Source organism: Myiozetetes cayanensis, unplaced genomic scaffold, assembly GCF_022539395.1.
Source record: "Myiozetetes cayanensis isolate MyiCay16 unplaced genomic scaffold, myiCay2020 scf122, whole genome shotgun sequence".
NCBI lineage: Eukaryota > Metazoa > Chordata > Aves > Passeriformes > Tyrannidae > Myiozetetes > Myiozetetes cayanensis.
Genome location: NW_026086849.1, coordinates 17320 through 88732, shown reverse-complemented (window position 1 = coordinate 88732; position 71413 = coordinate 17320). Strand labels below are relative to the sequence as shown.

The following is a 71413-nucleotide window of genomic DNA, read 5'->3' as shown; positions in this document are numbered from 1 at the left end:
CCCTGATATAGAAAAACTGGTCCAAGAAGTGAGCAGAACAACCCAACGCATGCTCTGGCAAGTGGAGCATGACACTATGAGTATAAAAGTTATCCTAACTAAAGTAGAACAAGTGGGAGAACATCATTGGTGGGATGTCTTTACAGGATATTCCCCTATGGCAACACAAGTTTTTCACTACTTAATACATCCAATATTGATCATAGTACCAACTATAATCCTGCTATCCCTCTTAAATGTGTGGCTGTGGTACAAATTAAGTGTCATAGTCAAGAGGACACAGATCATATGGGCAATGATGCATACCTATCGAATTCCTTTGGAACTTGATGAAAGAATTCATAAGTCTTAAGAAAAGGGGGGACTGAAACGAGAGCAAGACCTAAAGAATTAACTGAAATATCTTGCTCGGCTGAGAGAAGCCCCTCCATACCTACTCTGCCTAAATTGCTAAAGCAAGATTTGTTCTGTTCTTTTCCTTGGACCTAATCTTAAGAGAGCTAGAAACGTCATACAATGGGTCTGTAGGCCATAAATTAGGGCAAAGTAAGCCAAAGTAGACCTTTGAATAGGAGAAATAGGCCTGAAACCAAGGCTCTCTCCAAGCTTCAGTGACTGGGGCCAAAAACAATAGAAAGGTTGACAGGTCATATTGAGGAAGACTATGGAAGACCCCAACCCCACAGGATGTACCACCAAGAATGGGGGTCAAGAAAGGGCTCCGCCAAGATTCCGCCCAGTCTCTGCCCAGACTCCGCTTATTATCAATATGTACGTTTAGATGTTGCAATCATATGAATATGTATGTTAAGATGTTATAGTCATAGAAGTTAGACTGTGATAAAGGGTGATCAAAATATAAAGCAATAATACAAGATTGTAGCCTTAGTTGATTACTAGCTAATTTTTAGATAGAATTAGGATAGGGCCTTGCTTTCTTTTGCTAACTCACAGAAAGGATAAAGTTAATTTTATAATGAAGACTTTAGCAAGAACAGAAAACCTTAGAGTTTAGATAAAGGACTTTTAAGTTCATGAGAAAGAGACCTTGAAAGCTGATAAAGAGAAGCTCCTGAAGAAGATACCAGTTTTAAATTAATTGGACACTGCCAACTCACCAATTCTTAGCAAAGGTAACAAGTTAAAGCTGAGGAAGACGTCTTACTTCATCCAAAAGAGCCCCAAAGACTCCCGAAACAAAACCCCAAGGTGGCGTTCCAAGGCAGAGTTATAGGAGTGGTGTATGTTAATGATTTCCCCTCCCACTTTTCTGGAATTTACTGGCACAACTAATGCATATGTAACACAACTAATGTATATGTAATGCAACTAATGCATATGTAACATTATACTACATAAAAAGAACTGAACAAAGGCAATGGGTGTGATTGGAGGAATTATCCCCCATGCACCTGCTGCCTTGAAAAAACATACCTGCTTCAATACTCTTTGCGAGTTTTGGGGTTTGTTTCCACAAGTAAATTCTGCACACCCGCATGGGGCATTTTCTGCTTTCTGTGGGGCCAACTGAAGGAGGGAAAACCTTTGGCGCATCCTGGGGGTTTTTCTTGGAAGGACTCCGTCTCTTACTTGTCCACTGCAGCAGCAGACAAAAACCATCAGCGGACACGTTACGCTATAAGGAAAACAGGGAACCTATAAGTCGTTGATAGATGTCCTATGTAAGGTGTATAGCAAGGTGCTCTCCCCCTGGGTTGTGGGTTCGAGTCCCACTAAGGTACCTTGAGAGGTTGTGGGTTCGAGTCCCACCGATATATGATGTTCAAAGTGAAGGGGTTTGAGTCCCACTAACATACCTTTCAAGGGTGGCTATTCCTGACCGGTGGAATAAGAGTACTTGTTGTTCTAAACATTGGAGTTTTATGCTTTAAGTGCATAATACCTTGCACATGCTAACCTGTTGTTTGTGTGACTGAGGCCTAACCCAGAGGGTGTGGTGTATGTGAGAGGCACAGTCTGACTGCACAGAGAGTGTGTAGTCCCAATCTGCGTTTCCGTGTTCACCGCGAGGGGACCGGCCTGAGAAGGACGAAGTGATTGATCATTCCCTCCAACGAGATTCTTCCTGAGTCGAGTGCTGATGTGTGTGAGCGTGTTGGGGTCTGTGAGTGGAGGAACGAACATGAATTTGTTAGTAAAAGTGTTGAAACCCTGGGATGGGGGTCCAGGAGGTGCTCCTCCTGCTGAGCGTCCAGGGTGGAGAGCCTTACATATGCTCTGGGATCGCTTAGAAGCTGCGCCAGAGTCGGTCCGAGACCAGGCCATTGTGCGGGAGCTGCAGACGGGGTTGCCGTCAGAAGCCCAGCGGCAGCTGAAGCAGAAAGAAGTAGAAGAGAAAAAAAAAAAGAAGAGAAAAACCAGCTCCTGACCACTTTTCCCTGCCCTCACCTGGACAGCAGCAGCAGAGGCAGCACGTGACCCCTTTTTCCTTCCTCTCCCGAGCAGGGGAGGAAACTGAAGCTGTGGTGTCTGCAGCAGCAAGAAAAAAAGTCTATAACTTTGGTTTTGGTAACTTAAAAAAAAAGGAAAATTATTTCTATAGTGTTATAGTGTGTTTTGTACTTTAAACCAACAAACACCAAGTCCTAGGTGTATGTGTGCAATTAGATACCCTCACACACCTTTATAGTCGAATTTAGAGAAGAAAGTTAAGAATGGTGTTGAAATTGATGAGGAGAGAGGGAAGGAGGTTGGAGCTTCGAATTGATTGATTGGTTTGTGCCTGTGTCGGGGATCTGGGTTGTGTTGGAGGCCCTGCTATGGTGGGTCTGTGGTTGTGTTTGTCAGTGTGGCATGGGAAAGTGGTGTGTGATTTTGTTGTTGGGAACTTGATTTTTGGAGGGGCTGCAACAGAGCCATTGTTAGTAGGAAGTTGGTATCATAAGCTATTATGATTTTGGTTCATGCGGTGGTCACACGTGAACCAGTGTCACAATTGAAGGGTGCCATTCGGGTGGGGAGAATGGGATGCACACCACTTTGATCCAGGGGACACCCTGGGGGTGCGTGGCCTACCTGTGCCCCCCACCACCGTGTACTGTTCTCTGTCTCCCTCCCAAGCTCAGTGCCTTTTTGGGAACTCAAAGGTTAGTATGTGTTGAATGCTATCCCAAATAATAAGATAAAGTTACTTTGCTTACACGTATCTCAACGTTTGTGCTTTTGGGAATCCTCACAAACCTAAAACAATGCCAGATTATTTGTTGTCTTAAGATATGTACATGGAGATAGTTTTGATGTGTGTTCTATATTAAAAACCATGCTTTTAGAACAAAAATGGGGCAATGTGACAGCCCGAGTGAATGGAGTTGTATTTACGGGCTAAACTGCCACTGACCCTCAACGGGAGGAGGTTTCCGTTTTTGCAGCGAGCGGCACAATGGTTGCTTCGGTGACAGAGGGCAGCTCGATCGCCCCCACTCTACCCCTGATGGGCCACTGCTGTAGCCCCTCCCCTTGCCCGTTGGACTGGCTAACACGAAAAGGAGGGGGAAAGAAGAGCTAGCTATATTGGCCCCTATGTGCTCTAGGTCTGTTTCAGGCTCACAACCTGTGAATATTCCTGCCCTCTGTGTCCTGACTGAACTCGGGGTGGGGGGGGGGCTGTGGCAAAATCAGAAGGGGGGCCACTGTTTTGCTCCAAATGTGAACTAACAATGTATCAGAAGTTAACTGTTTGCAGAAAGTCTATTTCAGCAGACAGACATGGAAACTGTGCCACCAGAACTGAGACCGAACGTGGTATGGATGGAAACAACTTTGGTGCAGAAGTGAACAAATGCCTTAACAACTGCAAGTGGGATGCACCAAGACAAGAGGTTTTGGACTGTAATAAGAATTCCTGAAATAAGTCAGGAGTAAGTAAACAAAAAAGACCAATAAAGAAAAGCTCCCGTCACGGTTGAGAACTTTGGTAAAATCAGCCTATGATCTCCAAAGGTGGTGCATATACAAAAATCGGACAGCAATTTGAATAATACTGTCAGCACACTAGACAATACCATGACTATAGTATTTGTTTTTGCTGTCTTCTGTCATATTTGTAAATGTTCTGTCCCAGCAGTTTAACAGCATTTTGAGCTCTTTGACTACTGTAGCTTGTGAAAAGGATTGCCCCAAAAGGCATCGAAGAGGGGCTGCATCTTCCCCAATACAAGCACATATAGACCAGGATTAATGAGGACCTGGAGAATCTAAGGTTAGGAAAACAAAAGCAGAAAGGAGAATTTTTAAGAGATACAAGAGTTACATTTTCGTGATTAAACCAGTCTTTGGTACCCACTGATATAAGTTTTGTATAGGTAAGGGGAGCCACGGGTAAAACAGAAAAGGCTCAAGTTTTGAAAAACAATTTGGAATCCAGAAATTCTTATACATGCCAAACTCGCCAGTCTCTTTACTAAGAAGAGATTTACTAGAGCAATTGAGAGTTGAAATTAAATTTAAACGGGGCAAAATAGAATTAAGTCTTGCCCTAATAGAGACACAAAATTCAGGCAGTATACCTGAAGAGGTAGTGAATCAGGTATTCCCTGGAGTATGGGCTTCAGAAACTCCAGGGAAAGCAAAATAGCATTGCCAATCAAAGTAAAAGTTATTAAAAGAATGGAAATCAAAATATAATACTCCCATCTTGCCAGTAAAGAAATCTGATGGGAAGTATAAGATAGTGCAAGATCTTAGAGCAATTAATAAGATAACTGAAGACTTGCACCCTGTAGTGGCAAACCCGCATACACTGTTGACCAAACTGACACCAGAGCTAGAATGATTTACCATCCTGGATCTAAAGGATGCTTTCTTCTGCCTACCTTTGAGCCCTGAAAGTCAATCACTATTCATTTTTGAATGGGAAAATCCTTGCACAGGAAGGAAAGTCCAACTTACCTGGACAGTTCTCCCATAAAGTTTTAAGAACAGTCCCACTCTATTAATGGACTGTTAGCATACTAAACTTTCTCTGGTTAATTGGGTTCCAAGTTTCTTCACAGAAAGCTCAAGTAGCCATGCAGCAGGCCTCCTACGTCGGTTATGAAATCACTGCAGGACAACGAACCCTAGGAACAGCGAGGAAGGAAGCTATCTGCCAAACTCCCTGACCACAGACAATAAAAAACTCTGAATCTTTCTCGGAATGACCAGATGGTGCTGCTTATGGATCTACAACTACGGACTTCTGGTAAAGCCCCTGTATGAACTCATTAGAGGTGAGTCCAAAATAGTCACTTGGGGTAAGAAAGCTGACAAAGCCTTTCATGAGCTAAAACAAGAACTGATGAGGGCTCTAGCCCTTGGGTTACCAAATGTTGCCAAACCTTTTTTCCTATTTTCCCATGAAAAACAAGGCAGAATTTTGGCTCAAGATGTGAGACCATACCGAAGACCAGTAGCCTATTTTCCCAAGCAATTAGACGAAGTAAGTCAGGGATGGCCCAGCTGCCTAAGGGCAATAACAGCTGTGATAACCAATGTACAGGAAGCACGGAAGTTCACACCGGGCCAGAAAATTACAGTCATGGTCTCTCATACAGTATTATCAGTATTAGAAGTAAAAGGAGGTAATTGGTTGTCACCTCAGCACTTTCTGAAATACCAGGCCATACTGATTGAACAGGATGATATAGAGATAGTGGTCACTAATATTGTCAATCTGACCTCTTTTCTCCAGGGGACCACTGGAGATACAGTTATACACGACTGCCTAGAGACAGTAGAGGGGGTGTACTCCAGCTGACCGGACTTAAAAGACAAAGCCCTGAAGGATGCTGAGGACTCCTGGTTCACAGATGGGAACAGTTTCGTCTGAAAAGGAGTACATAAGGCTGGATATACAGTAACCACTGTAAATAAGATAACAGAGGCAAGAGCCCTCCCTGTCAATACCTCAGCCCAAAAAGCGGAACTTATAGCACTAACCTGAGCACTGCAGTTAGCAAAAGGAAACAGGATAAATATCTGGACGGACCCAAAATACGTATTCGGAGTCGTTCATGCTCATGGGGCGATTTGGAAAGAAAGAAGACTATTATCTGGGCAAGGAAAGTCCATTAAATATGCAGATGAAATCCTCGAACTATTACAAGCAGTCTAGTTTCCAAAAAAAAGTTGCTATTATGCATTGCAAAGCTCACCAAAAAGGTGTTACTGACCAAGAAAGAGGAAATGCCATGACTGATCGAGACGCGAAAAGGGCAGCCGAAGCAGAAGAAAGTAAAATCCAATCTTTGATCCCTGACAGTAAGGTTCAAATTCAGCAGTCTAATATAGAACCTAGATATTCTTAAGAAAAACACAAGTTAATCCAGGATTTAGAAGGAGAAATAAAAGCAAACAAATGGGCCAAGACACCGCAGGGTAAGTTAATAATCCCCTCTTCTATTTTATGGGCCCTTATCATGGCAGAACACAAGAAAACACAGTGGGGAGCAGAAGTTTTATACAAATATCTAAACCAAAATATAATAGCACGAAATCTCTATACCACTGTGAGGCAGGTGACGCAACAGTGTGAAATTTGCCTCCAGAATAACCCAGGGACCCATAACAAAATTCAACTAGGGCAAATAGAGTAAAGTAATTATCTGGGACAACAATGGCAAATTGATTTTTGGGAACTGCCCAGAAAAGGGGGGTATAGATATTTGCTCGTTCTCAGTGACACTCTGTCAGGTTGGCCTGAGGCATATCCTTGCCAAACTAATCAAACCAGGGAAGTGGCAAAGGCACTGTTGCAAGAAATAATCCCCAGATTTGGTGTCCCAGCAACCATGTCCTCAGATCGGGGATCACATTTTATGGCCGAGATGGTCCAAGGAGTAAGTCAACTTCTGGGAATAGATTGGCAACCACACACTCCCTATAGACCACAAGCTAGTGGGCAAGTAGAAAAGATGAACCACCTTATCAAAACACAGATCATAAAATTGGGACAAAAAGTAGGATTACCATGGCCTAAAAGTCACTGCCCTTGGCACTTTTACGAGTAAGAACAAAACCCAGAAGCAAAGAGGGTCTGAGTCCTTTTGAAATACTTTTCGGAGGGCCCTATATGGTACAGGAGGGAGTGTCAGGTAAAGTGGGAACAGAAACATTACCAAATTATATTGTACATTTGCAGAAGCAGTTTAGAAATGTTGAAAAGCTAGTCCTTGGGACACGAGCTCGTGGCTTCGATGGGCCAATTCATAATATTGTACCTGGAGATTAGGTGTATGTAAGATCTTTTACAGGCAAACCCCTTGAGACCAAGGTTTGATCTGCAGATACTACGAGAAGAGAGTTTTGCGGTATCAGTGAGCAATCATAGCTGCCACTGGGAAACTGACTATTACAACACAGATCCTCTTTTCTATGAACTTCGTCAATATGGATGGCATATGTGACACAAGACGGACGGATAAAAAATCTGCAAGCAATTATGGACAAAGCTAAACTTTTAGATGAAGTAGCCCTAAATGATACACAGTGGGCCTTTTCTGAGAAAATTGACTTCCTGGTTACCTGACCTTGGGTGGCTGAAACAACTAATTGTGGTGATCCTTACTGTAATAATCTTAGGAATTCTGATCTATGTTTTCCTTAAATGCTTCATATGGTGTTCAGAACGTAGTTGTGATAGTTACTTAGAATGGAAAAGACATCAATTATGACAAAGAGTGGAATCAAGGAGTTACTTGGCAAGAGCCCTCGGCCATGATGAAATTTCATAGAAAACAGTAAAAGAATTTACTTAAGATATAGAAAAGGAGGGAATTGATAAAGGGTGATCAAAATATAAAGCAATAATACAAGATTGTAGCCTTAGTTGCTTACTAGCTAACTTTTAGATAGAATTAGGATAGGGCCTTGCATGCTTATGCTAACTCACAGAAAAGATATAGTTAATTTTATAATGAAGACTTTAGCAGGAACAGAAAACCTTAGAGTTTAGATAAGGGTCTCTGAAGCTCATGAGAAAGAGACCTTGAAAGCTGATAAAGAGAAGCTCCTGAAGAAGATACCAGTTTTGAGTTAATTGGACACTGCCAACTCTACATATTTTAGCATAGGTAAAAAGTTAAAGCTGAGCAAGACTCCTTACCTCATCCGAAAGACCCCCGAAAGAAAACCCCAAGGGGGCATTCCAAGGTGGAGTTATAGGAGTGGAGTAAGGTAATGATTTCCCCTCCCACTTTTCTGGAATTTGCTGACATAGCTAATGCATATGTAACACAGCTAATGTATATGTAATACAACTAATGCATATGTAACATTATACTGAATAAAAAAGAACTGAACAAAGGCAACGTGTGTGCGTGATTGGAGGAATTACCCCCATGCACCCGGTGCGGTGAATAAACATACCTGCTTCAATACTCTTTGCGAGTTTTGCAGTTTGTTTCCCCAAGTCAACTGTATCAATTACCCTGTTTTGCACCGATACCTTTGAGTAAGAGCTTTGTGGTGCGAACCACACTTGCTCCCGATGCTGCTGCTCAAAAGACCAAAAGGTTTCTGAGCGGTTTCTTAACCAGATTTCTTGGATTCAGCTTGTCTTAGGGCCCATGGGCACGGTTCCTGGAGCTTGAGATTTCCTCCTTAAAGCACCTCCATCCTTCCTGGACTCCTTTGCCCTTCAGGACTGACTCCCAAGGGACTCCATCAATCAGTCTCCCAAACAGGTCAAAGTCTGCCTGTCCTCAGTCCAAGGTGTCAGTTCTGCTGCCCCCTCCTTCCTCCCCCCACAATGGAAAACTCAATCATTTTGGGGTCTCTGTGCCTGATGGCTCTGACCACCACATCCCCCACCAGTCACAGAAACATGGAATTATTTCGGTTGGAAGGGACCTTAAAGAGCCTTCTCTTCTCCAGGTTGAACAATCCCAATTCTCTCAGTCTTTCCTCGGAAAGGAACTGCTCCATCCCTCTGATCATCTTGGTGGTCTCTGTTCTGGACTTGCTCCAGCAGGTCCATGTCCTTGCTGTGCTGGGACCCCAGAGATGGAGGCAGCACTGCAGGGCTGACAACGTTACAGCCATGTGTGTTCCAGCAAGGACACTGTGGAACCTCCTGGAGTCAAGGGGCCCTTGTGACACTGTAGGGCCTTCTGGACCCAAAGGAACCCTGTGACACTGTGGAATCTCATGAAACCAAGGGACCACTGTGATATGTGGGGCCTCCTAGAACCAAGCGAGTCCTGAGATATTTTGCAAACTCATGGAATCAAGGGTCCATTATCACACTCCAGAGCCTGACAAAGCCAAATGGACCCTGTGACTCTATGGAACCTCCTGGAATCTCGTGACCATTCCGACACTGGAAAACCTCAGGGATACTGTCAGGTTCCCATCATTAAAAGATGCCTCTGTGTGTGGACCATTTGCCAAAGGCAGCAGTACGGGTTTGATTTAACAGTAAATATGAGGGAAAGAGAGAGGAAGGGGGTGGTGGGAAGACAATGAGAGAGAGACAGAGACTCAGTAAATATATCACACCATGGAGATCCCTGAGGCATCCCGCCGGTCCTTCTTCCCCATGGTCTGTCGGTGGTGGGTCCTGAAGTTGTTCTTCTGGGGGATCACTTTTATACAGCCCAAGGCATGGATATTCAGGGGGGTAGATGTTGTTCCCACATCTTGGGTTGGTACGTGTACAAGGACTTACTTCCTTTCCCACAGTTTGACATGCTGGGAGTTATGCCCGGTGTGCTTACAGTCTGCAGGTGGGAATCTTTGTCTGGATCGGGTTCCCCACACCTGCCTTACCAGTCCTTGCTGTCCATTCTTTTGCAAAGTGCACTTCTGTCCTGTGTGCTACTTCCAGAGCTTCACTTCCGTTAAGGCCTTGGAATTAAAGGCCTTCCTTTTTGCCACCAGTGCTTCTCTGTTGTGGCACCTTATGGGATTTCCCTTCTTTGGTAGTGTTTTGGGACAGTTCCTTGTGCGCTTCAAGTGCACACGTGCACACACAGCAGTCTCACCAGTGTCTGGCCCTCCAAAGAACACAAGACCTGATGATTTGTAGCTCCCACTCCAGTGGTTGGCACTTGGACCTCCCTCCATAGCCATAGATCAGAGCTCCCTTGTCCCAGAAAGGTTATTGTACCTCATTCTACCAAGATAATCTTTGGAAAAAAGTGTCACTCTGTGTTTCCTGGGATAAGAACACTAAATTGTCTTCTTCCAAAACCATGGAGAAGTCACAGAGATCTCCCAGGAAGGAATTTGGGGCCTCAAGCATGTGACCTGTGTATAGAGACTGAGGACTCTGGGGTCAGAGGTGTGAAGATTGAGGACAGTAGAGGAGTAGCCTGAGAGGTCTGGAAGGAGGGTGTCAGAGATGGTGGAGCTTTTCTGCATGGCAGAAAAGAGCATAAGAAGGAACTACTTCCACCAAGGGCACCTGGGGTGGCCCAGACTGGTGACAAGAAGTAAGAAATTTCCCTCCAAGGTCAGTGTTGTGGTGCAATATGTTACAAAGGAGTCTGGATGAGACCAAGGCTTTGTGTGCCCAAAGGAAGAGTCAGGGAGGATGGAGAGATGTCAGTGCAGGAAGGGGTCAGGGAGGTGGGGCAGTCGGGGAGATGATGACAGCCTGCAAGGGAAAGGGGTAGGGCATGGATGCCGCAGGACATCCTGGGCTGGACAGGAGAGGAGGCATGGGCAGAAGCTGAAAGCCCTGACAGCGCCACCTTCTGCAGGCCTTTGGCCATGGCTGCTGTCTGTGCCACTGATGCCAGGAGGAGACAAGTGACCCTTGCAGCCCTGGGGCCTCATGGCCTCCTTGTCCCTGCTCAGATGCCTGGGAGGTGCCACCCCATCATTGTGCCCTTGGCATGGCTCATCCCACATCCCAGTGCCCCAGGAAGAACCCTGAGGAATGAGGCAGGGACAGGATCTACCTTGCCAGGGGCTGGGGGTCAGACCTTGACCCTTTGGATTAAGGAAACAAGTTAATGTTTATTTAGCATCAGAACCACGTTTCCCTTGCTTGTCCATCCTTGTCATCTCTGTCTGCAGTTTTCTGCTCTAACTGTTACTTGGGGAGATGTTCTCAGTTGTGTATCTCAGTGAGACTCATTAGCAATGCAAGAAACTTTAGTGTTTCAATCTCTGAGTTCTTGAAAAGTTTTTTGCACTTACTCTCAGGGATTGAGTCTCATATAAACAACACCAACCCCCCCGAGGGTGATGATGGAATGCCTGGGGCTGTTGCTGTGCTGCTGAGATGGGCAGTTCAGGCACACAAGTAGGGCACAGACAGAGTTTCAAGGCGCTCAGCACTGGCAGGATGGCTGAGAGCTCACTGCAGAAGGAATCTTGGCAGGGCTGCACACGGGGAGTCTGTGGCTGCAGGGCAGTGCAGGGGCAGCTCCTGGAGGCACCTCCTAAAGCTGACCTAGCCCCAGTTGATGGGATGGGTGAGGACAGGGCTGTTTTGGGACAGTTGAGAAGAGTTGTGAATCCGGGGGTGCAACCAGGGGTGCCCAGGGCTGTGGGGGAGAGCAGGGTCCTGCAACCCAGGGTGCTGTGCTGGGCAGGGACTCTGCTGCCTGCCAGGGGCAGCTCTCAGCTGGCCCAGGGAGCTGCTCCCAGGGCTGGGTAAGAAGGGTTCTGGGCAAGGAGCAACCCCTGGGAGGGCAGGGAAGGGCTCTTCACCTGTTCAGAGTAGGTTGCAGGTTGTGACGGCTGCTCACAGTTCCAGGTCATTACAGAACATTTCTCAGGGGAGTTTTAAGAAAGCACAGCAAGTCATGGGATACCTGAAAGTGATGGATCCTGTTCTTTCCATCTTCAAATATGTGTTTTCTGGGTGAGAAACTGGTCATAAAAATAATATCCCAGTTCAGGAGGAGGCAGTGAAACTCCAAATCAATTCCTCTTAGAGGAGAATAGAACAGGCAGTATCAGAAATCCCCACACCTGTGCCTTACATGTAGCTCTGGGTCACTTTTCCAGCCTCTTCAGAGTTGCTCTGATGTTGCCATCAGAGCCTGCACAGCCAGAGATTCCCCTGGGCAGTGCTGCATTGCTGGGCTGGAACAGAGAAGATTTATCAAAGCTGCCCTTTTAAACAGTGTTGCCCTGTACTCATCAGGCTGTAGGTATTTGTCTTTAGTAAAAATTAATTTTCATGTGAAGTTACTTTCAGGCAGTATGAGGGAAAGCACAGGGCAGATGGGAACAGACTGAGGGACACTGCAGCTCTCCTGGCTCTGCACTAAGCTACAGAGAGCTGAACTGTTTGTCCTCTTTTATTTAAAGTCTCCTTACATTTTGCATCATAAAAATGACATCCTAACAAGAACAGGTACCAGATGCAACCATAGAAAATAATAAACACAGACAACATTATTTTAAGGACATGCTAAGCCTTTCCAGTGAAGCACACACTGTTCCATGTCTGGAGAGTGGAGACTGAACTTTTCCATTAAAGGTGGATGATGCCCGACATCCCTTGGGAGTGTTTGATGCTGTCACAGACCAGCTCCATGTCCCCCCTGGAGCAGAGGAAAACTGAGCCCTTGGCAGCACATGGGCAGAGCTCCTGTTCCTCACAGCACCGTCAGACCACAAACAAGGGAAAGGAAAAGCCTTTCAGTTCTGGGGTTTCCTATGAGAAATATAGTGACTTTGCTTCGAGGAGTCTGTCTTAACTTCTCCCTGTCCCTTCATGTTTCTGAACAGACCCTGTGCTGGGAAGTAGCAAATGCCCAACAGCAGCTCCATGGCCCAGTTCCTCCTGCTGGCATTGGTAGACTGGCGGGAGCTGCAACTCCTGCACTTCTGACTCTTCCTGGGCGTCTCCCTGGTTACCCTCCTGGACAACAGCTTCATCCTCAGAGCCGTAACCTGTGACCACCACCTGCACGCCCCCAGGGACTTCTTCCTGCTCTACCTCTCCCTCACAGACCTGGGCTGCACCTGCACCACTGTCCCCAAAGCCATGAACAACTCCCTCTGGGACACCAGGGACATCTCCTACACAGGATGTACTGCACAGACCTTTTTCTTTGTATTTTTCATCTCAGCAGTGTATTTCCTCCTCATCATCAAGTGCTACGACCGCTACATTGCCATCTGCAAACCCCTGCACTATGGGACCCTCCTGGGCAACAGGGTTTGTGCCCACATGGCAGCAGCTGCCTGGGCCACTGCGTTTCTCAATGCTCTGATGCACACAGCCAATACATTTTCCCTGCCCCTGTGCCAGGGCAATGCCCTGGACCAGTTCTTCTGTGAAATCCCCCACATCCTCCAGCTCTCCTGCTCACACTCGGGCTACCTCAGGGATCTTGGGCTTCTTGGGGTTAGTGCCTGTTTAGTGTTTGCTTGGTTTTTTTTCTTTGTTTTCTCCTATGTGCAGATCTTCACGACTGTGCTGAGGATCCCCTCTGAGCAGGGACAGCACAAAGTGTTTTCCACGTGCCTCCCTCACCTGACTGTGGTCTCCCTGTTTATCAGCACTGCAGTATTTGCCTTCCTGAAGCCCCCCTCCATCTTCTCCCCTTCCCTGGATTTGGCACTATCAGTTCTGTACTCAATGGTGCCTCCAGCACTGAAACCTCTCATCTACAGCCTGAGGAACCAGGAGCTCAAGGATGCCCTGAGAAAAATGATGACTGGATGCTTTTCAGGAGCAATAAAGTTCCTGTTTTCTGGTGTGTAGCATTCAGAATGGGACTCCTTAATGGCCCAGCCTTCCTGCTCAGGTTTTTCGTTGAGGTCAGTGGGTTCTTGTAGTAATTTTCCGAGTAATGAAATATTATTATGCATTTACCTTCTAATTTAGTGTCTACCCATTGAATTTGACCCAGAGATGTAAAAATGATAAATTGTGATCTGAGTATTTAAACAAAGTAAAGGACCCTGCAGTGTCTTCTTTGTCCAAGATCCTTCTTCTTAGGTGTTCCTAAAGGACAGCACTCTGCAGGACAGGGTGTATTTGCAAAGGGGAAGGGGACAATAATCCCAGCACAACAGCACTGCCAGGGAGCAGCAGAGTTTGGTCTTTGTAGAGTTGCTCTCTTTCCAATTCCACACTGTCCTTCTGAGCCCCTTTCTCACTGTAAGACCTGAGTGCTCTCTGAGCACAGTCCTGGGGGGTGGAAACCCTTTGAGTACAGGTAGGGACAGGCACTGGGAACTTGTGAAGCAGAGCTGGCCTCCCTTACAGCATCTACAGGATGCTGTGGGATCTTCTGAGGGCAGGGCATGTCCTGGGTCACTTCTTCTGTGCCCTTGCTCCAGGGCTTGAACTCTCCTGCAGTGACACCATGACACTCCTGCTCTTTACTTTCCATGGTTCATTTTGAAATCCCGTCTTCCCCTCCTGTTCACAGGGACATCCTGTGAATGCTTCAGAACTGCCTTCCTGAGGCATCTCCTGCCCAGCGTGGGCAGGCACAAGGTCTCTCCACCTGCTCCTCTCACCTCACCGGTGCCACTGTTTGCTGCAGCCTCCTCCTCCTCCTTGCTCAGCACAACCGTCCTGGCATAGCTGGACACAACCGTTGTTCTACACCCTCCTCGTGCACCTGCCCAAGCCCGTCAACTACAACCTGATGGCCAGAAACCTTCAGGGCAGGGAGGCACTGGGGAAAATGCCGAGGACACCTTTCAGTTGCACTAAAATACAATGGGAGTGGTTGACTTCGAGGAAGAAATCACTTGGAATTCTCCAGAACCACCATGACAACCTGTGTTGTGTCCTGGGCACTCCACCGCAAGTGTGGGATACTGGAAAGGTTTTGGTGTCAGGGATATTGAGAAGGCTGGGCAGTGTCACTGGGAGACCTCTCCCAAACCCTTGCAAAGGCCAGAGCCATCCCAGAGGTTCCTGGGGCCTTGGCAAAGGCACACATGGAACCAGTCTGCAAACAGGGCAGCAAGGAGGCTTGTCAGAGTTTCAGAATGCTCAGGCTCAACAGGGAAGGGGACATGGCAAGTCCCCCTGCAACCATTCCCAGGCATGGGAAGGACAAGGCAGGGATTGCAGGACTCCTGTGGGAGGGAAAAAAAGGGGATGTTGTGTGCCTAGACTTTATCAAGGTCCTTGACATGGTCTCCTCTGATCTCCTTAGAGCCAGATTGGTGGCAACTGATCTGAAGAAGTGGAAGATGTGGTAGGTGGGAGGTTGGTTGAATGAAGAGTGTCTAATTAAATCCATGGTACAAAGTCCTGGTTTTACTGGTTCTTGGAAACTAGGCAGGAATTTTTCCCTTCCCCCTGCCCACTTCAAGCAGGACTGTTAAGTGGGCAGTTAAGGAGTACAAAGGAAACTACCTTCTGGTTATTCTGGTTAATGGCTCAGAATCTCATCCCCTGGGAAATCCGACTGAGGAACTCATTTTTACTTTTTTTTTTTTTTCTCTCCTCTCCTGAGAAACGGAGGGAGGATTTCAAGCTTGCTGCTGCGGCTGGAACAAGGTTTGAGTGGAAACTCTGTGGGGTTTTGTTCTCAACCTGGTTGCCAGCTGTGGATTCTGCTTGGATTTTTCATCAGAGAGGAACTGTTTGGGGAGTTCTTTTTTTTTCCTTTTCCTTTCCCTGTTCCCTTTTGTTTCTTCCTTAGCAGTGGTTCTTGTGCACATCAAAGGTAGAAAGAAAACTATACCGCACAATTTGATCAGCAGAAAGAGTGAGGGTTTTTTCCCATTGGGGAGGATCTTTTTTTGTTGTTTCTCTCCCTCCTCTCGTGGGAGGGGAGGGAAACCCATTTTCGGTTTCTCCAACACACCCCGGAGGGTGTTACCCCAACGTGGCAATGACCAATGATTGTACAGCGCCCCCTACTGACCAGTAAAAAGAACTGCAGGCTTTGCATTTCCAGTGATCCAAAAACCCCCCTTGTGACTGGCACAGGACACTACAAGCTCTGCATCTCCGGTGATCCAACGGCACCCCCTGTTGACTGTGGTTAGAATTGCACCAAACTGAACTGTTTACTTTTTTTTCTTTGCTTCTTTATCAGTATGTTTTGAAGGGGATTATTGTGGGTATAGGAGTATTGTTTGGTTGTTTTATTTGGGTTTTTTCATTGTTTCTGCCAATACATATATATTTTTAAATAAGGCACTTTTATTTTTTTGGGGGGCCAAGATGGCGTGCTCCTGCAGTTGGGTGGTGGGTCGTGGGGGACCCGCTCCTGCTCCCGCAGTTTGTCGCCGAGCTGATTGCATGGGAGACTGTGCTGTTGACCTTGTGGAAAAGCCTCTGGGAGCTGTGTCTTGACGGCGGAGCGGAGGAGTGGTTGGCGAATGGTCGGTGGCCATGTGGGGCCAGGTCAGACCACGAGGGTGCAGGGAGGGAGTGGACGGACCTGGGGTTTCCCTGGGTCGACAGAGGGAGGGGAGAGGCCAGAGGGGTAACCTTGTTTAGGGGCTTGCGGGTGGGCAGTGCAAGGGGGAGCTTGTGGTGGCACGGTGTGCAGGTGAGGTTAGGGGTCAGTAGTGGGTTTCTCTGGGTGTTGGGGGGTTTGGGCTCGGTAGGAGAGTACCCAAGTCTCGGGTGGATGCAGAGACCTCTTACACGTGTGCCCGCCCTTGCCCAGGGGTATGTTGGTATCGCTCCTGTTCGGGCATTGCCACAGTGGGGGTGGGATGTGATGGGCTTGGTTTGCTTGTGGCTTCTGCCCAGGAATGTGGTGTGTTTTTGTTGTTGTTGTTGCGGCTTTGTGGGTTGTGGGTTTTTGTGATGGGTTGTTTGGTTTTTTTTTTGTTTTTTTTTAATCATAGTGTTTTAGAGGGGTGCTCAGGGCAAGGAAATGTCCCTGGGTTAAACTGTAGGAAGCTGTGAAGGAAAAGTAGGGAGAGAAGGGCTTGTCCAAACTATTTCAGTATGCCCTTATGAGGTTGAGAGCTGTGTTGGTGGTGGCATATGCCTCCGGTAGGGTCTCCCATGCCAGACAGGTCAAAACTGAAGGGTCAAATGTGTCCATGGGCAAGATGAGCTCACTAGCCTTTCCAGCGGTCATCCTAGGACGAAGGACAACTCTAATTTCAATCCCAGGTAGATGGAGCTCACTAAACCCTGTAAGGCCATCCATCCAAGAGAAGGATACTCTAATTAAACCTACATCCTGAGGACCTCATTGTCACCGTCCAAGCTTGTTAGGCCCTGGCAGATGAACCTCAGGAGTAAAGGGTGGGACCAGTTCTGCGCATGCTGAGCCGCACCTAAAAAATCCACTGCACAGGCTCGAGGGTTATACCCACACTTGTAAAGTCCTGCAGCGACAGGTGAGGGATGAAACGGCAGGTGAAAAGGTGCACTGGCAACCGCAGTCCTAACCCTGCATGCAGGCGGTTCAGGACATTGGTCATCTTGAGTCTGACCCTGGAGATGACAGACTCACTCGGCAACATCCTGAACGACTAAGCAGTCTTTTTCAAGGAGACCACTGCTTGCTCCACACGGAGAGGGGCCTAGAAAAGGTGACCTAACCATAGCTCATCTCCACCCTTCACCCGGTTGGTTAACCGTGGCCAACGGGCATCTTGTGATGCAGTCAAACAAAGTTTAAGAGTCAAAGTCAAAGGCATACACATGCCTCCAAAGGTGTACTCAAAATAACACTCGCATGCTGGAACATCAGAACCATGCTTGATACTGCAAACAGTGGATGTCCTGAGCGTCGCTCTACTCTAATTGCCCATGAACTGTCATGACTCAACACCATCACTGCTCTAAGTGAAGTTCGTCTTCATGAGGAAGGCAACCTTAGAGAACATGGTGCCGGTTATACACTCTACTGGTCAGGTAAACCCAGTTCTGAAAGGCATCTTTCAGGAGTTGGTTTCATGATTAAAAACTCTATTGCCTCTAAACTCGAAAATCTGCCTACTGGTCATTCTGATCTTATTATCTCCCTATGCCTCCCACTACACAACAAGTAACATGTTGTTCTCTTTAGTATATATGCCCCAACCCTCCAAGCTGACCCTGCTGAAAAAGATAAATTCTACAATGACCTACACCACCTTATTGTGGAGAACTGGCTATGTGAAAAGAGGCATGCAGGCCCACAGGAGCTGGGAGGGTATCGACTCAGCAACTTTAAGCACAGCTGGTGTAGTTACTGTCCAAGCAAGGTCATGCTAATCTCTTTGCGATAGCCGTTGCTCAATAACAAGATCTTGTTATTACTACAGCCTGGGAAAATGAGGGGCTGAGGGTTTCCAAAGGCAAGAAGTGGAGGCGGTCCGGACCTCTAGGGCTCTTAGCAATCACGTAGTTAAATTACAGAATATTAATAAGCTCATTATCTATCCTATATTTTGCTGTGGTGTGTGTTCAATAAATGGAGCATGTTGATTCTCATATTGAGTGTCCCTGCTTTCCCGCGTTCTGCTACACCTTATCCAAAAGGTTCCTGCAGATGATAAGATCATTATCCTTGGTGATTTCAATGCCAGAGTAGGAAAGAACTCTGAAGCCTGGAAAGGAGTACTAGGCAAGCATGGTGTTGGGAACTGCAATGATAATGGTCGCCTTCTGCTAGGAGCTTACCATCACCAACACTATCTTTCAGCAGAAAGATAGTTTGAAGACAACCTGGATGCATCCTAGATCCAAGCACTGGCACTTCACTGATTATATCTTGGTCTGACAGAGAGATATCCGTCACACCCGCGTGATGCCTAGTGCAGAATGCCAAACAGATCATCACCTTGTGTGTTGTAAACTTAACCTCCACCTTAAGTTCAAACCTAAAAAAGGCGGCATTCCTAGAAGGAGACTTCAAGTTAACAACCTTCAAATAACTACAGTGAGGGACAGTTTCCAGGCAAATCTTCAATCCAGCCTCGAAGTTCATTCTACAGATCCCTCTCCTGAAGTGCTTTGGCAACTTATTAAAAATAGCATTCTACAGTCCTCTGAAGAATCCTTAGGGCTCTCCTTCAAGAAAAACAAGGACTGGTTTGATGAAAACAATCATGAGATCCAGGAATTGTTGAGAAAGAAGAGAACTGCTCACCAAGCCCACCTTGCTCAGTCATCTTGTCATGTAAGAAAAGCAGCCTTTTGACTCATATGCAGCAAGCTACAACAGAAACTTCGTGACATCCAGAACAAGTGGTGGACCAATCTAGGGGAAAAAATCCAATTATGTGCAGATACAAGCGACTACAGGGGATTCTATGAGGCTCTGAAAACAGTCTACAGTCCTACACACCAGGTTCAAAACCTTTTACTCAGTGCAGATGGTCAAATGTTTCTCACAGATAAAATTTCCATTTTGAATCGATGGTCTGAACACTTTCAGACTCTCTTCAGTACTAACCGTGTAGTTCAAGACTCAGCAATGCAGTACATTTCACAACAACCTGTGAAAACTGAACTGGATACTGCCTCCACCATGGGAGAAACTCTTAAAGCAATACAGCAGGTGAAAATTGGCAAGGCAGCTGGGGTTGACGGAATCCCACCTGAAATCTGGAATCACGGTGGCCATGCACTCCATGCTAAGTTTCACGAATTTGTGGTGTGCTGTTGGGAACGAGGTGAACTACCTTCAGACCTCTGTGATGCTGTCATCTTCACCTTGTACAAGAGGAAGGGGGATAAATCAGACTACTCAAATTACTGAGGTATTACTCTGCTCTCCATTGTTGGTAATATCCTTGCAAGAATTCTTTTGAACAGATTAATACCTGCCATAGCAGAAGATCTTCTGCCTGAAAGCCAATGTGGTTTCTGAGCCAACAGAGGTACCACAGACATGGTATTTGTTCTCAGACAACTGCAAGAGAAGTGTAGGGAACAGAACAAAGGACTCTATGTAACCTTTGCTGATCTCACCAAGGCTTTCGATACTGTGAGCAGAAAAGGTCTGTGGTACATTTTAGAACGTTTAGGATTTCCCCCAAGTTCCTCAAAATGATCATCTCGCTTCATGAGGACCAGCGCGGCCAAGTCAGATATGGCGATGCACTTTCTAAGCCATTTCCAATAGCCAATGGTGTGAAGCAAGACTGCGTTCTCGCACCAACTCTATTCACAATCTTCTTCAGCATGATGCTCCAAAGGGCCATGGTAGACCTCGATGAAGACAACAGTATCTACATTCATTATCATACTGATGGGAACCTATTCAACCTAAGGTGACTGAAGGTCCACACTAAGACCTTAAATCACCTTATCCGTGAACTGCTTTACGCTGATGATACCACCCTCTTTGCCCACACAGAAGTAGCTCTGCAGCATTTAACATCCTGCTTTGCAGAGGCTGTTGAGCTTTTTTGACTGGAAGTCAGTTTGAAGAAGACAGAAGTTTTTCATCAGCCTGCACCTCAGGAAGTCTCCCATCATCCCCATATCACCATTGGTGAAACAGAGCTCAAATCAGTTCAGTAATTTAATTACCTGGGAAGTATCATCTCCTCGGATGGTAAGATTGATGCAGAAATAGACAGTAGGTTAGCAAAGGCATACAGAGTTTTTGGTAAACTCCATAAAAGATGTGGTAAAGCAAACACCTGAAGAGAAGTACAAAGATCAGCGTTTACAGAGCCATTGTACTGTCTACTCTTTTATATGGATCTGAATCGTGGGTCATTTACCACCACCACTTGTGTCTCTTAGAATGTTTCCATCAGCGCTGCCTTTGTACAATCCTAAACATCCACTCGACGATTTATGTGACCAACACGTCTGTCCTTGAACAGGCAGCAGTCACAAGCATTGAGGCCATGCTGCTGAGAACACAGTAGGACACATCTCCAGGATGCAGGACTACCGCCTCCCTAAGGTGATGCTCTATGGGGAACTTGCCACTGGCTACCACAAGAGAGGAACCCCGAAGAGGAGATACAAGGACTGCCTGAAACAATCCCTCAGCCTTGACCATATTGATCATCACCATTGGTCTATCCTGGTCTCCAGTCGGGAGGCCTGGAGACACACCATCTATAACGCTGCTGCTGCTTTTGAGAACACAAGCAGGATCACTCTCGAGGAGAAAAGACAACGCAGAAAGAATTGCGTGTTGTCGATATCACCTGGGGAGTCTTTCTGCTGTGCCTTCTGCAACCGGACTTGTCTGTCTCGCATTGGCCTTTTCAGCCATCAACGCGCTTGTAGCAAGAGTGGGTAGAGCCCTTCTCAAATCTTCATTCGCAAAACCTAGTCATGATGATGATGATGATGATGTTATTTTTTCCTTTTTCCACAATTTTTTTCCCTTCAATCAGAGCCTCTTAATTTCAGATTTACAATTACTTAGAGGGAGGAGTTTGGGTCTTCCTCAAAACTCGTCCTCAGTAAAACACCTGTATCTCATTTTAAATTGAGACAGTCCTCTTGGCAGCATCTTGCTCATCCCTCAGTGACCAGCCCTTGAATACTACTACAGAACATCTTCATTATCTCTCTCTACAATGGGACAAAATGTGTTTTCAAGTCCTTTGTGAAGGATGCCAAATTTCAGGGAGCCCTTGAGCAATCTGTCCTGGTTTAAAGACACGTTTTGGGGCTGGAAGTCCAATAGAATGAACTCATTCCCCTTTTATTCCCCACCAATACAGGGAGACAAAATACAAGGAGGTATAAGTGAAAAAAATAACAGGTTACTGCCAAGAAATACAGCAGCAAAACCAGCAATACCGACTGAACAGTTCAAAGAACAGCAGAGAGAAATTCCCTCCTCTCTCCCTCCCTGACCAAACTCCCTTTTGTAAACAGATAAAAACAGGGATCAACATGTGCCTCCCTTCCCCCTGAATAAACGAAGGAAAAAAAAAGAAACCCACGGGAGAGAGGGGGCAAAGCAAAATCTGGGAAACTCTCTGGTCTGAGCTAAGTTGTGCTGCCCAAGAACACGTTGACTCCAGAGGTGTCCAAGCGGGGCAGAGCCAACGGCTTCGGTCTGTGGGAAGGAAGGGGGGAGACAGCGGCTCTGCTTGATTCCATGGAGTTCTGGGGAGGCACAATGACCCCTTGGTTCCATGAGGCTCTGAGATGCCTCAGAGGTCCTTTTCTTCCACGAGGCCCCACATGTCAAAATGGCCCCTTGTTTCCACCAGGTTGCAGTGTCCCTGTGTTCCTTTGTTTCCATGGGGCTCTACCGTGTCACAATGGTCTTTTTTTTCCCATGAGTTTCCAAAATGTCTCAGGGTTCATTTTGTTCCATGTCCCTTAGTTCCACCAGATTCCACAATTTCCCTGGGTTCTTTTGGATCCATAAGGTCCTGTAGTGTCACAAGTGCCCCTTGATTCCATTAAATTCCACAGTGTCCCTGGATTCCTTTTCTTCCATGAGGTTCCCCAGTGTCACAGTGGCCTCTTAATCTCATGCAATTCCACTGTGACCTAGGGTTTCTTTGTTTCCAAGAGGCCTCCTGATTCCATGTGTTTCTGCAGTATCACAATGGTCCCTTTATTTCAGAAGGTTGCCCACTGTCCCTGGGTTCCTTTGGCTCCAGGGAGCTCTGCAGTGTCACAGTGACCTCTTGATTCCGTGGGTTTCCCCAGGGTCACAATGGCCCCATAATTGCAGGAGGTTCTGCAGTTTCACAGGGGTTTCTTGATTCCATGGGGTTGCACAGCATCAACATAAAGCTGAACCCATCCTGATGGAAGATTTGTGGAGGTTAGGAGGAACTGGGAAAAAAGGGATAAGATAATTGGGGAAGGAAAGAGGGGTTTGGTCAACAGAGAGGAAAGATTTTGATGAGGTAAAACCAGGTTCAGGGAATGCTGAAGGTGCTAAAACAGTGACTATGCAAGCATTCCTGATGGAGCTTTACGCTCTTTGTAACCTCAAGCTCCAACACTCCCCAAAAGTGCTGCCCCTGCCATTGAAAGGAATCCACTGCTCTAATTCCAAGCTAGAAAAAGCACAAACCCAGAACTCCAGACTCTGATTTGTCCTCTAATGCCCACCCCAATCCCAAACCTGTATTACCAGTATGAAAAGCCAAGCTATAATCCTGACCCAGCCCAAAACCCTCTTCCCCTAATCATGAACCAGACACTGCCAGCAGAACACCAAACCTCCCAAAGTTCTTCTTAATCCCAACCCTGAACTCTAAACCCCAAGCCCTGCCCATTCACCACCCCCACAGCCCTTTGGAGCAGGGCAAGGACCTGCAGGGCCCAGAGCAGGTCCAAGGTGAGGGGAGAGGAATGAGACGTGACCTGTATCTGCTCAACTCTGCAGTGACCCCTAGGAGAAGGACCTGGGTTCTGGGAGGGATGTCCCGTGGCACAGGGACTCAGGATCAAAGCCAATAAGGCCAAGTGCACATGGCAACAACCAGAGCTGGGGGACAACAGAGACACCAGGGAGGGTCTAGAAATGCTACTGTGGGGGGGATGGGAAAGAAGGAGGGGTGTGTGCAGCCTGCAAGGTCAGAGAAGCAGCATGGACAAGCTAGGACAGCCTGCAGGAGAGATGGCCAAGGGCTCTGGCAGGGTTATAAGGCCCAAAGGCACCCAGGCCTTTGTCCCCTTGGCTCTTGCAGCTGCCTCTGCCACTGAGGACCCCAGAAGCAACTTTCCTGGGAGCTTCTGCACTTGGTTTCTCCCTTGCCCCTCTCTGAGCAGCCTGGGAGGGGTTGCACAGTTTTTGGCCTTTGTTGTTCCTCCCCCTCCCACCCCACTGCCCCACAAACAGCCCTGAGGCACCTGGCAGGGACAGGATCTGCTGTGCCAGGGCCTGGGGCTCAGGCCTTGGCCTTTCTGCTCCACAAAACCAAACCAGGCTTTGCTCAGCATTGCAGGTGTCTGCCCAGACCCTTTGTCTCCCTGCACTCATGGCCTGCAAGGATCTGTTCTAAGGAGTCCCTGGGGAGGTTTTGTCAGTGCCTGCCCTCAGTGGGGCCCAGGAATGCTTCAAGGGACTGGGAGTTTGGCTTCTGACTTCTTGAGCAGCTTCTTCAATCTTCTCTCAGTACTTGAGAATCATGGGCTTGTCTCTAAAAACACTGTGGGGGTCACTAAAACACAGAAAACCAAATTATTTTCCTCCCTTTAATTGTCTTCATGTTTTCAGGTCTTCAACAACTAATTGGAGTTGTTTTGTAGTTTAGCTAAGGAGGAAAATTTTAAAGTGTACATCACAAAAAATACCTATTTTTTTCATGAAAGGGAGTGATTTACAGAGAATCTTGGGATGCAAGAGTTTCAGGGTGCAAAGGATCTGGACACAAAGATAAGAGATTAGTATCAAAAGAGGTTAGTAGCACCAGTTTAACAGTTATGGGATTCAATAACATTTACTGCAATTTAACAGTGATTGAATTATAGATTCACAATAACAACACTCACACCACAGTCAATTCACACCCACATCCAGGCAGAGATGTGTGGACACATCAATATCTGGGTGTATAAAGGTCCCTCTCAAAATTGTCAGTGAAACACTCCCACAAATCCCTTTGTGTTTCCCAACAGACAATGTTCCATGAGATCCTGCAGTGTCACAATGGCCCCTTTATTCCATGAGTTTCCCCAGTGTCACAATGACCCCTACAGTCCCCACGGCCCTGCACTGTCCCCACAGAGCCTTGATTCCAGGAGATTCTGCAGGATGACCTCTGGGAGGTAACCATGGAGCCCCTGTGACAGCAAGTGACTTCCAGGCTCTTTAGGAGCCCTGAGAACTTCACCCAGGGGGAAGGACTAGATTCTGCCCAGGGATGGGGCAACCCTGGATGGACAGACACACTGGGAATGAGAGGCTGGAAAGCAGTGCTGGGAAAGGGTCCTGGGGGTGCTGGTGGGTGGTCATTTGGCCATGAGTCAACAGTGCCCTGGAAGCCAGGAGGGCCAACGCTGTCCTGGGGGCATCAGGTCCAGCATGGCAACCAGACCAGGGAGGGGATTGTCCCACTCTGCTCTGCCCTGGGGTGACCTCACCTGCAAGACTGAGGCAGTTTGGGGGCACACAATGGAAGGGAGAGATTGAGCCATTAGAGAGAGTCCAAAGGAGGGAAACGAAGATGGGGAAGGGCCTTGATTTGAAGCTATGTGAGGACACTTGGTGTGTTCAACTGGAGAAGAGGACACTGAGGGGAGACCTCACTGCAGTTACAACTTCCTGGGCAGGGGCAGGCCCTGAGCTCTTCTCTGTGGGAACCAGGGAAAGGACCCAGGGAATGGCCTGGAACTGTGTCAGGGCAGGCTTAGGTTGGATCTTAGAAAAAGGTTCTTCTCCCAGAGGATGTTTGGGAACTGAACAGGTTCCCCAGGGCAGCAGGCACAGCACCAAGGCTGACAGAGCCAAAGAAGTGTTTGGATGATACTGTCAGGCTCATGGTGTGACCCCTGGGAATGGTACTGTGCAGGGTTAAGGGTTGGACTGGATGATCCTTGTGGGTCCCTTCCAACTCAGCATTTTCTGTCATTCTGGGTTCATTTGGGTTTGGTTTGGTTGTGTTTGCTCTTTTTGCCCCCCTTTGGAATTTCCTTTCCTCTGACCCATGAGATTTTTCTTCACTGTCCTGTGCCTTGGTGGGCACTTGATGGCTAGATAAGTTTATCCAACTCAGTCATCTTGAACAGATTTTTTGTACAAGTCACCATTAACTAGATGAGATTTCTCCGACTTACTGCACCTTGGCATAATCCACAAAGGAGTGGAAAGTGCCTTTCATCCCATCATTCAGAGACATAATAAAAATGTTCCATAGGAATGGTCAAGAGTTGGTCCCTGAAGGATGTCACCTGGGAGTTGCTGCCAAGAGGACTCTGTGCCATGACTTTTGACCCTCATCAGTCCTTCAACTTCCCACCCACCACATGTTTCCCTTGTCCAGTCCAGTTGTCACCAATCTGGCTCTAAGGAGACCACAGGAGACCATGCAAAGGGGCCCGATAATGTCTGCGCACACAACATCCCCTTCTTCTCCTTCCCACAGGAGTCCTGCAATCCCTGCCTTGTCCTTCCCATGCCCGGGAATGACTGCAGGAGGACTTGCCATGTCCCCTTCCCTGCTGAACCTGAGCAGTCTGGAACTCTAACAAGCCTCCTTGCTGCCCTGTTTGCAGACTGGTTCCATGTGTGCCTTTGCCAAGGCCCCAGGAACCTCTGGGATGGCTCTGGCCTTTGCAAGGGTTTGGGAGAGGTCTCCCAGTGACACTGCCCAGCCTTCTCAATATCCCTGACACCAAAACCTTTTCAAAACCACACTTCCAGTTTAGTGCTCAGGACACAACACATATTCTCATGGTTCTTGAGGAGAAAATTAGAAGTGATTTCATTCTAGAGGTCAAGTGGTGGAGCGGCCCAGTCTGCTCTGGCCCAACAGCACTGCCCACCCCTCTCTGGGCACTCCCCCCACAACCCCAACCCCTCTGAAGGGCACAATAGTTCCTGGGGAACAGAGAGGAGTCTCAGTATCCCCATTAACTCAGGGGTTGGGCACTCAGCATGGCAGGAGGAAATGCAGGTAAGGGAAACTGCAGGAGCCCTGATGTCATCTCCAGGAGATGCCCAGCACAGCCTGACTTTGTCCCTCAGTGCCAGCCACTCTCCCAAGCCCAGTACAGAGTCCTTGCCAAGGGACAGAGCAACCTGTCCCGAGGGGAGGTTGCAGAAAGAGGTTTCTTTGTGCCATGGATTCCTCTCTGCAGGCACAGAAATGCTGCCTTGCTCTTCTTCAGGGACATCCCTTTCCCCAGGGCAGTGTGTCCAGGTTGCCTTGGACAGTTGCAGATCCCAGCCTGTGATCCCTGCAGGGCCCTGAGCTAGAGGTGCAACTCTGCAGAGGGAGAGGTTGTGGCACCCTAGGGTGACCCTGCACGGGCCATGTTGGTCAGGTTGAAAAACTGTGGCAGTAAGATGGGGATCACTCCTCTCTACCCTCTTCCATATTCCTGGAAGGCTCAGTAGCCAAGAACGAGGTTGGGCAGGACCATGGGCTGTTTCCAATGGCACAGAGGGCAGGGGAGTGTTCCACTCCATCCAACGTGTGGGCTGGAGAGCTCTTCAAGACACCCTCCTGGAAAGCCCACCCCTGGCTCTGGTACAGCCCTCCCTGAGCTGGGCAGGCACAGTGGGAGTTCACTGAGGGGAAGAGGAGTCACTGGTCAGAGTCCTTTCTCTGTTCCTGCTGCATTCCCCTGGGGTTGCAGAACTCTCCTTGACCAGTTCCCAGGGAGGTTTAGTACTTTAGCTCTGGGTGACTCCACCGAGGGCAGGATTCTGCTCCAGGGTTCCATTCACTGCTGCCTGTATGGGACGGGTTTTCCATGTAGATCCTCTGTGCTCTCCTGCAGTTCCTCATTTCCTACAGACAAGTCCTCACCTGCCATCAGAGCCAGCACCAGCTGCAGAGCCCCAGGTAGGTGACTTGGAGACCATTTGCCACTGGCCACCAGCACAAAACATCTGACCCAGCCCTCAGTCCCTGAAGTACCACAGTCAGTTGCTTCTCTCCCTGCACGGACTGAATGGGGAAACAAGCAAAGCAAGGAGACTTTGGAGAGTCTATTCCTTGGTCTCTTTCTTTACACCAACCATTCAAAAAGGACAAAGTCTTCAGGAACTGCCCAGGGGTGCATCCCCTTTCATGATGGAAATGATGTTAAGGAGCCCAGCTCTGTGCCAGCAGTGCCCAGGGCCTGTCCCTGCCCATGGTCACAGGACTGACACACAGCAGCAACTGAGCTACCAGAGCACTCAGGCCTTGGGCAAAGAGCAGAAAGGAGAGGGAGGCAGTGGAAAAAGAGCATCTCTGAAAAGCCCAAGAGCTGCTGCTCCCTGGCAGCGCTTCTCTCCCAGGACTCTTTACCCCTCTTCCTCTGCACATAGGCACTGCCCTCCAGCTACAGGGAAGTTCTTGGAGAAAGAATCTGGAAAAAAGAATTCAAGTCCTCTATTAGAGATTGTGATTCCTCAGGCAGAGAAAAAGAAAGGCAGGATGTTTGACAAAGAAGTTGTTGTAGGAACTTTTCTTTTGTTTAAGTGCACACAGAGAATGATTCCTCATTTACAAATTGTGGGCCAAACCAAAGAGGTAGAGAGTGAGTTAGTGTATCAGGGAATGTTGATATTTTTCGGTCTGTGTTTGACCCAGCCACCTGCAAAAGTTTTGTTCTTTTCCTGCCAAGTTCACTGATAAACAAGAGCTTCGTCCTTGGAGATGAGAGTTTCTTGTATAAACTGTTTTAATTGGTGTTCTGTGATTGGCTCATTGTCTGTAGAGGACATTTGAAGGACAAACTGAAGAGGAGAAGATGAAGTGAAGCCCCCAGACCCAAATAGATAAGACCCCTTGAGTGAAACAGCGCATGTGATAGGAAAAATTTGAAAGTTCTCACGTATGCACTGAGGGGGTACGCTTACAGTAAGGGGGAAAGGAGGGACCAAAGGCCTCTAACTGGGCAGTGCTTGCAACATGGGCCAACGTAGATGTCACCGGTTAATTGGACAATATTGCAGGTGGCTCGTGCTCGACATCCTTTTGAAATCACCCCGTTACAATTATATATAGGATGAAGAATAAACTTCTGTGTTAAAAACATTAAAAGAGGAAAAAATATAAGGAAACTCCCCCACCGCCACTCTCAAAAGCTTTAGAAGGCAGGTTGGGCCAGTAAAGAGTTATGTAGTGAGTGTTCTGAAGCAGAAAAGATGTAGTTTATTGCTCCTGAAAAACATCCAGTCATTATTTTCCTCAGGGCATCTGTAACAGGGTGAGTTCGAAAGGATGTTGAGATTGAAAACCAAGACACTGCTGAGAGCTCAACAATAAACCCAATATTTATTACAGAAAGTGACCAAGTAAATGGGAACCTGAGAGACAGGAAAGGAGTGAACTAAGCCCTCAGTGAAACCCCCACTCACGCAGGTGTGTTTTACAAGGTTGTCTTACCAAGCCCAGAATAATCAGAATTCCCTATAGCAGAGGCTGCATTCTCGGAGGGTCAGCAGGCTCACAAAGACAAGGGACTTTGCCTCAAAAGGCAACGTTGTCCTTCATGTGAAGTTTGAGAGCGCTGAAAGCACGAACCACCTGCATTTTTTGTCCAATTAGCCGGCGAAATCTATGTGGGTGGGTGTCCCCAGGTTCCAGTTAGAGCAGAAAACTTCAGACAGTGATGACAAGGATGGACAAGCAAGGGAAACGTGGCTCTGAGGCTGAATAAACATTGACTTGTTTCCTTAATCCAAAGGGTCAAGGCCTGACTCCCAGCCCCTGGCAAGGTAGATCCTGTCCCTGCCTCATTCCTCAGAGCTCTTCTTGCAATTCCCAGGGAAGGATGATGGGGTGGCACCTCCCAGGCATCTGAGCAGGGACAAGGAGACCATGAGGCCCCAGGGCTGCAAGGGCCACTTGTCTCCTCCTGGCATCAGTGGCACAGACAGCAACCATGGCCAAAGGCCTGCAGAAGGTGGCGCTGTCAGGGTTTTCAGTTTCTGCATGTACCTCTCTCCTGTCCAACCCAGGATGTCCTGCGGCATCCATGCCCTGCCCCTTTCCCTTGCAGGCTGTCATCATCCACCTGACTGCCCCACCTCCCTGACCCCTTCCTGCACTGACATCTCTCCATCCTCCCTGACTCTTCCTTTGGGCACACAAAACCTTGGGCTCATCCAGACTCCTTTGTGACATATTACACCACAACACTGACCTTGGAGGGAAATTTCTTACTTCTTGTCACCAGTCTGGGCCACCCCAGGTGCCTTTGGTGGCACTAGTTCCTTCTTATGCTCTTTTCTACCATGAAGAAAAGCTCCACCATCTCTGACACCCCCCTTCCAGACCTCTCAAGCTACTCCTCCACTGTCCTCAATCTTCAAACTTCTGACCCCAGAGTCCTCAGTCTCTATACATGGGTCACATGCTTGAGGCCCCAAATTCCTTCCTGGGAGATCTCTGTGACCTCTCCAAGGTTTTGGAAGAGGACAGTATAGCGCTTTTATCCCAGGAAACATAGAGTGACACTTTTTTCCAAGGGTTGTCTTGGCAGAATGAGGTACAATAACCTTTCTGGGACAAGGGAGCTCTGATCTCTGGCTATGGAGGGAGGTCCAAGTGCCAACCACTGGAGTGGGAGCTACAAATCATCAGGTCTTGTGTTCTTTGGATGGCCAGACACTGGAGAGACTACTGTGTGTGCACATATGTGTGCACTTGAAGCGCACAAGGAACTGTCTCAAAACACTGCCAAAGAAGGGAAATCCCATAAGGCTCCACAACAGAGAAGCACTGGTGGCAAAAAGGAAGGAATTTATTTCCAAGGCCTTCCCCCAGAAACACAACTTCGGGACCCACCACCGACAGACCATGGGGAAGAAGGACCGGTGGGACGCCTCAGGGATCTCCATGTTGTGATATATTTACTGAATTCCGTCTCTGTCTCACTGTCTTCCCACCACCCCCTTCCTCTCTCTTTCCCTCATATTTACTGTTAAATCAAACCCGTACTGCTGCCTTTGGCACATGGTCCACACACAGAGGCGTCTTTTAATGATGGGAACCTGACAGTATCCCTGAGGTTTTACAGTGTTGGAATGGTCACGAGATTCCAGGAGGTTCCATAGAGTCACAGGGTCCATTTTGCTTTGTCAGGCTCTGTAGTGTAATAATGGACCCTTGATTCCATGAGTTTGCAAAATATCTCAGGACTCGTTTGGTTCTAGGAGGCCCCACATATCACAGTGCCCCCTTGGTTTCATGAGATTCCACAGTGTCACAGGGTTCCTTTGGGTTCAGAAGGCCCTACAGTGTCACAATGGCCCCTTTACTCCAGGAGGTTCCACAGTGTCCTTGCTGGAACACACATGGCTGTAACGTTGTCAACCCTGCAGTGCTGCCTCCATCTCTGGGGTCCCAGTACAGCAAGGACATGGACCTGCTGGAGCAAGTCCAGAAGAGACCACCAAGGTGATCAGAGGGATGGAGCAGCTCTGTTTCGAGGAAAGGCTGAGAGAATTGGGATTGTTCAGCCTGGAGAAGAGAAGGTTCTTTAAGGTCCCTTCCAACCCAAACCATTCCATGATTCTGTGACTGGTGGGGGATGGGGTGGTCGGAGCCATCAGGCACAGAGACCCCAAAATGATTGAGTTTTCCATTGTGGGTGGAGGAAGGAGGGGGCAGCAGAACTGACACCTTGGACTGAGGACAGGGAGACTTTGGCCTGTTTGGGAGATTGATTGATGGAGTCCCTTGGGAGTCAGTCCTGAAGGGCAAAGGAGTCCAGGAAGGCTGGAGCTGCTTTAAGGAGGAAATCTCCAAGCTCCAGGAGCTGTCCCCATGGGCCCTAAGACAAGCTGAATCCAAGAAATCTGGTTAAGAAACCACTCAGAAGCCTTTTGGTCTTTTGAGCAGCAAAGGTATTTATTTGTTGACATCAGGAGCAAGCGTAGTTTGCACCACAAAGCTCTTGCTTAAAGGTATTGGTGCAGAACAAGGTAATTTAGACAGTCTATCTTCTATGACTACAACATCTTAACATGCATATTCATATGATTGCAACATCTAAACATACATATGGATAATAGGTAGAGTCTGGGCAGAGTTCTTTCTTGGTCCTCATTCTGGGTGGTACATCCAGTTTTTCATCCTGTGGGGCTGGAGTCTTCCATAGTCTTCCTCCATATGACCTCTCTACCTTTCCATTGTTTTGGTCCCAGTCACCGAAACTTGGAGAGAGCTTTGGTTTCAGGTCTATTTCTCCTATTCAAAGGTGTACCTTGGCTTACTTTGCCTTAATTTATGACCTACAGAACCATTGTATAATGTTTCTAGCATTCTTCTTAAGATTAGGTCCAAGGAACAGAACAGAAACAAATCTTTCTTTAGCAATTTAGGTAGAGCAGGTATGGAGGGGCTTCTCTCAGTCGAGCAAGATATTTCAGTTAATTCTTTAGGCCTTGCTCTCTTTTCAGTCCCCCCTTTTCTTAAGACTTACAAATTCTTTCATCAAGTTCCAAAGGAATCTGATAGGTATGCATCATTGGCCATATGATCTGTGTCCTCTTGACTATGACACTGCTCCACTTGCCAGAGCATGTGTTGGGTTTTTCTGTTCACTTCTTGGACCAGTTTTTCTATATCAGGGTGTCTAAGCATAGTTTTGAAAAGATCAATATCTGTACTTATTTGTAATTTAGGTATATCATGATACAACTAATGATCATTTTAAATTAATTTCTCAGTAGTTATTGGAATTGTATAGTTAAAATCACAGTAAATTTTTTTAGTAAAATTATAAACACAAAAATTAGTTCCATTTGTAATCTCTTGAAAGATCTTTTCCCATAGAACCGCAATGCCCAATATAGGCTTGAGACCATGGCCACTCTAATGATCCAGCCCAGGTTATAGTCACCATAATCCATAAGATCCCAGTAGTCAGTGTCGGGTGAACTGGAGAGTGGTTGGTCCTATGGGTTCTGAGGTCCATAGTTTCTTAGGGCTCTCTTGACTCAGGAGTAGTGAATCCACGTGGGCCGATCTTCTATCTGGACTGCTGTGAATGTGGTCAGCAACACCTGGAAAGGTCCATCCCACTTTTCTTGCAGAGGACCTCCTGTAAAATCCTTAACATATATCCAATTACCAGGAGTGAATGGAAGTGCTTTACAATCAGGTTGTTTAATCTGTTTTTTCAACAGCACAGTAAAATTCTTATTTAATATTTCCTGTCATGGGTTTGCCCCAGCTCCCTCTGGGGCTGAAAATGGTTTTCTCCATGTGGATTTCCAGAGAAAAAAACCAATCAAAAGTTTTAGTAATGCCTCTACCAATTACATATTGAAGAAAACGGAAGAGAAGGTGGTTGCGCAGATGAAATTAGTAGCCATGGAGGAGAGGCGGTAGGACCCAAGTGGGTAAGACCCCCTCCTCCGCCTGGCCTGGAGGCAGGTGTGGTAACAAAACCCCCCTTCTTTCCTGTAACAGAGTAGAGAAAAAAAAAAACTTTAGAGAAAAACTGTCTGGACAAGAAATACTGCAGAAGAAATTCCAGGCAAGGATAACAGGCCTTCAAGGTCAAAGCTGGCAGCAGGAGAGAAGAGAAAAGTCACGAAGGGGGAGAACTCCTTCTCTCCCCCTCTCTCTCTCCCTTCAGCAGGGAAAAGACTGAATACTAGAATCCCTGCCCATGTGGAAAACTGTTGGGGAGAGGAAACGACCCTCTACAGTTCATGAAGGATCCCATGCCGAAACAGAGGAATGCATGAAGAAAATGTGACTCTGTGGGAAACCTAGATAAAACAGAGTCTTGTTGGAGACCTGTGGTCCATGGGGAGAGAAACCTACACTGGAGTGAGACGGTCCAGGTAGGCTTAGGATCTCGGTGAGGGATCCATGCTGGTGCAGCTGACTTTGCAACCCTAAGGGACAGCAGAGAATGGAAGAACTGTTGCCTGAAAGGTACCTCACACTGGAGAGGTCCATCAAAGGCTTCTCTCGTGAGACGAGACCCCACAGGAAACAGGGGTGGACTCAAAAGCCATTATCCCTTGTGACCCTGTGGTGAAGATCCATGGTAATCAAGTGTCTCCTTGTAGTCCATGGAAGACCCTACAGGGTCAGGGAAAACCCTCAGCCTCCGGTCTTAGCCAAGGAGGGGGGTAGGCCCAGCCCTGAGGCTGATATAGAAGAGAGAGAGAAAAAGAAACAGTTCCAACTGCAACGAATCCAAGTTGTCGTCCTAGAGATAATAGAAGAAGAACTTTCGAGTGCTGCAAAGTTATTTAAAAGACCTGTAGCTCTGGAATCAGAAAAGAGACTGCTTCTCCTCCTGAACTGATACAAAGAGGGAAGGGGTATTGTAAATACATAGTATTTTTGCCTAATTAGAATTGCAGTATATATAGTTCTGAAGTTTTTATCTTATTAGTAATAAATCCTAATATTATTGTCCCCAATCAAATCTCTTTTGTCTGCATAAACCTTCTCTCAACTTATAACAATTGTGTGGGGGTGTGTAACAGGGTGAGTTCGAAAGAATGCTGAGATAGAAAACCAAGACACTGCTGATAGCTCAACAATAAACCCAATTTTTATTTCAAAAACGGCCAAGTAAACGGGAACCCGAGAGACAGGAAAGGAGTGAACTAAGCCCTCAGTGAAGCCCCCACTCATGCAGGTGTGTTTTACGAGGTGTTCTTACCGACCCCAGAATAACCAGAATTCCCCATAGCAGAGGCTGCATCCTCGGAGGGTCAGTAGGCTCACAAAGATAGCGGGCATCCTCACAAAAGGCACCATTGTCCTTCATGCAAAACTTGAGAACACTGAGAGCAAGAGCCACCTGCATTTTTATCCAATTAGCTGTTGACATCTACCTGGGTCAGTGTGACCAGCACGACCCAGCTAGAGGCCTTCAGTCCCTCCCCCTGTTATGTAAGCATAACCCCTCAGCGCATGCGTGAGAACTTTGGAATTTCCCTATCGCATGCACTATTTCACTCAAGAGGTCTTGTCTATTTGGGTCTGGGGGCTTAACTTCATCTTCTCCTCTTTAACTTCTCCTTCACATGTCCTCTACAGACAATGAGCCAATTACAGAACACCAATAAAAACAGTTTATACGGGTTCTTAAATGTTAATAAAGGGAGTCCAAGCCCCAATGAGTTTTATCATGTTCTGTTTTTACAAATTGCCATACTAATTTTTCTGGTAATACTAATTGGTCTGTTTTTAGTTGATGCCACCCATTGTCTAACAGCTTCCCTCCATTTTTATGTATACAGTTATAATCTGATTCTTGATACTCTGCTTGTTTGTCTGTATCTAGCTTTTCTGGCACTAAGGCTGCTACTGGTAGTTCCTCACCTCTTGCAGCAGCTAACTTAACTTCTGCATCAGCTTTCCTGATTCCTATTGGTGGGACAGTGTTACCTTTCGGGTGCCCTCGGCAGTGAATAATTACGCCTCCTGGGAAATGGGGAGCTCCTCTTTTTTTCTCTTGTCTCCTGGGAAATGGGTGGAGGAGTTCAGGCTTGCTTCTTTTTGTTGTTTCTCTCCCCCTCTCTCTCTCCCCTTTCACAGTGTGTGTGTGGGGGGGAGGGAAACCCATTTTTTTTTGTTTCTTCAACACACCCCAGAGGGTGTTACCCCCATGTGGCAACGACCAGTGATTCCACAGCACCCCCTGTTGGCCAATATCAAGAACTGCAAGCTCTGCATTTTCAGTGATCCAACAGCGCCACCTGGTGACTGGCACAGGGCACTACAAGCTATGTTTCTCAGGTGACCCAATGGCACTTCCTGCTGACTGTGGTTAGAATTGTGCTAAAGGGCACCATCTGAACTGTTTACTTTTTTTTTCTTTCCTTGTTTATTGGGGTTTTTTTTAAAGAGGATTATTTGTGGGTATAGGAGTATTTTTTGTTGTTTTGCTTATTTTCTTTCATTGTTTCTGCTAATACACAAATACCTTTTAATAAAGGGTTGTTATTTTTCCTTTTCCATAATTTTTTTTTCCCTCATTTGGAACCTCTCAATTTCGGATTTACAATTGCTTAGAGGGAGGAGTTTGGGTATTAACTCATCCTCAGCAAAACACCTGTGTCTCATTTAAAGTGGGACACCCTCTTTCCTTCCCCAATTATCTTATCCCTTTTTTCCCCAGTTCCTCCTAACCTCCACAAATCTTCCATCAGGATGGGTTCAGCTTTATGTTGATGCTGTGCAACCCCATGGAATCAAGAAACCCCTGTGAAACTGCAGAACCTCCTGCAATTATGGGGCCATTGTGACCCTGGGGAAACCCACGGAATCAAGAGGTCACTGTGACACTGCAGGGCCCCCTGGAGCCAAAGGAACCCAGGGACAGTGGGCAACCTTCTGAAATAAAGGGGTCATTGTGATACTGCAGAAACACATGGAATCAGGAGGCCTCTTGGAAACAAAGAAACCCTGGGCCACAGTGGAATTGCATGAGATTAAGAGGCCACTGTGACACTGGGGAACCTCATGGAAGAAAAGGAATCCAGGGACACTGTGGAATTTAATGGAATCAAGGGGCACTTGTGACACTACAAGGCCTTATGGATCCAAAAGAACCCAGGGAAATTGTGGAATCTGGTGGAACCAAGGGACATGCAGGGCCTCATGGAACAAAATGAACCCTGAGACATTTTGGAAACTCATGGGGAAAAAAAGGACCATTGTGACACGGCAAGGCCCCATGGAAACAAAGGAACACAGGGACACTGCAATCTGGTGGAAACAAGGGGCATGTGGGGCCTCATGGAAGAAAAGGACCTCTGAGGCATTTCAGAGCCTCATGGAACCAAGGGGCCATTATACCTCCCCAGAACTCCATGGAATCAAGCAGAGCTGCTGCCTCCCCCCTGCCACCACACAGACCAGAGTCGCCGGCTCTGCCCCACTTGGACACCTCTGGAGTCAGAGTGTTCTTGGGCAGCACAACTTAGCTCAGACCAGAGAGTTTCCCAGATTTTGCTTTGCCCCTTCTTTTCCCCAAGGACAACCTCTTTCCATGGCCCCTCTTCTCATACAGGCTGTCCTGTTCTTCTCTTGACACATCCCATCTGCCCACAGAGCCTATCCCCAGGGGAACACGTCTATGCTGGCCTGAGCAGCCCTTCCTGCACCCCTTGCCCATGCTCCCCACAGCCTCCAAGCTGGGGGGGGGACTGGGGCCATGGGGCCCTCTGTTGGGCTGTGCTGCTCAAGCTGGGAGGCAGAGCCAGTTGATGGTGCTCTCTGCCACTGACCATCTCCAACAGATGCTGTTGTGTGGCCATGGAGGGTGCTCAGAGGGGCCCTGCCTTGTTCCAAAGCTGGGACATGGCTTTGGGGACTGGTCTTGATTGACCTGTGCAAGTTCGCTGAGGGAAAGAGAAGTCACTTGCAAGAGTTTTCCCTGTACCTGTTGTGTCCCTTGGGGTTGCGGAGCTCTCCTTTACCAGTTCCCAGCAAGATTTAGTTCTTTAGCTCTGTGTGACTACACCCTGGGCAGGATTCTGCTCCAGAACTCCATTCACTGCTTACTGTATGGGACAGGTTGTCCCTGCAGATCCTCTGTGCTCTCCTGCAGTTCCTCATTTCCTACAGACAAGTCCTCACCTGCCATCAGAGCCAGCACAAGCTGCAGAGCCCCAGGTAGGTGACTTGGAGACCATTTGTCATCTCTATTGGTCCTCGGCCACCAACACACAAAATCTGACCCAGCCCTCAGTCCCTGAAGTCCCAGCGCGTCCCTGACCTCCCTGCACTGTCTCCATGGAGAAACAAGCAAAGTAACAAGACTTTGCATAGGCTATTCCTTGAACTTCTTCTCCTCCATACCAGTGTTGGCAAAAGAGCTTCAGGTAGTGCCTGAAGGGGAACTGCTTTGCTGATGGAAGTGCTGTTGTGGAGCCCAGCCCTGTCCCAGCAGTGCCCAGGGCCTGTCCCTGCCCGTGATCACAGGGTTGACACACAGCAGGACAGTGACTGAACTGCCAGAGGACTCAGACCTTGGACATGGAATGAAAAGGAGAGGGTGGGAGTGCAAAGAGAGCAGCTCTGAAAAGACCCAGTTCTGGTGCTCCCTGGCAGAGGTGGGACTCTTTTCTCCTCCACATCTGCAAACATGGAAATGCCCTCCAGCTTCGAAGGAGGTCTTGGAGGAAGGATCTGGAAAAAAGAATTCAAGTCCTTTATTATACTCAGAGATTGTGATTCCTCATGTACAGAATAACAAAGGCAGGATGTTTGACAAAGAAGTTGCGGCAGGAACTTTTATTTTGTTTAAATGCACACAGAGAATGATTCCTCATTTACACAATTGTGGGTCAAAATAAAGAGGTGGAGAGTGAATTAGGTATGCGATAAAGAACAAATTTCTGTGTTAACAACATTAAACGAGGAAAAAATATAGGAAAATTCCCCCACCCCTACAAGTATCAAAAGCTTTAGAAGGCAGGTTGGGCCAGTAAAGGGTTACACAGTGAGTGTTCTGCTGAAGAAAAGAGGCAGCTTATTGCTTCTGAAAAGCATCCAGTCATCATTTTCCTCAGGGCATCCTTGAGCTCCTGGTTCCTCAGGCTGTAGATGAGGGGGTTCAGTGCTGGAGGCACCACTGAGTACAGAACTGACACAATCAGACAAATGGAAGGGGAGGACATGGACGAGGGCTTCAGGTAGGCAAATGTGCCAGTGCTGATAAACAGGGAAACCACGGTCAGGTGAGGGAGGCACGTGGAAAAGGGTTTGTGCCGTCCCTGCTCAGAGGGGATCCTCAGCACAGTCGTGAAGATCTGCACGTAGGAGAAAACAAAGAAAACAAAACAACCAAACACTAAACAGGCACTAACCCCAAGAAGCCCAAGTTCCCTGAGGTAGCCTGAGTGTGAGCAGGAGAGCTGGAGGATGTAGGGGATTTCACAGATGAACTGGCCCAGGGCATGGCCCTGGCACAGGGGCAGGGAAAATGTATTGGCTGTGTGCATCAGAGCATTGAGAAACCCAGTGGCCCAGGCAGTTGTTGCCATGTGGGCACAAGCCCTACTGCCCAGGAGGGTGCTGTAGTGCAGGGGTTTGCAGATGGACACGTAGTGGTCGTAGCACATGATGGTGAGGAGGAAAAACGCTGTTGAGATGATCATCATCATCATGGTTGGGCTTCACGAATGAAGATTTGAGAAGGGCTCTACCCACGCTTGCTACAAGTGCACTGATGGCTAAAAAGGCCAATGCGAGATAGACAAGTCCAGTTGCAGAAGGCACAGTAGAAAGACTCCCTAGATGATATCGACAAGATGCAATTCTTTCTGCGTTGTCTTTTCTCCTTGAGAGTGATCCTGCGTGTGTTCTCAGAAGAAGCAGCAGCGTTACAGATAGTGTGTCTCCAGGCCTCCCAATTGGAGGTCAGAGTAGACCAGTGGTGGTGATCAATATGGCCAAGGCTGAGATTGTTTCAGGGAGTCCTTGTATCTCCTCTTCGGGGCACGTCTCTTGCAGCAGCCAGTGGCAAGTTCACTATAGAGCACAATCTTAGGGAGGTGGTAGTCCTTCATCCTGGAGACGTGCCCTGCCCAACGCAGCTGTGTTCTCAGCAGCATGGCCTCAGTGCTCATGACTGCTGCCTGTTCAAGGACAGATGTGTTGGTCACATAATCTGTCCAGTGGATGTTTAGGATTGGACGGAGGCAGCGCTGATGGAAGCGTTCTAAAAGACACAAGTGGTGGCAGTAAATGACCCATGATTCAGACCCATATAAAAGAGTAGACAGTAGCTGAGATGAAGAACAGAAAGAAAAAGACCTGTGCAGCACATCCCGTGTAGGAGATGTCCCTGGTGTCCCAGAGGGAGTTGTGCATGGCTTTGGGGACAGTGGCGCAGATGTAGCCCAGGTCTGTGAGGGAGAGGTGGAGCAGGAAGAAGTCCCTGGGGGTGTGCAGGTGCTGGTCGCAGGCTACGTTGCTGAGGATGAGGCCATTGCCCAGGAGGGCAGCCAGGGAGATGCCCAGGAAGAGCCAGAAGTGCAGGAGCTGTGGCTCCCGCCTGTCTGCCAATGCCAGCAGGAGGAACTGGGCCATGGAGCTGCTGTTGCACATTTGCTCCTTCCTCAGAGTGTTTTGATCTGTTGAGGAGGAAAAGTCAATGCTTAGACCAGGCTGCTGCAGCCAAACATGACATGTCTCACAGCCACCCCACTCTCAGGCTCTCTCTCCTCAATCAGACCTCCCTGCACCTCCCTCCCCTGAGCTCTGGCTTTTGCTGGTTGAGGGGGGACCATTGGAAGCAGTAACGCTGTGATGGGCTCCCAAGGACTCCTTCTTGCTCTGCTTGGAGAGGGAACTTGGAATGCAGGGTGATCTTTGATTAAATTTACTCACCTCAAAGAGCTTCTCAGCTTTGCTGTTTGCAATTTGCCCAAATGAAGGACCAAGCTGAGGGAATTCTTTGTTTGTTCTCCTGGTTGCACCTGCCACAGTTAGGAGTGTTTGTGGATGCTTGAAATCCCTGACATTTCTATTGCACTTCAGGTCAAGTCTTGTGGATTCTGCGGGGCACAAGGGCGGTCCCTCAGTGCAGAGAGAAGAGTTGCTCTGCCCATCAGTCCTGTGCTCAGCTGCCCTGTGCTGGCAGCTTGGAGCTGGGTGAGCATCAGACTCAACTGTTCCCCTACAAAGAAAATGCACAGATCTCCAGGAATCCATGTCCAAAGAACAGACTGGCACACTCCTCACCTTTTCATCACTCCCCTCCCAGAGTGAGACACAAAATGCTCATTGCAGTTGCCCAGAGCATTTCTATGGAATTAGCACTGAGGAATTTTCTCCATGGGGATCCTGTGCATGACGAAGATACTATGGCAGAGCTGTTCCCTTCTGGAGGGCACCTGCAGCCCTGCAGGACACCCCGGGAAACAACTGAATACCCTGAAGTTGCCTGGAGGGTACTTGGGCACTTTACTCCCACAGACACATCCCCACAGAAGCACCCAAATGGTTTGTGTCTGGACAGGAATCTGTCTCCCCCTCCCCCCCAAACCACACACCGGCTCAGAAAACCCAAGGGTGAGAAGAAGGACAGCCTAGGCAGCAGGGGATGGCAGGGAAATGCCCGAGTGCTGCTGCCAAGGGAGGAGGGACACCTAGAGACAGATGGAAATCAGGACCTTGTCCTTGCCTGGGCTCTGACAGCTGCAGGGCAATGCACAGACCAGACAGTAGCTGCTCAGGGAAGGTGTCTGTGCCACAGGGACAGTAGGGAGGGGCCCACATCCCCCTGTCCAGCATTTCTGGCAGCAGCTCCCTCTCCCTCCCTGCCTTTCTCTGTGTGAGGAGCTGTTCTTGCCAGCAGCCCCTCCCTGTGCCCAGCTCAGCTCCCTGCCAGTGCTCCCAGTGCCCATCCCCAGTCCAGTGCCCAGGGGCATCTCTGCCTGGGCAGGGGCTGCAGAGCAGATCCCAGACACCCTGAGTTGGCTGGGAAGGGGGAGGTGTTCTGAGTGGATGTGCTTCCTGAAAAGGGCCCCTGGAAATGGCAGGAGGTCGAGCTGAAGCTGGGAGGAGCCCTGACCCTGCAGCTGAAGGGCCCTGCCCAGCCCTGCCCTGCCCTGCCATGAGGGGTCACTCCTTCCACCAACACATTTTCCCTGCAGGGCCGTGGCAGCTCCTTGGCCGGGCTGAGAGCTGCCCCTGGCAGGTAGCAGAGTCCCTGTCCCAGCACACACTGCCCTGGGGGGCAGGACCCTGCTCTGCCCCACAGCCCTGGGCACCCCTGGTTGCACCCCCACCTTCCCACCCCACAGCCAGCCCTGGCACAGGGAACCTTCTTGCCCTGTGCCTCTGATGGGGCAGCAGCAAGTCCTGCTCTGGAGCAGCTTCTCCTGCTGCACCCCAGCAAATCCAGCAGAGCCATCCTGACAGGTCCTGTCAGGGCTAGCATGCGGCAGGTGGAAGAGGCACTTGCAGGAACTCACCTGCACTGCTCTGCAGCCAGAGCCTTACCGTGGCAAAGGGTTGTCAAGGTTCCTCTCCTGAGGAGCTCTGCCCTGTCCTCCCACCCCAGGATACCTTTCACCTCCTTCTCCTGTCTGCCCTTGCTGCCTGAAGCTCCTGTCCTGCTCTGCCATAGGGCCACTTCCTCTGCACTGCAGGAACTATGAGAGTCCTTCTGAAAGATCCTACAAGCTTTAGGAGATCCCTTCAGGAAGGGAAGTTTGTTTCCTACAGCCAGAGAATTCTTCATTCAAATCCTGTGAAGGTTTCTCCCATAGTGAGAGCTCAGTCCCCTCCCAGACCAGGCTGCCCCTCCGTCTCCCTTCCCTCCTGTGCCCTCAGTGCCTGCACGCAATGCCCTCAGCCCTGATGGGCTGTGCAGAGGAGCTACTCCTGGGCAGCGTTGTCTCTTTGAAGCTCTTCTTGGTTGCCAGGAGCCCAGCCCAGCCCATCTCAGCAGTTCAGCAACAGCCCCAGGGAACCCTTTCTCTGCCCCTCTGGGCTCCCTCCATGTGTCCCTGGGGCTCCAGGGGAACCTGCTGGGACACAGATGAAGGAAATAATGATGTTCCTTCTCTCAACTGGCCACAGACACTTCTTTCAGCAGTGTTATTTCTCCAAACAGACACAAAGTGAAGTCCAAGATTCCCCTTTTCATGTCCCATCATTAGACAGGAAACCCAGACAGTTCCCTGGAGGGATCTCCTTCCCCTCCACTGAGTGAAGGGACTCAGCTGAGTCAACAGAGGTGTCTCATTGTGGCTCTGCAGACCTGGGGCCAGAAGGACACTCAGCTCCCTCCACAACCCCCATGGGGTGGGATTCTTCCTGCCCCAGTTCAGTGGGCACAAAACAGGCACCTGCAGGTTACTCCTTGTCCCAGTTCCCATGGGAATGAATGAAGACCAAAGCCATGAGTAACCTGCTGGGACACAAACCCCTGGTTCCTTCTGAGGGGCCAGAGGTGACTGAGATTCCTGTTGGGAACTGCAGGGTCCAATGGAGCAGTTCATAGGGACAGGGCAGCAGCTTTGGGATCTTCTTGGAGGCTGCTGGGACATTGCTTTGGCCAACTCAAGTGGTAGATGGTGCCCGCATGTAGGACAGGGGAACCTGTCACTGTTCCTTCTGCCCAAGGCAGCCCATAGAGGTGCTCAGGTGACCCATTTGGTCAGGTGGCACAGGGAGAGAGGTCTATCTCCTGTTCTTTATCAGAGGTATTTTCTACATGTGCTCAGAGTACAATGGCAGTTGTCTCAAGGACATCCCTTCAATGCTGAAGCTAATTCAGGGCAGCTGACTCTGGACTGAACAGCCAAACAGGGGCCTGTAGTGCCAGGGGAGGTGCCAGGGTTGTCCAGCACAAGTGCAGCAGCTGCCATGGACAGCACAGGACCTGTGCAGGAACCCCATCCCCATTCAGAGCACTTGTGTAACAGGCACCACCCAGGGCTTCTCAGACACAGTCGGTGCCTTTGGGAACGTGACTGAATGCCAGCACTGCAGGGACACAAAGGCTGTCCCTGCTCTACCCACTCAAGGCCGCGTCATGCACGAGTCCAAAGCACATCACCCCAGGGTGTCCACACTTGTTTCCTCACTCTGCTGCCTCTTCTCTGCCCCAACATTTGCTGACCTCTTCATGGATCAGGCCTGGGATTTTCCCCCTGTGCCTGAGTCACAGCATATCCACAGCCAAGGACATTGTTGTACCAGTTATTAATATAAAAAGTAATGAGTCCCATAGGGACCATGGCGACACCAATGTGGTGTGTAACGAAAAGCAACGTTTATTCAAGGAGCCACAACTTATATAACAGTTTCAAATGCTGACACGTCACAACAGGTGACCTTATCAGCCAATCCCATACAAGCATTTCACTGAGCATGTGTGACAGAGTACTTACAAACTACAACTCCCAGGATGCTTTGCAGCACCTGGTGTGACTAGACCCCACAATTCCCCCATTTTTATTAATAACAAGATACAAAACAGTGCAAATTCAAAAAAACAGTGCAATTCTTAACAATTTTTTAACAAAACATTTTTCACTTGACATAGTAAACTTAGTTCTTACTTAAACCTTATTTACCTAAGAGTTTTATGCAATAACAAAACTTTATTAATCAAAAACCTTATGCAATTGGGTAGAATAAAAACTTTTATTATCTGAGGGTCTACATATAATTGGGGAGAACTTACTTTATTAAAATACAAAAAAGGTTTAGGGGAGGAATATTATGTCCTGAGTTCTTTTTTAAGGTGATGTATTAGAGGTAGTGTTTGTTGTGTGAGTGTGCTTGTTTCAGATATATGGCATAAGTTGCATATGGTTCTCATACATTCATACATCCATACAATCTCTCTCTCACTCATTTGGGTGGCCACCCCCATTCGCTCTTCATTCATGCATACCTGTAATCTTTATTTTGTTTTCATATTCCAGCTATACGATTTAGACTTTTATGTAGTGTTTGGTCACAAGGTTGTTAGTTTGTCATTTTTGGTATTTATGCTCAACAACTGCACTTGCTCCAAAGAGGAACTGGTACAAGGAGTATATAGACTTAACAATTTTTAAATGAAATCTGTTTGATTCAGCACTTACTTAATCACATGCATATTCTCACCCTCTACTCCCCCTTTTTTGTTGTGAATACTGAAAGTTAATGAATTCAAAGGTATAATACTGGTAAGTAGCGTGCACATTCCTGAGTGTGTACTTAGAAAAATGAATAGGTAGGTTACTATTACAATCTGTTAATTAATAACAATAGAAATTCTTAAAGATGCTAATTACATTAATTAAACAAGATAGTTACAAACTTAAACTTATCTAGATACATTTAAGAACTTAACAATTTTAAACAACACAGTAAATGTTACTATTAGTAATTTAAACAAAGCTACAGGGAAATTAGAAACTTAAAAATGTATTAACAAGGTAATGTTGAATTTTTCTCTCTTAACAATGTAAACACAAAACTAAAGACAGTTAATTAAATTATTTTAGACAAAAACATTTGTAATAATATCTAAAGACTTATGTGTAAAACATGTAAAAACAGCCAGTACTTTGAGTGTCTGTATAGCTTTGGCCCCGGCCTGGGCCCCTGCCCCCCTTACGGGGGAGGGGGGGGGGTGTTGTCACTGTTCACACTCCTGGAGGAGGTGGAGTCGCTGCGGCCATGGCCTGACCTGCTCACGGGGGGGACCACGCTGCTGGTCACTGCCACTGGGCCTCGGCTTGGCTCGGCTTGACTCGGCACTGTGCCGTCAGTTTCAGTTTTCACTGGGGTCGTACCACCGTCCCGGTGCAAATTCGCCTCACTGTCCACCGCAACGCCTACAGTCCCGCGGAGCCGCACGCAACTCCAATCTTGGCTTGTCTCACTGTGGCTGCCGAGCGCCCTGTCAGCCCCGCACTTCGTGCCCACCGCCGGCACCACTCTCCTCCCCAGTCCGCGGTACCCATGCACACTCCACGCGGTTACACACAACCAGGACCCACGCGCTGCTACCCATATTCCGTGCACCCCGAGACACCCCGGCCCCACTCCCTTACGCTGCTTGCTCTGGTTTGCTAATTCTGTGAGGGTTGTTACAGTAGCATGGAATTTCGCAAGCAGTTTCACTTTCGCTAATTTGAATTGCCACTTTTGGTTTTGTTTACAAACTTGCACCACAGTCCTGGTGCAAGCCCGCCCGGTCGCCCGTCTCCGGATCCCGCCACCACCATGGCTCGCGACCAGGTGTCCCCGCGGCGAGGGGGGGGGACCTGGTCCGTGGTCACTGTCCCCAACTTCGCGCCACGCACTTGGCAGTTACCACGCTCCCCATCTTTTTTAAACATCGCACCTTTGCCGCTTGCAGGCACAGCAACTGTTTCTTAGTTACCGGCTCCCAGCACAGATTATGTTCTATGCATGCCTTTAGCAGAGGCAGTCTACAAGATGACCACGGGAAAGGAAGAGAGGGCACCACTTCCTGCTCCCGATATGGGTAAGATGGCACTGCCCATGCTCCAGCGTGGTTTCCATGTGTCTGCAAGTTTGCAATGGCTTGGGGATTCAAAGTCTGTTCCCTTTTACCAGTCACACAATTTGTGACACGCACCTTCCTCCCGGAACCCACACATCCGTGAAAATTCAGCACAAATAGGCATATTCTAAGGTTTTTCTTCCGTGGTCTCAGCACCCCCCCCTTTCCACATTGTAGCACCACGTGGAGTCTTATGCCCGGTAATATTTGGGAAGATTTAAGGTTTCTTTCTGTGGACGAGTTCTCTTGCAAGGGTTTTAAAGTGTCCACTTTCTTTACTTTTGCTTTTTCTCTGTTTCTCCACCCCTCTTTCCAAGCAGTTTCACTAAGAACTGTAATCAACAATGTTATAGGTTACCAGTGATGCCTGAAATAAATTAAAGAGGCCAATTTACAATAATAAGTAAATTTATTAACAGTGCGCTGGGGGAGTCGTTTAGAACAGAAGAAAGTTCTCTCACGCCTCACCACCCCCCAAGCTCTCAAACTTCCCTTTTGTACCCTCCTGGCTCCTGTCTTCAGGTTTTTAGACATACTCAGTGCTTAGGTTCTTATTCATACATAGTCCGGGGCTTGTGTTTTCTGCACATGCTCCGTTCCGAGGTTTTTCCCCATACATGTTCCCAGGCTGTGTTCTCGGCATATGTGGGTCGGGGTCTTGTTTGTGGGTTGGGGTCTCCGTGATGAAGGCTTTTAGTCTTCCTCTGTGTCCGCAAAATGACCTCGTGCTTGGAACATGCGTATTTAGTAGGTATTTTCCTCCCTTACCAGGTTTATCAGTGCTCATTTATCACTTTGACTCCTTGTTAGAGAGTACATCCATGCCTTGGGCTTGTCGGCTGAGTTTTGCTAGTTGTGTTAACAGAGTGTAGTTAATTTATTACAGTGCCAGGCTGCCTCCCTTTATTATCAGACTTGGAAACAAACGGCAGCTTGTTAGAGGCATCTAACAGCTATGTGGGAATACACCCGGAAGTCACACATCAATGCCCTGAAGTTTCACTAAACCTAACCAAAATCTCTTCAAAGTATATGCAGTTTATTACAATCCCTCTTTTTTCTTTTTTTTTTTTTTTTAATTGACTCTGTCCGTGAAATCTCTCTAACACATCTTTTGCCCTTTGGAGAGTCAGAGTGTTTTCTCCGTCCCCAACCTGTTCGTATTGTGTTTGAAATACCAGCAGATGTGCTACCTCTAATCGTCCTTTTATAACAGCGATTAATCGATTAAAAATACATAGACCAAACGTCAAACCTATGATCAAGAGGATCAGGGGTCCCGCAATTGTGGATAACAAGGTAGATATCCAGGGGGAATAATTAAACATGGATTCATACCAACTTCGTTGCATCCCACGTTCCTTTTGTCATTTTTCTAGTCCTTCTCTCAGCTTAGACATCGTATCCCTAACCACGCCTGTATGATCTGCAAAAACACAGCATTCCTCCCGTGAAGCAGCACATAACCCTCCCTGTTGTAAGAACATTAAGTCTAGTCCCCGTCTATTTTGTAGTACAACTTCTGATAGGGATCTTACAGATTGTTCTAGGGCTGTCATCGTTTTTTCTATCCTAGCCAAATCTTCATCCACAACCTCTCTCAGGGATTGAAACTTGTGGTTTTGCTGTATGAGAGAGGATATTCCAGTTCCTGCCCCAACTGCTCCAATGGCCATAAAGGCTGCTACGGTGAATGTCGTGAAGGGTTCACGCTTTTGTAAATGATGAGACTGAGTGGATTGATAGTCATATACATAATTTTCAGGATGATAGATAAGTCTTGGCACAATAATCACCTGTATACAATACTCAGTATTCCCATCAAAGATTTTTAGGGACACACAAGGAGTAATGCCTGGTCGAGAACAAAGCCATTTGGCATTCTTATTAGGCAACAACCAATCTGCTGCTGTACCTTGTCCTTTTGGGTCTTTTTCAATAATTTTACACAGGTGTCATTTGTTGGTGGGGATATTACCTATACACCTTCCCACCCCTGATATTTGCAACATGGTCAAACCTTCACTCCATAAACATGTGGCTGGATTGGCACCATTAACTTTTGTAGCCTCAGTTGCAATCCCAATTGCTTCATAAAAAGGTGGTCTGATGTCATAACATAACCAACAGTGCTCGGTTATATTGGGGTTGGTAAAATTCAACACATGATAGCTAGTTTGTAATATGTTCCACAAGGGATTGACTTGTGGAGCAAGTGTTGAAACTTCCCCTTCTATTTGGGCATCCTGGTTAGAATTTGTGACCGAGATAACCCTAGGGGTAGAGGCAACTGGAGCCTTACCTTTTCTTATTTCTTTCACTATAGCTGGGTTCGGTCCAATGCCAGATGGTTCGTTACGTACTGGTTCCTTTTTTATTAAAATGCGTCCCCCCTTATCAGAGCAAGGACCTGGTTGCCAGTGTCTCACCCCCCACATTTTTCCAAGAATCCATCCTAAGTCTCCCGCATTTGTGATGTTTAAATACAAAAACTTACAATTTCCTCTATCTATTATCTCCCAGACCCTATCAATTTGAGGAGGTTGGCATCCAAAGGGTCCCCAAGTTACCGTTAAAAACTTGCCTTACCCCACGGTTGCTTTAACTATTGTAGGGGCAGATATCAGTAAAATTATCCAAATTTGGAGTGATGGTGGAACCCTCTGGGGAATACAAATCCGTACATGTGTCAATTCCCTTCTACACCCACTTGGAAGTGCATTCTGTCTCCCATTAGCACCTGCCAAGAGATCAGACGACTCACACTCCTGTTCTGACACGGTTCTGCTCCCACTGCCTACCCCGTTGCCTGAGGTAGCAGTGTTATTCATCTTCTGCGCAACAGTCGTGTTTCTCAGGGGCGAGTTCGCAGTCTGTTATGAGGCTTCTCAATCCTCAGCTTCCACAGAGGGGCTATACAGGCAGTTGTGCTACGTGAGAATATAAAACACTTGTAGGGTTAGATTCAAGAGGGGATATTTGGTGTAGTGTGGACTGCCCCTTCTAATATTCCCTCCACCCTTAGGGTTTATTTGTTTTTTGGTCCCTTCCCCTTCTGGGTTAAATCCACCAACACTCCTTACTTGGAAAATAATCTGTTTAGCTGATTCTCAAGCGAATCAAGGTTACAGGTGGGTTTCCTAGACACGCCACAAGTTAATCCTCTCCAAAGAATTGCTCCGAATTAGAAGACCTTGTTCCCTCATATATTCCCATTCATCTTCAAATATTTCCCAAGTTTGTGGAATCCCCAAATCCCTCCAGCAGTGGATTGTTGTCACATGCGAGACCCAGGGGAAACTTCACACACACCAATGATGTTCGGAAGCTCCATCCTTATTGGAAATTACACTTACTTTTATACAATTCAATAACTATCACATATTTGACTATTTAACCTATTATTGGTTACACACACAAAACACACACTGTTCACACGATTATTATTGGCTAGCTAACATATCTTATTTTCTAAATTCTTTTCCTTCTAAATCTAACTACAACGCTTCTATTCCCATGCCTCCTGGCAGGTTCAGCTTAAACTCCCTTCTGCAGGTGCTGTTTTTCTCATCCCTGTAGATGTCCAGTCTTTGTCATGTTCTGAAAACACTTAGTTCTTGAGACTCCTCAGATTCCCATCAGCTGGTTTACTCCTGCCTTAACCCAAAAGGTCTCTAATTCTCCTACATTTCCCCTTTTTTCTTTATTTATAACTTATATATTTTTTATTATTTTCGCAACTATTCCTTCTAAGCATTGCAGAATACATGGTACAAAAATTATAAAAAGTAGTATAACTATATCTATCATAACAGTCATTTTTACTAAATCATTAAGCAACACAAGTAACCTTGTTTTGACTATAGACAAAAGTCATTTTGATAGTTCTCATTTAACAGACTATTTAGTCAGTCTTGACCAGCATTAATTTGCAATTCTTTGATTCTTGTTTCTAATCTTCGAAGGTTAGTATGCATCAACTTACCATAATCAAATTTATATAATATATCCTCTTAAAATCTTGATACTTATAAAGTATTTTAAGTTTATATACATAGATATCTACACAGTTTTTTTCACTCATACAGGTTTTTTTTCAGTCATTCAAGAGGGTGGCCACCTCAATCACTCTTCACTTACACATAACTAGATTTTTTTTATATATATTTTTGCATTTTAACCACACATTTCAGATCCCAAGTATTACTGATTGTGTGCTTTTCAGTTTGTTATCTCTGGTAGTTATGTTTAGCAATAATTGCAGCCTGTCCTGAAGAGGAATCAATACAAAGAATATAAAGTTTAATCTAAATGAACAGTATTATCAGTCACAGACATGGAAATCCCTTTTTTTTTTTTTTTTTTTTTTTTTTTAGTTCAGTAGCTGCAGTTTCGGCAGCTTTGTCACACTGCTGAGAAAGTTGTGCTTGCAACACCATAATTTCTGAGCCTTGTAGTTCTGGGTTAACTCTAACTCTAGGACTCTTCACCGCAGGTGGCGGGGCCCGATTCTGTTAGGGAGTAGTGCGTCCCGCTTTGACCTGGAGCCCGCAGAGTCTCAGCTCTGCACTCGCCACGCGGTTGCAGTAACAGTGGCCCCACCTTTGCTCTGCTCACTTTGCGCTGGTCTCGCTTTGCTCTCAGCACGGTTTTGTATAGCTGTCTCGTTTTGTGCTGGTTCTTCCAGTTGTTTCCACTGTTAACAAAAAACTTATAAATCGTTCCTATTAATAGTTTAGTCAGTTTTAAGTGGTTATTGTAGCAGAAATAAATGAGAGAAGTTAAGTAATTTTGCAGAGGGTGTAAAAACAACAGACTCAGTCTGGGAACCCCATCTCGTCTGCCTGTTACTCTGGCAAGTCTAACGTGGGGTTCGAACCCACGACTTTAGCATTAAAAGTCTCTGAGCTAGTTGGGTTCCTGGTTCCGTCTGCTTAAGGCGACTGCAGCCGGCCTTGTTGTCCTCGGAAAGTAAACCTGGATAGGCACCGTGAACGAGATGTTGCTTTAACTTTCACAGTAGCAGCAAAAGTTTTAGGGAGCTCTTGCGTTTGAAAGGTTTCAGATACTACTCTCACACAAGTTTTTGTTTTTCAGTCTTAGAGTTAGTAATGTTTAATTCCGTGTTTTCTATTTGTGACTGTTGTGATGAAATTATAACTTGCAAAGCAAACATATTTTTGCCTCTTGTTTAATTTCATTAACATTGTTAAAAGTTCAAAGAATGTTGTTTATGGATTTTATGGACTTCTAGAGTGAATGGTCGTCATAGTGACTGATTGCCTCACTTCCCTGCTTCGGCTTGTCTTCAGCCTACTTTGCGTGGGGGGGGGAGGGAAGGTTTTCAATCATGATCTCAGCCGACCGATCTCAGCCGACCTCGGTCCTGGCCCTGGCCCGCAGAGCCGAGCCGTCCCGCCCCACCAGTGCTTGTCATGCAGCACTGATGCTTCGCTCTGCCGTTTCGCAGTGCCGCTTCGTTCTGCTCCTCTCTGTCCTTAGTGTTTTCCTCCCGCAGTGCCCGGGTGAGGGCCGAGTTATTAGCCCCCAGCTGCCGCCGCAGCTCCAGGCACTGCCGGGCCCTCAGCTCCGGCATCTCTGCCTTCGTTTTCACCTCAACTCCGATCTTTTTTGCTAAATATAGCATACATTTGAGCGTCGTTTGCTCAACTGTGGATACCGCATATCTCATGTTGTCTGCTGAATATTTGCAAGCTTGCACTCACCGCCTCTCTTTGGGCGCAGCCTCTCTCGGGTTCCTGACGCTGCGTTCCGCAGTTCGGCCAGCCAGCAGACACCTCGCCTTTTCGACACGGCAACAATCTTTCGGTACGAATATGTGCCGTCAATTCCCTGGCCTCCCGTATAGTCGAACTTTGTTCTTCTCACGAAATTCCTCACACGGGGAACCAGATGTTGTCACGTGCGAGACCCAGGGGAAACTTCACACACACCAATATGATGTTCATCCCTGTAGATGTCCAGTCTTTGTCATGTTCTCAAAACACTTAGTGCATGAGACTCCTCAGATTCCCATCAGCTGGTTTACTCCTGCCTTAACCCAAAAGGTCTCTAATTCTCCTACAGTGGATAGTAATTATTTCAACTTTCTCTAGTTCATATCCAGTCGGGAATCTACTTTCCCTACAAACCATGCAAAGTATATGACGAACTACAGAATAACAAAACCACTTTACCCCACATATTTGGCATTTACATTCCACCCAAGCATCATGTCTGTCGTGAGGATGACACAGACAAGGTATAATCCAAAAACTGTGATTTGGCACTGATATATCAGTTTCTACTTCACAGCAGAAAGGGAGGAATACAGGGTTACCCACTATACAATATATACCAGAGCCTCCTGTTTGATGTGGTATCCTTCCTGTAATCCACGGAGCCCAATCAGTATATATTAGAGTATTGTCAGACGATATTTGAAATCATTGATATAAATTACGCCTTACAGTTCTGTCAGTATTCATTCATTCCTTCTTTTTTTTAACACGAATTTTAGGCTTCCTGGAGTCCCTACCACTTCCCAGTTGTCTTCCCTTAGGGGTCCTTTGATCCGCAAGGCATGTGTCCACCCCTGTTCTGCAGTTCGGACAGCAGTTTCTGTAGTGATTAAAACAAGAAAAGGTCCTTCCCAATTGGGAGTGAGAGAGGCTTCTTTCCAAGTTTTTATTAACACCATATCCCCTGGTTTCACGGAATGCATAGATATATCTAATGGAGGTCTTTGTGTCACCATTCCTTTCACAGTTCTTCCCTTCTTTTCATTAATTGTATTATATATGGGTTGATGTTATTTTCATCTAGCATAGGGTGATTTGCCGGGCATTCCATGTCATATGGCATACTGTATAACATTTCAAATGGTGAGATCCCTGTGTCTGTTCAAGGTTGGGTTCTAATGTTTAGTAGGGTCATTGGCAAACATTTAACCCAAGACATTTTAGTTTCTGACATTAGTTTGGTCAATTGTTTCTTTATCTCCCCATTCATTCTTTCTACTCTGCCAGAACTTTGGGGGTGCCAGGGGATATGATACTCCCATTTAGTTCCAAAAGGGGCTAATGCTTCCTTCACTATTTTAGATATGAAGTGAGGGCCTCTGTCTGAGTCTATAGTTTCAATGTTTCCATATCGTGGCATAATATGTTCCAGGATCACTTTTACCACCGTATCAGCTGTTGCCCGGGTTCTAGGAAAGGTCTCTACATAATGAGTAAGATGATCTACTAATACTAATAAATGTTTATAACTGCCCACCTTAGGGAGATCGGTGAAATCTACTTGGATTTTTGCAAACGGTCTATGTACCAGGTCTCATCCCCCTGGGATGCGTCGCCTAAGATGCTACTTGTTAATTTTCTGACATGTCACACAACTCCTTACTACTCCCTTAGCTACATTATAGACTCCAATACACATATATTTAATTGCAAAGTGATCAACTAGTGCTTGAGTTCCCGTGTGTCTTACCATGCATGCTTTTCATTATTTTCCAGGTCAGTGCTTTAGGCAACACCTGTTGCCCATCAGGCAGTTCCCATCCCCCTGACTTCTCAATCACTCCCATTTCTTTGAGTTTCTCAGTTTCCTGTCTGGTAAACTGAGGTGTTAAATTTTTCTCTTGCCCTTTACTCTCCCTTAAATTGGTAGTAATGGTTAATAAGGCTGCAGCGTTAGCCTCTTGGTCAGCTAAGTTATTTCCCCGAATTTCAGGACTCATTCCTTTCTGGTGTCCCCTGACATGTACCACTGCTATTTGCTCAGGTCCTCTTATAGCTTGTAGAGTCCTTACAATAAGCTCTTCATGAATTAATCCCTTCCCCTGTGAGTTAATAAGTCCCCTTTCCTCCCAGATTTTTCCAAAAGTGTGTATAATTCCATATGCATACTTTGAATCCGTAAATATTGTGCCTTTTTTACCTCTCAGAATTTCTAATGTTCTTAGCACTGCATATAATTCACATGCCTGTGCTGACCAAGTAGGGCTAAGGGATCCAGATTCTTTTAATCTCAGCCTCTTATCATCAACTACAGTACATCCTGATCTCCTTTTCCCTTCTATTACTCGAGAAGATCCATCCACAAATAATTTCTCTCCCTCTTCTAACTCTGTTTCTTCCAGATCCGGTCTGATCTTAGTTTGTTCTTCGATTGCCTGGAGACAATCATGAGTTAAATCCTCTTCGGGACTCCCATATAAAAACTGTGCTGGATTCTGCAAGTTAGTTGTTCCGATTTCTAATTTGGGAGAATGTATTAATATTCCCTCATATTTTAGTAGTCTGGCATCAGTAATCCACTTTTCAGCCTTCTGCTGAAGCACTCCTCGAATGTTATGGGGGGAATAAACTTTTAATTCTCCCCCAAATGGTATTTTGTTTGCTTCTTCTATAATTAGAGTAACAGCTACCACTGCCTGCAAACAGGTAGGTCATCCCCTGCTAACCAGATCCAGTAATTTGGAAATATATCCCACCGGCTTTTTCTTTCCTGCCCATTCCTGAGTTAAAACTCCATATGCTGTCCCATCATCTGTGGCTACGAATAGATAAAAAGGTCTCTTCACATCAGGTAAACTTAAAACTGAAACATTCACCAAATCAGTTTTAAGGCACTCTAACTTTTCGTCATCTTCCTGAGGCCATTTTAATGATCCACCCGTAGTCAGTTTTTGGTATAAAAATCTCACCTTAGAACTATAATTTTCGATCCACTGTCTGCAGTATCCAAACAATCCCAACAGCTGCCTCACCTGTTGCTTACTGCTGGGAGCTTTCAGTGACAGAATTCCATTAACCCTCTCAGGATCCAGTTTCTTAGTACCCTTGTGGATCCAATGCCCCAAATATTTCACTTCCTGCTTCACAAACTGTAACTTAGATTTAGAAACCTTCAGACCCTGGAGGCTCAAAAAGTTCAGCATTCTAACAGTTTCTTTCCTCATCACATTTTGGCTTTTCCCTGCTATTAACAAATCATCTACATATTGGACCAATATTACCCCCTCTGGTAGTTGATATTCTCGAAGGATTCGCTCTAAAGCTTGTCCAAATAGGTTAGGCTACTCGGAGAATCCCTGGGGCAATATGCACCACCTAAGTTGCTGCTTCCTGAACGTATTATGGTCTTCCCACTCGAAGGTAAAATAATCTCTGCAATCCTTCTTGAGGGGACCGGTCCAAAATGCATCTTTAAAATCTATTACACTGTATTATTGATACTCAGGGCTTAACTGACTTAGTAAAGTATGGGGATTCGTAACTACTGGAAATCTACTTACAGTCCTTTTATTAATTTCTCTTAGGTCATGTACTAACAGATAACTTCCATCCGCCTTCTTAACTGGCAAGATGGGAGTATTAAAAGGGGACATACAGGGTTCAAGCAACCCCTGTTTTAATAGTCGTTCGATCTCAGGTTTCAGCCCTTTTCTGCTTTCACTAGGTAAGGGATACTGCTTAATCCTTACAGGAATCTCCGGGTTCTTAATAGTCACTTCAAATGGTTCAATATGTAATTTTCCCACAGTTTCTGGAGTGTACCAGACTTCAGGGTTAATCTGTTTCTCGTCCACCTCTGTAAGGTGACACAATTTAATTTTCAACTCTTTTTCTTCAACTTCTAATTTTATTCCCAACTCCACAATCAAATCTCTCCCTAACAGATTATATTCAGCCTCAGGCAACAGTAACAGTGTCCCAGTCCCATATTTACAATTTGACTCTACCAATACGCACTTTATAACGGGGACCTTGAAAGGTTCCCCTTTCACTCCAACCACGCTAACCTTTTCTCCTGATATTTCACATCCAGGTGGTAAAAACTGTATAGTCGACCTTTCCACTCCGGTATCCACCAGAAAGGTCATCTCCTGGTGCTGGGGACCCACTTTCAAAGTTATCAAGAGCTCTTTTTTACCTGGAGTTCCCAGCATGTAGAGCCCCTGACTCCCCTAGTCCTCCTTAAATTCCTTTTCATCTTTAATCCATTTCCTACATTCCCTCTTTATATGTCCTTTCTTTCCACAATAGTAACATTCCACTGTCTGCCTGTCCACCCGTTCTTTTCCTGGTTTCTCAGCCCTCCTCACTCCTTCTTTCTGTCCTGCCCGAACCGCTGCCACCAAAAGTCTAGTCTGCCTTTTCTCACTCTCTGCCTCTCATCTTACATACACTTTCTGAGCCTCTCTCAGCAATTCATCCAAACCCTTTTCCTGCCAATCTTCCACCTTCTCCAGTTTCTTCCTGATATCCACCCAGGACTTTGCCACAAACTGAGTTTTCAGTAAAGCCTGGCCCACGGGTGTAGCGGGATCTACCCCTGAATATAACTGGAAACTTTTTCGCAACCTCTCAAGCCATTCTGTTGGGGTCTCATCCTTTTTCTGATGCTCCATGAAAGCTTTATTAATATTTTTTCCCTTTGGAACAGAGTCTCGGACCCCTTGGATTATAATTGTTCTTAAATCTGCCATGTGGCCCCTATGGATTGGGTCTTGATTATTCCAATTAGGTCTATGTAAAGGCCACTTTTGATTTGCTACCAGCCCTGCCTGTTGTTGTTGGTCTCAGAGTTTCATTCCCACCTTTCTAATCATGTCTCTTTCCTCTACTGTAAACAATATAGTTAAGATGGATTGTAATTTGTCCCAGGTATATAAATTTGGTCCCAGAAACTGGTCTAACCTTTCTCCCACCCCTATGGGATCATTGAGTAAATTTCCCATTTCTTTCTTAAATTCCCTGACATCCCCAGTGTTTAAAGGGACTGCCACATATCCTGTCCCTGGTCCTTCCTTGCCCATCCCCGCCAGACACCAACATCTCTCTAAGTGGAAACAGTTTCCCCTCCCCCTGCTTTGTCATGCTCCGGGTAATCCGCCGAGGGGAGGCTGTTGGTGTTGGAGAATCAGCATCTGAGTCCGAGTCCTGAGGCAGTGGTGTCCCTGAACTCTGGGAAGAATACTGTGGTGGAGGGGCTTGAGGGGCAACCGGAGGGGGCCAGAAGGGATCCTCCTTATCCGAGTGAGGTTTACCTGTGTTTTTTTCTCTTAATGCAAATAATGATGCTTCCTCATCTGATCCAGGAATCCATAACTCAGCATATTCACTTTCCTCAGGGCTAACTGGACTTTTATTGCCCACCCATGTATTCAGTTGCTGACACATCCAACCCTCAGATGACCCAAACACAGGCCAAAATACATGTGGGTTTGTAAGGGGCTTCCCTCCCCATACCTCAATAAAATAGTGAATCATTTTTTCTTTTGATATACCCTTTCTTCTGGATGAAATATCCCAGTATTTTATCATTTGTCCTAAAGGACTCTGTTGTGGTATATCTGGTAACCTAGTCAGTTCTCCTATTTTTTCCAGGAATCCCATCCCCATGGAACCAGAGGGCTTGCTTTTCCTCTGTCCCATCTTCCGGAGTGCCTTCTTTCACACACACACACACACGCCCCCTCCATTTGTGACTTGGCCCCTCGCGGGGTTCAAGAAATGCACTACAGGGAGGTCCTCACTCACCTGGTCTCAAGGAAAATTCTCACACATTCGTACCCCGGGATTACCACCCCAACCAAACGGCTCACAATATTTATACTTACCACTCCTGGGTTACGTTTGGTCTTCGTGCACAAAATTTAAGGGGTCCTGCAGGTCCTATTGCTTATCTACCGTAATTTTAGGATGGTTTACGGATCTGGGGTTATCGTTGTGACCCTTCTGCAATACAGGGCTGCTGAAAAACCAGGTAGGGTGCCTCCCAGACTGTGAGGGTTTACACCAAGAGACCCAGAATCCCGGGTTTTGGCACCAAAATTGTTGTAGGTTACCAGTGATGCCTGAAATAAATTAAAGAGGCCAATTTACAATAATAAGTAAATTTATTAGCAAATGGTAGATAAGCAATCCAGCGTGCTGGGGGAGCCGTTTAGAACAGAAGAAAGTTCTCTCACAACTCACCGCCCCCCAAGTACTCAAACTTCCCTTTTGTACCCTCCCGACTCCTGTCTTCAGGATTTTAGACATACTCAGTGCTTAGGTTCTTATTCATACATAGTCCGGGGCTTGTGTTTTCTGCACATGCTCCGTTCCGAGGTTTTTCCCCATACATGTTCCCAGGCTGTGTTCTCGGCATATGTGGGTCGGGGTCTTGTTTGTGGGTTGGGGTCTCCGTGATGAAGGCTTTTAGTCTTCCTCTGTGTCCGCAAAATGACCTCGTGCTTGGAACATGCGTATTTAGTAGGTATTTTCCTCCCTTACCAGGTTTATCAGTGCTCATTTATCACTTTGACTCCTTGTTAGAGAGTACATCCGTGCCTTGGGCTTGTCGGCTGAGTTTTGCTAGTTGTGTTAACAGAGTGTAGTTAATTTATTACAGTGCCAGGCTGCCTCCCTTTATTATCAGACTTGGAAACAAACGGCAGCTTGTTAGAGGCATCTAACAGCTATGTGGGAATACACACGGAAGTCACACATCAATGCCCCGAAGTTTCACTAAGCCTAACCAAATTCTCTTCAAAGTATATGTAGTTTATTACAAACAACAGTCCTACAAGAGTTATTTTCATCAATTTTAAAAGTCCAGCTATTTTATGTCTGTTAACTTGTCTCCAAAGTTTTTTCAGTATTAAGCTTAAGGTTTTTGCAATATTCTTTGGTTCACGTGAATTAAAAGTTTCCATTTTTTTGCCCTCTCACCTGGGACACAGACTTTTCTTGAGAGCTTCCCTCTCAAAACGTAGGCAATTTCCTACCGATTTTCAGGCCTTCTTCGCGCGCATTCTCCGAGCTCACTCGAGGTTCTTCCCGCCGACGCCCATCAGAGGCTTCTCTCCCCTGGTACCTGGCGTCTCTTTACTTTTTTACGGTGGACGTCCCTCAACAATAATGTAGGCTGGTACCTGACGTCTGTCCGTATTTCTTCCTGATTCAGGATAAGGTTTAGGTCCCTGTTCCGGACGCCATATGTAGCAGTTATTAATATAAAAAGTAATGAGTCCCATAGGGACCATGGCGACACCAATGTGGTGTGTAACGAAAAGCAACGTTTATTCAAGGAGCCACAACTTATATAGCAGTTTCAAATGCTGACACCTCACAACAGGTGACCTTATCAGCCAATCCTCTACAAGCATTTCACTGAGCATGTGTGACAGAGTACTTACAAACTACAACTCCCAGGATGCTTTGCAGCACATGGCATAACTAGACCCCACACATTGTCAGCAAAACCTCTGCACACCCTAGGTCTCGGGGGGTTCAGAGCAGCTTTCCCCACTGCAAGTCTGTTCTTCCCCCTGGTGCCCCAGCTGAGGGGCTGCAGCCACACAGGCCCCACTGCCCTCTGTGTGGGGCACAGGCAGGAGCAGCTGGAGCCCCAAGTCTCTCTTCATTCCACTGGGAGGGCATAACAGCTGAGGCCTGCTGAGACAGTTCCCAGGTTGCAGTGCTGGGATGGGTTGGGAGAGAAGGACAAGGAGACACAGGACAGAAAGAGCAGGAGAGAGGTGTCCTCAGTATGAAGGAGCTTCTTGGACCTGTGGAGTAGCTCTAGGGGATGAAGAAAGTGGGTGAACTTTTGTGGGTGAGGCTGAGAGGAGAGACTGGTTCAGGTGACATTGTGGAGTGAGACAAGGAGCCCATTCAAGTTGGCTTTGATAACGCTGTAATTCACTGGAAAGGCACCATGACAGTATGCAAAGAGTCCAAGAGGTTTCTGCAGGGTCTTAGTGCAGACACACCTTGGGACACAGGCCTTTAGAGCACAGCTGCCAGGTTGGTCGACAGCAGGGAGGCTCATCTGCATCTGCTGCTCTCAAAGAGGAAGAGTTGGGCATGGGTGTGAAAAGCACTGTCAGCCTGGGCTGTGGTGCCCATGGAATGGAAGGTCTCATGTCCCAAGGGGAAGGCCAATAGAAGAGTGCAGATACTGGACTTGAGAGGAGCAGACTTTGGCCGAGGTTCATGACTTGGAGTGGGGGACCCACCCATGTGAGAAACACAGAAGGGCAGCAAAGCTCAGTCCATCTGCTCTGCAAGGACAGTGTGTGGCAGGTCCCAGACTGTGCACACCAACAGTCAGGGAAACAAGCAGAGCTGAGAAGGGGATGAAGGGCAGATCCCAGAGGGTCATAATCAGTGGCACAGGCTCTGGCTGGAGGCCTGTCACCAGGGGTGTCCCCCAGGGTCCTATACTGGGCCCAGTGGAGTTTAACTTGTCCATCAATGGCTTGGATGAGGGGGTCAGGGCTTCCTCAGGAAGTTCACTGATGACACAAAGCTGGAGGAGTGGCCGATACCCCAGAGGACTCTGCAGCCCTTCAGGGTGCAGAGATGGGCAGAGAAGAACCTTCTCTCAGTTTATTGCTGAGCATGATGCCATAAGGACTGGAATATCCCAAGCTGTCCCACCCATGTCCCCTCCAAGACACTTGCCCAGCCCGAGCCCATTGGGTGGAGGGGGGTTTGCAGAGATGCTTCCTACAGGGCCAGCACTGCCCAGGGACAGCCAAAGCCTTGGGCTGGGACCAGCAGCACTGCAACCATGAGCACCAAGCCCAGCAGGACAGGGGCTGCTCTGGGCAAAGGGAACTGCATCCCAGCCACACCAGGGCAGTGGTGCTCAGGGGGCTCTTCCAGCCTCTGTTATTCTACAATTCAGTGAATCTTTTCCTTGGAGAGCTCTTTGAAGAGAGAATAGACAGAGAGGCAGAAGTAAAGCTATCAAATGCACCAGTACAAACACAGCAGTTCCTCTGAGGAACATCTCTCTACTGCAATCATTGAAATCTACTGGACACATTTGAGGAAACAAGTTTATGTGTCTGTGGTCACAAGGAGGGTGATGGTTGGGTACAGCATCAAGGGGTCAGTTGTGCCTCAGGAACTCCTCACCCAGGAGGAAGTCAATGGCTGTGAAGGGCCTGTGAGGTCACTTCTGCCCCTGGAGGGGACAGGCCAATAGCAGGAAGGTGACTGGGGAAAGGCCTGTGAGGTCCCTTCTCTCTGCAGGAGCTGATGGCTCAGCCCGTGACTCCTGGCTAGGCCAAGGGCTCTCCAGCTGCCCCTGCCAACACCTGTGACAGCTCAGCACAAGGCCCCTTTGGTTCCAAGAGGCCCTGCAATGTTACAATGGCATCTTGATTCTGTGAGGTTCTGCAGTGTCCCAGGGCTCCCCTGATTCCATGAAGCCCTGCGTGTTACAGTGACCACCTGCTTCCATGTGTTTCTGCACTTGCTCAGGATTTCTTTTGTTCCACGATGCCCCAGGTGTAGGGGTAGGCGGAGGGCCCGCGGAGCCCCTGTTGAAGGATATAGAGGAGGAGGATTTTGATTTGGACATTTTGAAGCCATTTCCCTGAGGAAAAACAGGGGCCATGAAGGACTTGAGAAGGTGCCAGTACTGACCAGTAAGGAAAGAATGTAAATAAGGAATGAACATCCAATTATATGTGAAAGGTAGTAATAAATTATAGATAGGGAGCTAATAATAGAAAGGCATGTAAGGTTCTGTTCACAGTGTGTGTGAAAAGAAAAAATATTAGTCTGTAAAAAGTAATAAAAGCTGGATGTCGGATCATCATCAAAAAAGATGCCCGATTTTTATTTTGTGACCGTCCTAACTATTACAACACCCAGGTGTCACAATGGTCCTTTGATTCTATGAGGCTCCTCAGTGTCACAGTGGCCCCTTGATTCCAGGAGATTCTGCAGTTTGCCAGGGTCCCTTTTACTCCATAAGGCTCTACAGTGTAACCATGAACCCTTGATTCCAGAAGACCCTTAAAAAAGGTCTCAGACTCCTTTGGTTCCATAAGGCACTGCATGGCACGCTGGACTCTTGATTCCATGAGTCCCTGAAGGTTCACAAGGGCCCCTGGATTCCGTGAGGTTCCCCAGTGTCCCAGGGTCCCTTTGGCTCCATAAGGGTCCTCACTGTGATAAGAGCCCCTCATGGAATCAACCATGAGGTTCTGCCATGTTCCAAGTTTCCTTCAGTTCCATGTGGCCCTGACATGTCACAATGGAACCTTGACACCAGGAGGTTCCACAGTCTCCAAGGGCATTTCTGTTCCATGAGGCCCTGCAGTGTCCCAAGGGCCGCTCAATTCCATGTCGTTGCAGTGTCCCAAAGGCCTCTCGTTTCCACAAGGTTCTGCAGTGTCTCATTGTTCCTACTGTTCCATGAGGTTCTGCAGTGTCATATTGGCCTCTTCATTCCAGGAGGTTCCACAGTGTCTCTGGATTCCTATGGCTCCATGAGGCCCTGCATTGTCTGACTGGGTCCTTGATTCTCTGAGGTTCCACAGTGGAACAATGGCCCCTTGGTTCCCTGAGGTTCCAAAAATGTTTCTGGGTTCCTGTGGTTTCATGAGGGCCCATGTGTCAAATGGCCCCTTCGTTCCACGAGTATCCACAGTGTCCCAGTTTTCCTTTGCTTCCATAAGGCCTTGGAGTATCACAACGACCCCTTGGTTCCATGAATTCCAGAATGTCTTGGAGCTCCTTTGGTTCCACTGGGAGCTGCATGTCCCAGTGTTCCCTCATCACCGTGATGTTCTCCACAATTCCTTTAGTTCCATGAGGCTCTGCAGTGTCACAACCGGCCCTTGACTCCATGAGGTTCCACAGTGTCCCAGGATTCATTTTTTTCCATGAGTCTGGGGAGTTTTACTATGGAACCCTGATTCCCTGCAGCCATGCTGTGTCACTATGGCCCCTTGGTTCCTTGAGATCCTACAGTATCCCAGGGTTCCTTTTGTAACATGAGACCCTGCAGTGTCACAGGTGCCCCTTGATTCCATGATATTCCACAGGGTTCCTCTGATTCCATGAGGCCCCACATGTCACAATGGCCCCTTGATTCCATGAGGTACCACAGTGTCACAATGAACCCTTAATTCCATGAGGTTTCAAAGTGTCACAACGATCTCTTTGGCTCCAGAAGGCCCTGCAGTGTCACAATGGCCCTTTGATTCCATGAGGTTCCACAGCTTCAAAAAGGTCCCTTGATTCCAAGAGGTTGCCCAGTGTCACAATGGTCCCTTTAGCTCCGTGTGGTTCTTTGACATCCCGTGACCTCCCGGCTCTTTAGGAGCCCTGAGTACTTCACCCAGGGGGAAGGGCCAGATTCTGCCCAGGGATGGGGCAACCCTGGATGGACGGACACACTGGGAATGAGAGGCTGGGAAACAGTGCCAGGAAAGGGCCCTGGGGGTACTGGTGGGTGGCCAGTTGGCCCTGAGTCAGCAGTGCCCTGGCAGCCAGGAGGGCCAACCCTGTCCTGGGGGCATCAGGCCCAGTATGGCAGGCCAGGCCAGGGAGGGGATTGTCCCACTCTGCTCTGCCCTGGGACAGCCTCACCTGCAACATTGGGGCAGTCTGGGGGCACACAATGGAAGGGAGAGATTGAGCCGTTAGAGAGTGTCCAAAGGAGGGCAACAAAGATGGGGAAGGGCCCTGGAGGGGAAACCATGTGAGGACACTTAGTGTTTTCAGCTGGAGAAGAGGACACTGAGGGGAGACCTCACTGCAGTCACAATTTCCTGGGGAAGGGCAGAGGAGGGGCAGGCCCTGAGCTCTGCTCTGGCAGGACCAGGGACAGGACTGAGGGAATGGCCTGAAGTTGTGTCAGGGCAGGGTTAGGTTGGATCTTAGAAAAAGTTTCTTCCCCCAGAGGGTAGTTGGGAACTGAACAGGCTCCCCAGAGCAGTGGGCACAGCACCAAGGCCAACAGAGCTCAAGAAGTGTTTGGATGATCCTTTCAGGTTCATGGTGTGACCCTTGGGGATAATCCTGTGCAGGGCTAAGAGTTGGACTGGATGATCCTTGTGGGTCCCTTCCAACTCAGCATAATCTGTCATTTTGTGATTATCAACCCTGTGTTCAGCACAAATCCAAAACATAGCCCTGCACTGGTCACAGGGAAGAAATTTAACTGGACTCCACCTGAAACCAGCACACTCGTTATGGGCTCTCACAGAAACATCCCACACTCCATTTGCCACCTGGAACCAGTGACTCTGAGTTCCTGCTTCCCCAGCCCCAGGGATGGTCTCCTTGGCTTCTCATTCCTCCACATTCTCTTCTCAGTGATGGCATCTTAACCAGACAAGCCCCTGGGAATAATTTACTTCTAAGTCTTCAATTCTTCTGTGGTTACTTAGGCAGATCTCAGAAGTGTATTCAAAGTGAATATATTGTGTTAAAGAAACAATGAGAAAATATTTTTGGTTTTGTTTACTTTTTTCCTGGTTTTACATTGACATCAGCAATCCCCAGTTGATATTGATACCAGGCACTTCCTAATTCAGACTGAATAGCTACGAAAATCAAGACCCTTTTTGTCTGACAATCCATCAGACTTTTTCCCTATCCCCACCCCACCATTCCCTCATCAAACCCCTGGGACTCAAAGCAGCCTTGGGCAAATCTGAGCTTCCTCCACTAAAAGCTGGACCTGCAGGTTTCAGCTCCTTGGCACCAACTCCCACCTGCTTGGCTTGGAGAAAGAGCCGCACGAGACACAGAGGGATGTTCATTTACTGCCAGCAAACAAAACCAGAGTAAGGCAACAGTTCAATAAAAAATCCCTTAATCCTCTGCTGTATGTTAAGTCCACATTGCCTCCACTGAAGTCCACTTTTCACAGTAGATAGTCTGAGACCAATGGCAAACACCTGCTGTGTCAAGTACAGATCCCAAGATCCCCTAAACCCTCCCTGCCCCGGATTCTGTCCATATTTGCCCTTTGCACACAGCAAGTCACACTCTGAAGTCACAAGTTCCCTCGATCCACAGAGAGAGGAAAAGGGAGGAAATGAATGAAATGCTTGTGGTGGTTTTAATCTAGGCCTTCCTTGGTTACCAGTTTGTAACCAAGGAAGAGGAAGTGTTCCCAGTATTCCATACGATTTTTACGTAAATCGGGGTATAAATAAGAAGGGAAGAGAGGCCTTCACTCTCTTCTCTTCCAGCGGAGTACAGGAACAGTGGGTCCTTGCATTGGTCTCACTTATCTAAGGCTGAGGCCTGCAGCGACCGCTGGCCTGCCACGTGGAGGATTGGAGAGTGCTGGCCGTGTGTGCCAATCCTACTTCTTTCTAAGGGACGTGGTGAGGTTTGTTTTACTGGTTATTTTACTAGTTCTCAAGTTTGATTACGTATATCTGCTCGGTGTCCCTTCATCTCCTTTTGTTCCTTTTTCCCTTTCCCTATCCCTTCGGGGGGTGTTTGGATTCCTTTTTGCTGTGTACATAGCATCTTAACTGTAATATACATCAAATATATATATATATTTTTTATATAATTAGTTGGATTTTCGGGTTCTTCAATTTACATCGTTTTTTTCCTTTGCTCTGGGGGAAGAAGGAAGGGGGAAGGGGGGGGAGGCTGCTACTGGGGTTTGGGCATTTGGCAGGGAGCCAAGTTCGAATCATCACAATGCTCTACTGTGCAGAGCTAAATCTGCACTTATCCCAATATTCTGGGGTTATCAGACCTTTATCAAACACATTCTGCAGCATCTATTCACTGGGTAAACATCTGTGTGGATGGCCAGGCCCAAGGAGTGGTGGGGAATGGAGTTCCATCCAGTGGTGTTCCCAGGGCTCAGCATTGGGGTCAGGGCAGTTCAATATCTTTGTCAATGATCTGCACAAGGGGATCGAGTGCAGCCTCAATCTGTTCACAGGTGACACCAATCTGGGTGGGAGTGCTGATGTGCTGGAGGGCAGGAAGGCTCTGCAGAGGGATCTGGGCAGGCTGCATCAATGGGCCCATGACACTTGGAGGAGGTTCAACAAAGTCAAGTGCTGGGTCCTGCTCTGGGCTCACAACCACCCCAAATCCCTGGCCATGCCCCGCAACTGGTGCCCACAGCCTGCCCTGTGTCTTTAATCCCTCCATTGCCAAGGACTGACCAACCTGATCTCCTTTTACGATCAGGTGACCCACCTGGTGGATGAGGGGAAGGCTGTGGATGTGGTCTATCTGGACTTCAGCAAAGCCTTTGATACTGTCTCCCATAATATAGTCCTGGAAAAACTGGCAGCCCACGGCTTGGACAGGGGCACTCTGTACTGGGTCAGGAACTGGCTGGAGGGACAGACCCAGAGAGTGTTGGTGAACGGGGCTGCATCCAGCTGGCGGTTGGTCACCAGTGGTGTCCCCCAGGGATCAGTGCTGGGCCCAGTCCTGTTTAACATCTTTATCGATGATTTAGATGAGGGGATTGAGTCCATCATCAGCAAATTTGCAGATGACACCAAGTTGGGAGGGAGTGTCAACCTACCGGAAGGCAGGAGGGCTCTGCAGAGGGATCTGGATAGACTGGAGAGATGGGTTGACTCCAATGGAATGAAGTTCAACAAGGCCAAGTGCCGGGTCCTGCACTTTGGCCACAACAACCCCATGCAGTGCTACAGGCTGGGCACAGAGTGGCTGGAGAGCAGCGAGGTGGAAAGGGACCTGGGGGTGCTGATCGACAGGAGACTGAACATGAGCCAGCAGTGTACCCAGGTGGTCAAGAAGGTCAATGGTATCCTGGCCTGCATCAAGAACAGTGTGGCCAGCAGGAGCAGGGAAGTGATCCTTCCCCTGTACTCAGCACTGGTGAGGCCACACCTTGAGTATTGTGTTCAGGTCTGGGCCCCTCAGTTCAGGAAGGATATTGAGGTGCTGGAGCGGGTCCAGAGAAGAGCAACCAGGCTGGTGAAGGGACTTGAGCACAAGTCCTATGAGGAGAGGCTGAGGGAGCTGGGGTTGTTTAGTCTGGAGAAGAGAAGGCTTAGAGGTGACCTCATCACTCTCTTCAACTACCTGAGAGGAAGTTATAGCCAGGTGGGGGTTGCTCTCTTCTCCCAGGCAACCAACAATAGGACAAGGGGACATGGGCTCAAGCTATGCCAGGGGAGGTTTAGGTTAGATGTTAGGAAGAAATTCTTTACAGAGAGGGTAATCAGGCATTGGAACGGCCTGCCCAGAGAGGTGGTGGATTCACCATCCCTGGAGGTTTTTAAAAAGAGATTGGATGTGGCCCTTAGTGCCATGATATAGTAATTGGAGTTGGATCAAGGGTTGGACTTGATCTTGGAGGTCTTTTCCAACCCAATCTATTCTATGATTCTATGATTCTATGACTTGGTGGGACAAGGGAGCTCTGTACTCTGGGTACGAAGGGAGCTCCAAGTGCCATTGGAGTCGGAACCACAACTCATCAGGTTTGTGTTCTTTGGGAGAACTGGTGAGACTTAAAGCCACAGAAAGTTTCTCTTCATTGCCCTGTAACAAGGTGAGATCGAAAGGATGCCAAGATTGAAAACCATGACACTGCTGTGACCTCAACAATAAAACCCAGTGTTTATTGCAAAAGGTGGCCAGGGGAAGAAAAAAAAGGAACGGGCACCTGAGAGAAAGAGAACAATATGAGACACCCTACTCATACAGGTGTCACTAAGAAAGTTATCTCACCCACTCCCAATAATTATAGAAAACCCCTACAGCAGCTGCGTCCCTCGGAGGGGTGATGGCTCACACGTGCAAGCGTCCTCGCTATAGAAAAAAGGCCCTTCGTGTGAAGCAAAGCTCCCCCCAAAAAACTCAGCCAACTGCTTTTATACCATTAACTGATTGTATCTGTCCAGGCAGGTGTGGCCAGTACCACCCAGACAGAGGTTCTCAGTCCGTCCCCTTGGTTATATAAGTGTACCCCTTCAGTGCATGTGTGAGAACTTTGGAATTCCCCTAACGCATGCACTGTTTCACTCGAGAGGTTTTATCTATTTGGGTCTAGGGGCTTTATTTCATCCTCTTCTCTTCAGTTTCTCCTTCAGATGTCCTCTACAGACAACCAGCCAATCACAGAACACCAATTAAAACAGTTTATACAAGAAACTATTTCTCCAAGGACGAAACTCCCACTTATCAGTGAACTTGGTAGGCAAAGAACAAAATTTTTGCAGGTGGCTGGGCCAAACACAGACCAAAAAATATCAACAATCCCTGATAGATGCCCACAAACAAAATTTAAACACGATACAGTTTAGAAACATCCCAGCTCTTTCTGCAGCTTTCCTCAGCCACAGTGAGCTGGAAAATGCACGTCCCAGGGTGCTCCTGGCCTCCCTTGCTGCCAGGGCACACAGCTGCCTCCTGCCCAGCTCCCTGCCCACCCACAGCTTCTGATAGGGCTGCTCCCAGCCAGGCAGCTCCAGCCTGTGCCATGGCCAGGCTGAGTCCCCTGCAGGGGCAGGCACTGGCATTTATCCATCTGGGATTTCAGGAGGTTCCTGCAGAGACGTGCTCTCCTCCTCCCTGAAGCCCTTCCCGAGCACAGAGGCCTGAGAGACCTTTCCAGGCAAGACTCAGGCAGAGAAGTCATGGAGTCCCTGAGCACCATCTCAGTGTCTGCTGGAATTAAACCCCCCTTCCCATTGCACAGCAGCCTTGCATTTCCCTCCTCCAGCCTTGGTCTCCAACAGAGCCCTTGAGGCTCTTTGGGGTCTTGACTTTTCCTGCAACCACAAACTGCAGGGGAGCTATGTCTTTCCCACAGTCCCTCCTGCACAGCCCAGGTCATGCCCAGCAATCCCTTGTCTGTCCATGCCACCAAGGGCACAAAACAGGCTCCTCTCGCTGCACTTGCATGTTTTCAGTGCCTTCCACAGGCCCTGGCTCTGCACCATAACCCCCCTGGGCTGAGTCATCCCCCTGCACGATCCCACAGTGTCAGATCCACATGGATGGGTTTCTCTCCCAGCTCCTTTCCAGCCCAGCCCAGCTCCCTCCAAGCTCTCCCACCTCCCCTGAGCTCTTGTCGCGGTCGAGGCAGGAGGCGACATGGGTTTCAGGATACCAGCTTTTTTTTATTGCAACAGTGCAGCTACCTTTATACAGTTCTGGGTGACACATGTACACACAGCATTGGTTTACCACTTCATAACAACTTATGATTGGACATACAGCCACATGTCTTAACACCATAGGTTAACATTCCTAACAGGAAACCCACTCTGTGTTACAGTCCCCACTGTCCGTGGTTAACCCTCTGCCAGGTGTAAGAAGTTCCATCTTCGGTATCTCAGCTTACTGAGAGCCCAGAACCAGCTGGACTCCCCCACAAGCTCTCTCCACCACCAAGGACCTCTCCCCAGCACAGCCCAGGCGGGTCTGGCCCCACAGCCTTGCCCAAGGCAGGGTGCTCTGGGCAGTGGCCCCACAGCCCCAGCCCCTCTGGGCACAGCAGCAGCTGGAGCTCAGAGAGGATTCAGCCCCAACCAGGGCTGAACGTGCTTGGCAAAAGGCAAAGGAGGCTCCCTGTGTGCCCTGTTCTGCTCTGCAGGAGATCCTCAGAGCTCTGCAACCCCTCCCTGCCATCCCATCCGCCCAGGTCAGCACAACAGCCCCAACCCTTGGGCTCCTCCAGAGCTCTTCCAGCTCCAGGCACAGGGCCAGTCCCTAAGCTGGGACAGCCAGAAAGCTGTTCTCATTTCCTGATCAGTCCTGCTCTGCTCAGGAAATGAATCTCAGACTAAAGGTTATTGCAGGTTCATTTATGTCACTCAAATACAATATGAGACTCCCCAGTTAGACCAAGTCTCTAGGACACACAAGATGGGGGGCTACTGAAGAAGGAGGGAATGTAGACATGACCTTTTTTTTAAAGAAAACATCAAAAGCATGGAAAATAAAAACATGTACCTAAGGAAAGACCTCCTTGTTCATGGGAGTTATGGCACACAGTGGGAGTGTCATTTGGCAAACAATATTATACAATCCAACATCACAGACTGTTCTTACCCAAAAATCAAATCCCCTTGAGGGACACAGTGTTTCCCCATCCCTCTGCATCATCCACCAAGTACACCCAAGTCCTTGAGCAGAAACAGTCCCATGGGTGGGTTTGCCTTTGCTTTAGGCAGGACTAATCCAAACTGTCCTCCCTAACATATTCCTCATATGGACCACAGGGATTTTATCCCCTTCAATGGTATATAGAGGTTCTTTTTGGGCAGGACCAGTTCCACTGGTAGAGTTAACTAACTAGGTTTGTGTGATACCTTCAAGCTTTTTGGATGGTTTTTTTTTTTTTAGCTTTTTGTAGATTTTAAAAGTTTTTTGCCACGGCTAGGCTTTGCGAATGAAGATTTGAGAAGGGCTCTACCCACGCTTACTTGTTTCAGGGAGCCCTTGTATCTCCTCTTCGGGGCTCCTCTCATGCGGCAGCCAGTGGCAAGTTCACTATAGAGCACAATCTTAGGGAGGGTGGTAGTCCTTCATCCTGGAGACGTGCCCTGCCCAACGCAGCTGTGTTCTCAGCAGCATGGCCTCAATACTCGTGACTGCTGCCTGTTCAAGGACAGACAAATTGGTCACATAATCCGTCCACTGGATGTTTAGGATTGTGTGGAGGCAGCGTTGATGGAAGTGTTCTAAGAGTTGCAAGTGGTGGCGGTAAATGACCTATGATTCAGACCCATATAAAAGAGTAGACAGTACAATCAGCTTTGTAAACGCTGATCTTTGTACTTTTCTTCAGGTATCTTTTATGGAGTTTACCAAAGGCTCTGTGTCCCTTTGCTAACCTTTTGTCAGTCTTACTGTCCGAGATGATGCTTCCCAGGTAATTAAATTGCTGGACTGATTTGAGCTCTATTTTACCAATGACAATGTGGAGATGATGGAAGGCTTCCTGAGGTGCAGGTTGATATAAAACTTCTGTCTTCTTCAAGCTGACTTCCAGCTCAAAAAGCTCAGCAACCTCTGCAAAGCAGGATGTTAAATGCTGCAGAGCTACTTCTGTGTGGGTGACGAGGGTGGCGTCATCAGCGTAAAGCAGCTCACGGATAAGATAATTTTAGGTCTTAGTGTGGACCTTCAGTTGATTTAGGTTGAATAGGCTTCCATGGCTACGATATCGGATGTAGATACCATTTTCTTCATCGAGGTCTGCCATTGCCCTTTGGCGCATCATGCTGAAAAAGATTGTGAATAGAGTTGGTGTGAGAACGCAGCCTTGCTTCACACCATTGGTTATTGGAAAGGGCTCAGAAAATGCATCACCATATCTGACTTGGCCACGCTGATCCTCATGAAGCGAGATGATCATTTTGAGGAACTTGGGGGGACATCCTAAACGTTCCAAAATGTGCCACAGACCTTTTCTGCTCACAGTACCGAAAGCCTTGATGAGATCAACAAAGGTTACATAGAGTCCTTTGTTCTGTTCCCTACACTTCTCTTGCAGTTGTCTGAGAACAAATGCCATGTCTGTGGTACTCCTATTGGCTCTGAAACCACATTGGCTTTCAGGTAGAAGTTCTTCTGCTATAGTGGATTCTGTTCAAAGGAATTCTTGCAAGGATTTTACCAGCAATGGAAAGCAGAGTAATACCTCGGTATTTTGAACAATCTGATTTATCTCCTTTCTTCTTGTACAACGTCATGATGACTGCATCACGGAGGTCTGATGGTAGTTCGCCTCATTCCCAACAACGCACCACGAATTCCTGAAACTTAGCATGGAGTGTTTGGCCACTGTGCTTCCAGATTTCAGGTGGGATTCTGCCAACCCCAACTGCCTTGCCAATTTTCACCTGCTCTTTGGTTTTAAGAGTTTCTCCCATAGTAGGGGCAGTATCCAGTTCAGTTTTCACAGGTTGTTGTGAAATGTACTGCATTGCTGAGTCTTGAACTACACGGCTAGTACTGAAGAGAGTCTGAAAGTGTTCAGACCATCAATTCAAAATGGAAACTTTATCTGTGAGAAGCATTTGACCATCTGCACTGAGTAAAGGGCTTTGAACCTGGTGCGTAGGACCGTAAGTTGTTTTCAGAGCCTCATAGAATCCCCTGTGGTCACTCGTATCTGCACATAATTGAATTTTTTCAGCTAGATTGATCCACCACTTGTTCTGGATGTCACAAAGTTTCTGTTGGAGCTTGCTACATGAGAGTCAAAAGGCTGCTTTTCTTACATGAC

The 71413-nt window shown here is 47.5% G+C and overlaps 2 protein-coding genes across 2 annotated transcripts; one reads left to right on the top strand and one right to left on the bottom strand.

Annotated features, from left to right (window-relative positions):
- Positions 1–12709: 12709 nt before the first annotated feature.
- LOC126635954 (olfactory receptor 14J1-like) lies at positions 12710–29473 on the top strand. The gene is given in 2 exon segments (XM_050307626.1): positions 12710–13555; positions 29438–29473. Coding segments are annotated over 2 exon segments (882 nt in total).
- A 4898-nt stretch (positions 29474–34371) lies between these two features.
- LOC126635953 (olfactory receptor 14A16-like) lies at positions 34372–51641 on the bottom strand. Its single transcript, XM_050307624.1, has 6 exons — positions 51604–51641; positions 51133–51302; positions 50831–51040; positions 39150–39287; positions 37986–38506; positions 34372–34446 (listed from the first exon to the last, which is right to left on the bottom strand). The coding sequence occupies exons 1-6, from the start codon at positions 51639–51641 to the stop codon at positions 34372–34374; spliced, it is 1152 nt and encodes a 383-aa protein (XP_050163581.1).
- Between the last annotated feature and the right edge of the window lie 19772 nt (positions 51642–71413).

Coding starts and splice junctions, on each gene's coding strand:
- LOC126635953 (XM_050307624.1), bottom strand. CDS start 51,641: ATGATGCTTGGGTGGAATGTAAATGCCAAATATGTGGG. Junction 51,041..51,132: donor GCTGCGCCCAAAGAGAGGCG/GTGAGTGCAAGC, acceptor TGCTATATTTAG/CAAAAAAGATCGGAGTTGAG. Junction 38,507..39,149: donor TCTGTTCTTCATCTCAGCTA/CTGTCTACTCTT, acceptor TCATCTCAACAG/CGTTTTTCCTCCTCACCATC.